We start from the raw sequence: 58,016 nt of genomic DNA on the forward strand, positions 1-58,016 counted from the left end.
AGCGGATAGCACACATGCCATACGTTTAGCTGTTTGGGGCCCTCTAACCAACACACTCCAGTTGAATCACTCATACACCTTACAAAACCTAACTATCAGATCATACCTTGGCACTAAATACCTAACCACAACAACAAACACAACCATCGCACCAGCACCAACCCCAGACAATGTTGTCACGTCCTACTCAGATCCTAACAGTGAAACAATCATCACCACTCCAAGCATTTGTTCGTTCACAAAAACACTCCTCTGCATGAAAAAAAACTGTAACCAAACAGCCCCTTATCTCACCCCTTTACCAACTCTTCTTAAATGCACAAAGTGCAACTCAACCCAGCGCACTAAAGACATGGCAATACATTTCACAGGATCTATCACCGTAAAGCAAAATAACAACACCTTTGATCTCACATTCACTAAAACTACTCTGACTTCATACATTTCCACTCTCCTTCCAGAAAACTTCTCTCTCTCTCTCCTGGTCCACCACTCACAGTATTCACTGCTGATGACATTTCATTAGCTCTTCTCAAACAAGATACTCCTTTCTGCATTCAATATGACAAAAATACACGTGTCATCACTTCTTTCACACCACACACGTACACAAGAGTAATCAAACTGTTTCATCACTTCATACCTTCCATAAATTTTATCACCCCATTAGTTTCTTTCTCGGACTTCTACAGGGCTCCTTACTTTTCAACATGGAGGGTTCTCATCTCTCATATAAACACTTAAACATCTATTTGCTATCTTAAAATTGCCGGTGACTGAAACTCACTTTTATCACAAGCGCAATCCCTCCCACAGTTTTTAAATCAACACTATCACACGCTAATTGACACCTTGTTTCTAGATTCTGTTCATTTTTTCGCTTTGGCAAAATATACACACTTATTCTGGTAATTGACACATGTTAATACTTGTGACTTCCAAAATATTCAACACATTCACTTACTTTGAGTATCTTCATATTTCTCATAAAAAAGTCAACACTTCACTTGTTGGTAGATGGAATTTTTGATGTTTCTTTTTTCTCTTCAAACCTAGTTAATTAGTTATTTCTGAAAAAACAACATTTTCACCTGCTGGTGATTGACATTTGTTTATGTTTGTGTCCCTTTACAACTTTTGTTAATTATTTCTTATAAAAAACACTTTCACCCGTAGGTGATTCCCATTTGTTTATGTTTGTTGTATCTTTGAAACTGTGTTTCTTTCCCAGTTATTAGCTTAGATATTATTTATTTTAAAAACAATGTTTTCACCTGTTGAGCATTGACATTTCACAATATTTCTTATTTCTTTAAAACTTAGTTTTATTAGTAATTTGTTATAAAAAACAACACTGTCACCTGCTGGTGTTTGACATTGCTTTATGTTGTTTCATTAAAGTTTTGTTATTTATTTATTATTTATTTATTTATTCAAAACCACTTCTGCTGATGATTGGAAGTTGACTATGTTTGTTATTTCTTTAAAAACTTCCGTTTGTTAGTTATTACAAAAAAAACCACCATAACCTGCTATAACGACATCTTTTTATCTTTGTTGTTTCTCAGCCAAATCTTGTAAGTTACCTTTTTATTAAAAGTGTTCATCTTCCAATATTATGTGTCTTGTCGTCTTTTTCATAAGATGTCAAATCCTTGTTTCTCCACATATGCTCCATATATAATTGACCCAAATAACAATATTACACCACAGTTTGTTGGTTGGTTTAGTTCGTCCCTACGAACGCACCAAATTTACTGATTGGTAACAAAGAGCTCATACTTGTGTAAAAGAGTCAATATGTCACATGACCAGACTCATTAATTATGCACATAACTAATTCTAAGCTAACCAATAGGGCTAGAGTGCAGCTTTTTGGTACACAAGGAGTACTATGGGATAGAAATCTTTTGTCAATATGGCACGTGACCAGACCTAATTAATTATGCTCATATCTTAATCTAATTTAGCCAAATGACCTAGAGAGCCAAATTTCAATACATAGGGAGCACTTTGGGATAGAAATATTTTGACAATATCGCACCTGCCCAGACCTTATTACTATGTGCATATCTAATTCTAGGCTGACAAATAGGGCAAGAGCACCGAATTTTGGTACATAACGAGTACTATAAGATAAAAATCTTTTCTCAAATACCCAAATTCAAGGTCAATTTTTGTGTGTATATGTAATATTAGGCTTGGGCACTGCCAACGCTGCTTGCAGCTTTAATTTTTGAAATGCTCTCCCTCAATAATTATGAGTCTCGGCCTAGATATCATCCCAGTTATGAATATGATTTGCAGGAATTAGAGTATTGCTGCGAAGAAGCAAATATCTGATGCCAACTCCTAATATGAAACTTGTTTCAATTGCTGGCAACAATCTATCAGTTGCATTGCTTCACTTCGAAAGCACTGCAAAATCTAGGCTGTTCAAGATTATCACTGATTGCCTCGTCCAAAAAAAATACCCTGAACGCATGCCTCATGTTAACCCAATTTGTATAACAGAGGAGTAGGAAATAAATAACTCAAAGGATGAAAATAAAACAAATGATCAGTTGAAACAAGAAATAAATATCCTTCTCGCTGTATTGCCAAATGAAGTACAGGTTGATCTTCAAAAACAACTCTTTCAAGCAAAGAGAAAGGACTTACTACTGGCACTTTTGAACAGATGCAGGGAGCATGTAAATATAGCTACCAAACCGAGTTTGCAAATTTCAAATTGAGCAGTTGCTCCATGTAATGTTCATGTTGATGTAGCATGTATTTCAGATGTAACTGTCATCACCACCATCAACAAAAATGTATTTGTTATGAGCAGCCAGGAGAATGACTGCAGTGTTTCATCTAGAGAGCGGGACAGGGGATTCCCCCTCTATTGACCTGTTGGCATCTCCTAGTAATTTTTCAAGGGTGGACCAGCGCGCCACCCCCCCCCCCCCCCCCATGAAATGGTACCATTCACAGCAAAGAGATACAAGTAGAACACATGAACTTGGTGAAATCTCCCCCTAAATTTCTGGTAAAGGGGGAAAATCCCCCTTGTTGATGTCACCCTTGATGAAACACTGTGATTGAAGTACATCATCTTCATAGACATGTATACCTTTACTATAATGAACTACCGGGTATATATTGATTGTAGCTTTTAGGGTGTAATGCATTATATCTTACAGGTAAATGATGATCTGGATGAGATAATCAAAGAAGCCAGTGTGCCAGAACCACTGCCGTTGGTTGTCCTTGAAGATGGAAAAATCAAACAAGCAACACTTATCGCAGAAAAAAGGAAAATTCTGGATATTAGGAGCACACTAAGCACCCATGTGTTTGGTGATTGATGTAACAGTTGCACTACTAGCATGCTACTACATGTTAGATATATCCTTTCCAACAAAAAAAAATTTCCAATACCTACGCTGTTGGATGATATCTTACTGAACAAGCAGTCAACATGCAAAAAAATCAAGTTTCGTCAGTATGTAAAGAATATTGTGAGCAAATTCCCATAGAAGTTGGCATTCTGTTACTAAGCTCTGGTACATGTTGTTGTAGGAAGTCTCTGACAAAAGTGAATTTGCAGCCACATATTGTCCTCCATGTTGGTCAGTACAATTTGTCATGCAACAGTTCCAGCTGAGATAATTTTTGAATGAAAATGGTGTTGTGATTACCAGTTTTACAGGCAAACATTTCTTACAATGTTATCAACTTTTTAGTCGCCGTGGATGTAGTCTGGTGGGAATTATAGATTGGGTCCCATCCGTCTGCCCTTCTGTCCATCGGCAGCCGTTTATTTCTCTGTTATCCCTGAGCGGATTTTTTTCAAACTGTGTGCAACTACTGTGGCATACATATGCATGTCCAGTTATTTCACGATTCGATCACATATGGCCACCTGGCAGCCATTTTATTGTAATTTCATCATGTTTTGAACTATAGCTCAACTATCCCTGAACCAATTTCATTCAGTGTTAATACACCCATAAAGTACTATGGCATGGAGATGTAAATAGCTACCAAACCCAGTTCGCAAATTTCAAATTGAACAATTGCTCCATGTAATGTTCATGTTGATGTAGCATGTATTTCAGATGTAACTGATAACACCACCATCAACAAAAATGTATTTGTTATGAGCAGCCAGGGGAATGATTGCAGTGTTTCATCTAGACAGCGGGACGGGGGATTCAACCTCTATTGACCTGTTGGCATCTCCTAGTAATATTTCAAGGGTGGACCAACAACCCCCCCCCATGAAATGGTGCCATTCACAGCAAAGAGATACAAGTAGAACACATGAACTTGGTGAAATCTCCCCTAAATTTCAGGTAAAGGGGGAAAATCCCCCCTGTTGATGTCACCCTGGATGAAACACTGTGATTGAAGTACATCATCTTCATAGACATGTATACCTTTATTATGTTGAACTATTGATTGTAACTTTGAGGGTGTAATGCATTATATCTTACAGGTAAATGATGATCTGGATGAGATTATCAAAGAAGCCAGTGTGCCAGAACCACTGCCGTTGGTTGTCCTTAATTGAAGATGGGAAAATCAAACAAGCAACACTTATCGCAGAAAAAAGGAAAATTCAGATATTAGGAGCATGCAGCCATGTGTTGGTGATCGATGTAATAGTTGCACTACTAGCATGCTACTACATGTTAGATATATCCTTTCTAACAAAAAAAATTTCCAATACCTACGCTGTTGGATGATATCTTGCTGAACAAGCAGTCAACGTGCAAAAAATCAAGTTTCGTCAGTATGTAAACAATATTGTGAGCAAATTCCCATAGAAGTTGGCATTCTGTTACCAAGCTTATGTATTTTTGTAAATCAAGATTTATATTTTTTGTTACATACGATAAAGAATTACATCAACAAGTATGTAGTAAAGACAATGGAACTTTACAAGAAATGTAACAAATAAATAAATAAATATAAGCTCTGGTACATGTTGTTGTAGGAAGTCTGACAAAAGTGAATTTGCAGCCATATTTGTCCTCCATGTTGGTCAGTACAATTTGTCATTGCAACAGTGTCAGCTGAGATAATTTTTGAATGAAAATAGTGTTGTGATAACCAGTTTTACAGGCATACTTATTTCTTACAATGTTATCAACTTTTAGTCCCCATGGATGTAGTCTGGCGGGGACTTATAGATTGGGTCCCATATATCTGTCCGCCCTTCCGTCCATCGGCAGCCGTTAATTTCTCTCTTATCCCTGAGCCGATTTTTTCAAACTGTGTGCAAGGATCAACTACTGTACAGTGGCATACATGCATGTCAATTTATTTCATGATTCGATCCAATATGGCCACCTGGCAGCCATTTTATTGCAATTTCATCATGTTTTGAACTATAGCTCAACTATCCCTAAACCGATTTCATTCAGTGTTAATACACCGATAAAGTACTATGGCATATACGCACATAATATAGGGCTCGAAATTAACGTTTTTCCCTGGTAGTCCGATTGGGCTACCATTTTCTGAAGTTGGTAGCCCAGTGACAAGATCTGGTAGCCCATGAAGAGATTTTTTGTAAAGGATATTTTTACATCTATATATTTATGAAGTGACTTTTCAAGTCATTTGTCATCAATACCTGCAGATCATAGCCTTAGGAAAATGGTACAGCATATGTGGACAACGGTGATGCCTCAAAGTTTGACGACCTATTCACACATATGCAGAGCTTCTATGCAAATTGTGTTGTTCGCCATGACAACTTTTCACTCAGCACGTGTACATAACATGGCTTAAAATAGGTTGGCGAAGAATTTCTGGATGACAACTTTGTAAAGTCATGTTCCTAATACTTTCGTGGCAATTTTGGCTATACTTCTCCACCATAGAACGCTATCATGGCATGATCATGTACACTTCGGAAAGTGTAATTTGTGGATGGCCCGACAGCTTTTTCTTCACAGTTTGAATAATTTTGTGTTTAATTTGATTGATACATTGTGATTAAATATAAAACTATGAAAATAAATTTTCGTTGGCAATCATTTCTAGAGCCTATCATCTAAGTTCATCAGTTCAGATAATGATATTTTATTGAAAGTTTGTCGCTACAAATTTCGACTGCACTGTCGCCTTTTAATTTGCATAAAAAGTCATAGTCTGGCCTTTCTGTGTCCAGCTGGGTTGACTGTATGAGCGTCGGTCATCTCAAAGCGATCAATATCATGTCGCCCACTAAGTAATTCATGTCCCTGGCTTTGGTAGTCTGTGGGCTACCATTTTATGGGTTTTGGTAGCCCCAGGGAAAAGTTGGTAGTCTGTGGACGCGGGACTACCGCTAATTTCGAGCCCTGATATATATATATATATATATATATATATATATATATATATATATATATATATATATATATATATATATATATATATATATATATATATATATAATATGCACATCAAATTATTTTGTGATATGATCCAATATGGCTGCCTGGTGGCCATTTAATTGCAATTTTTTCATGTTTTTCAACCATAACTCAACTATATATTGAGAGAGCAGTTTCCACTTCTAATTCAGCAATGTGATAGTGATTGATGATGTCTTGGCATTGCTAGCTATGCTATTATGTGTTAGATATATCCCTTCCAACAAAAAACTTTAGCTGTTGGATGATATCCTACTGTACAAGCAGGCAGACTCTGGCTTTTGATGCATCAGTTTTTGAGCTTTTATACTCAGGCATTCTGAATACAGAGGTAATTTCCTCCCAAACGCAAAAGGCGAACACGTGGGCATTCTGCAATGGACGCTGTCAACATTACCTTGTGTCGTATCAGCATTCGTGTCATTTGTGCTACGGCAGACACTCGTCTCGTGTCTGACACAGCACAAATGACACTCATGCTGATACGACACAGGAACAGGCGATATTGGGTAATAACCTCTAAAGTATCAAACAATTCACTGGTCAACATGTTGAAAAAGAAAATGATATTGAAGGTAGTGTTCACATCTTAAAATCCAACAAGTCATCGTTGATGACACAGTCCCCACTTGTTAATGGGTACTTTGATTACAGGTCCTCAGAGAGGATAGAGTCCTCTTCATTAGATCTGTGATAAAAACACCTTTGAATAAATTAGCTTGATACATGTCTGAGTTCTAGTCCAGGACATGAAAAAATCGTAATAAAATGGCCACACGGTGGCCATATTGGATCGTATCACAAAACAAATAAATGTGCATATGTATGACATAGGTCAATGTCCTTGTAGCAAATTTGATTAAAATCGGTTGAGACATGCCTGTGTTACGGCTCTGTACATGAAAAAATTGCAACAAAATGGCCGCTGTGCGACCATATTGGATCGTATCACAAAACAAATTGATGTGCATAGCTATGACATTGGTCAATGTCCTTGTACCAACTTTGAATAAAATCTGTTGAAACATGCCTGAGTAATGGCTCTGTACATGAAAAAATCGTAACAAAATGGCCGCACGGCGGCCATATGGATCGTATCACAAAACAAATTGAGGTGCATATCTATGACATTAGTCAACGTCCTTGTACCAACTTTGAATAAAATCATTTGAAACATGCCTGAGTTATGGCTCTGTACATAAAAAATCGTAATAAAATGGCCGCCTGACAGCCATATTGGATTGTATCACAAAACAAATTGATGTGCATCTGTATGACATATGAAGTAATCCTTGTACCAAGTTTGAATGAAATCGCTCCAGGCATCTCTGAGATATCTGCGTGAACAGACGGACGGACGGACGGACGGACGCACGCACGGACGGATGCACGCACACACGCACGGACATGACCAAACCTATAAGTCCCCCAGGACGATGTCCGTGGGGACTAACAAGCATAACTCAAGTTATGAGGCCTTGGCTGCAACCAAAAGAATGCATGAGTTAAGTAAGTGTTATCGAGTTAAACGACCATGTATTCTCAAACAAGAAAGAAGGGTTAGACGTAGAAAGACAGTAGGTAAGGATTTACGGGAAGATTGTAAAAAAGAATTGGAAACTTTGAAAGAATAAGAATTGTTTTCCGTGTCAGAATTAAAAAAGAAACTGAAAGAGCTTGGCGTCTCTACTAGGATGAGGAAGCATGAAAACTTGTCCAAATGTTAGTTGATCTTTCTTGAATTTGACTGACTCTATCCATTGCAGAGAATTGAAATACATGTAGCAACATTTCAAAATGAGTGACTTTGCCCATTTCAGGCACAGCAGCTTACCATTTGGATGTTTCTGTATTTTTGGTAGAAATATTCTGCCCCCATATGAGCACTGCTATTACTAGTCTTGGAAATACAAAGAATAAGCAAAATATTGTATTTATATCAATTTGCAAAATTGAATTAGTCAATATTTTTATCGACTAATATGGTGCAAGATTCATTTTTTGTACAATTATATGAAGTGAAAGGACAAAATAAAGACACTTCATAAGTTTTTCATGGGTTTTAGAATTTTTATTGGTATTTATGAAATCATTGTTATCAATCATTCAAAATGAAATCAAAATTTCCTACCATCCAGAGGATGGAATGTAATTGTTTAATGAATGGGCCATGCAATGAAATTGTTTTTATCCTGTACTTAAATTTTTCTATACAGAACACAAAAGTTGTGTGTTGTGTGTATACAAGGAAATGGAATTATTTGTATAAACTGCATAAATTTGAGATAGTGTCTGCAGGTCAGAAATGTAATGTTTTACAGAAAGAATTTGCGTCTGTCATCGAAATAATTTGTTTAAAAATACTTAATATTGTACATGTGTTTGTGTGATGTCTTTTTAATAAAAGCTGTAGCTATAGAAATGCAAGATAATTCTATGAGACACTACAGGCATAGTTAATGACTCATATGCTTTCATATCAGTGCTTCCATACCCAACATACATGGCCCTTATTGCAAGTGTTTAAAATGGCTCCTATATCAGCTCAAAAGTGGGGATGCAGCAGTAAATGAAAATAGCAATAACAGGATTATTCTTTTCAACTGTGTTTTGAGCCTCAAATAAGTTGAGTTATGGAGTAGCTCTAGAGAAATTAGCACAGTATGGTGGAATACTATTGTCAATTGAATTCACTTTCACTGCAGGTAGAGAGCTATGGACTGGTGTAATTCTGGTAGTTTTCTGTCTTTAATGTGCTGGTTTTGCTGTCAAAAATGTTTCAATGCTGTCAGTTGTGTGAAAATTGTTGACAGCAACATCTGCCTAAAAGAAACAGATACTCCAAGATGGTACCCTGTGGCCTGAAGAGAGAGGTACAGATCAGTGTGATAAAGTTTACTGACCTTGACCCTCTGCTCGTTGAATTTAAATGAGTGTGCCCAGGAAATCTGCATGCGTAAACTAAATTCAAAACCTTTGTATGAGTCAAATGGTGCCCATTGTCTTTTTTTAAAGAATGCATAGTCTAAAAAATGAGAACGTCACCACTCAATGCGGTTGTGAGAACAAAGCATGTAGGCAAGACGCCCACCGACGCCCTATAATAATCATGGAACTCAGTAGAATTTCGAACTTTGACCCATGCCACATGACTACGATCACCTGACTTGTAATAGCTTTAGAACGCCTCAGACCTGAGTATGTCCCGGTGGTTGTGTAACTTTCGTTCGCCTTTTCTGCATGACAGAATCGAAGTGTCCTCAATCATCGCCTTTCTTTTCCATAGAAAAGGGACCTCACTGTCGATACATAACTGAAATACGGCATGCAATATTTGCGATCAAGGTGAAAAGTGAGTTGATTACATCATAGTCAAATGGAATACCGTACTGTTTGTTCAACTAACTTCGCTACTCACTTTGAGATGTCACCCAAACCTGATATCTTTGGATTTTGTCAAAAAAAAACTGTTAAAAACAGGATTGCCAAGACGTAATGCGGTACCTGTGGGGATTAAATACCTGTACATACATGAATGGGGTGGCGATGGGCGGGGATCAACATCGACGTGGGCGAAAAGTGTATGCGTTATGTCAAGTCAAACTTTATTCTTAGTTAAAGCCCTCAAGATGTCGCCCTTAGGTAAACTAAGAGCAGTTTCACTTCAAAACGGTAAAATGTCATCTTTGTAATAGTAAATACAGTGTACATTCAGCGGCTTTCTACGCGCATGCGCAAATGTGTAAGTCACTGATTTATTGCGATGAACTGCGAACAACATGGGTCTATGCCTGAACAACTGTGAACACAGCGAACAACATGGGCCTTTGCCTGAATTAACAACTGTGAACAACTGCAAACAACATGGGCCTATGCCTGAACAACAATAAACAACAGCGAACAGCATGGGCCTACGCCTGAACAACTGTGAACAACTGCGAACAACATGGGTCTATGCCTGAACAACTGTGAACAACAGCGAACAACATGGGCTTTGCCTGAATTAACAACTGTGAACAACTGCGAACAACATGGGCCTATGCCTGAACAACAATAAACAACAGCGAACAGCATGGGCCTACGCCTGAACAACTGTGAACAACAGCGAACAACATGGGCCTATGCCTGAACAACTGTGAACAACTGCGAACAACATGGACCTATGCCTGAACAACTGTGAACAACAGCGAACAACATGGGCCTATGCCATAGTTATTCAAAGTGCACAGAAAGGGGATGAATTAATACACTGTGAAATATTCAAACGTTGTTTGAAACTTATTCAACAGTGTTTAATTTATTCTAAAGTTAACTGCAATTTTGGAAATGAGTATCACTGTAAATTATATGCAAATAAGTTACTACAAATCGGCCAATCAGCTCAAACCTTATTCATGCTGCACATCAGGCCTCACACTGTGAACAGAGAATCAGTACGTCGCGTGCCTGTGCATACAATACCCTTTGAATCAGTACCGTGAATCAGTACCGATCGCGACGCGCCCTTGTCGCGTGCCTATGCATACATGTAACCTTTCTACACCGTCCCTACTGCCGTAATATTAAGCGGCAACTCACCTTTGATTTATTTTGTTGAGTCAGCCCATCTACCATTTGGTGCATCAGCTGAATCATGAATGTACGCAAAGCTGGCATCTCATTCTCAGTCTGCAGTCACAAGGAGGGCCGGGGGAATGAGCACCTACTTGTCAACACTGTTGTTTAGTTCATAATCCTAGCAGTCAGGTTAACGCTGTCAGTTCCTAGCAAGACGTTTAGATTGGGGGAAATATTTCATTTCAAAAATTGTGATAATATCCGCAATATACCGATCGTTCGTTCGTCTTCCTCGCTTCTGCCACATTGAATGAAAGGTCACGAAGGTCATATGTACGACGCCCTCTGGAGGCTGCAGGCCCGTAGGTTCTGTCTTGTTAGGGGTGGGCCATTTGATTTCGAGAGGGGGAGGGGGGGGCTGGAGGAAATGGGTATGGTAACAGATTTCTTTTCATCCATCCTGAAAGCAATGTTTTTTACAAAGGTTACCTTGAAACAATTTTCTTTTGGCCAGCAGAGTCAAAGCAAACTTTTCTTTCAACAAAAAATTCATTTAAACAGTATTTAAAAATATAGTGTTTACAGTAGCTGTAACTATTGTTGATTGTTATGATTAAATAATTAGTTTATCAACAAAGATTTCTTCTTTTTCTCTCCAGAATTTATTGAAATGCCCAGTATTTGGCTTGAGAGCACCACAAGTATACAATTTGAGTCTGAATATTTGTCCCAAAGGCACACTCAACCTAAAAAAAGCATTCTATATTGCGAACTTCATGAGTAGCTTTAAATTTAAAGTATTCCTCTGAAAAACACATCTATGTCTACCCTCTAGAGATTATTGAAATGCAAGTGTTCAGATTTTGAACACAATAAGTCCATGTAATTTCGGTCCGAATCTGTCCCCAACATGCAAGGTGGTATATTAGGATAAGTACGCCGAATTCAACGCGCATGCGTTTGAGAGCAATTAACCCCTTAGCTTCACGTAAAGTTATGATGTTTACAAAGGGTTCGGCCATGTATATGCGCTGACCATGGAGGTAGTAGAGACCTCTACTACCTCCATGCGCTGCCTGACTACAGCACAATTAATAAATCTCGTTGGAATGGCAAATTTTGCTCGGAAAAAAAGCTGAAACGACGCAAAAATGTTTCCAAAGCGACGCTCATGTGATTTGTGGAGAAACAACGGTATCCAAATTCATCAGTAAGAAACGCGGGGACATCGACATCAGATTCAACAAGTGATGATCGTGGAACTCTTTTGAGTTTTGGTCTACTCTATATACGGTAGAGTCTACCTTTTGACGATGACGTTGATTGCGAACCCTCGATTCTTACCACAAATGAGCAAATACCATGGCATGAAGGCTTGAGACTTGTGAATTTAGGAGTGCTTGCTAGAGGATAAGATGCTTGCAATGTCTGCTATGAACACCTTCGTCTGATGCAATACCAATCTGAACGGCGGTCGCAGCGTTCTCAATACATACCGTGTAACCCGGAAAACCGTGCTGTAAGTAACATGTATACAAATAAAACCCATCGGAAAATGGGCATCGCCCTGGTGTTCAAGTTGCTATTTTTTTCTTATGACAGCTTTTTAAAATGTACATTTTTACACACACCGGTATATCAAAGGGGCACTTGATGACCAAATTTAGCGATATCTTTTTTAGTATTTTCCAGGATGAGAATAGACATATATTATTTTATGATCAATGCAGGGATAGGTGAATGTCATCTCATACAATGCTGTCATCAATTTCTGTACCAACCATACATAATAGGACATTATAACAGAAAGAGAGAGAAGTTGGAGAATCAATTTCGAAAGTTGCAAACCAGTCATGTAATACAAGCAATATCAGATGAGATATGCAGCTCAAAGAAACCCAGGTAGGAATGTAAGATATCCTCACGTTTATGTGTTTTATTTAAGCAAAAATCTGGGATTATTCTTTTACGAAAGATAGGTAAATACAAGATTTGGGTTTAGTTGGTGACATATACACAAGATGATATTTGAGCTATGTAAGCGGTCTGAAATCACCAAAGTGCGCCTGCAAACTGCGCCGGCGCATTTCAAACTGCGCCCCCATTTTGCGCCGGTATATTGCGCCGCCCAAAATGCGCCCTTACTCTGCGCCATTGCGAAGTTTCAATGTCAACCACGGTATTAATAGTCTATTTTGGTTTAGTCAGGCGATTTCAAAGAAATATTCATGTTTTTCGTGGGAAATATGGTGAAATGTGTCACTAAAATGCGGAGGATGGGAGTAATTTTTTCCGACACGTATGTGAAGTATATGTAATAACATCACCCGAGAGGGAAGGTAACTCGGCCAGTCGAGTGTTATTTGCATCGTAAATCGACCTTTGAATCTGTTTGTAATTTCCACCCGAACCTTGTCGGTAAATACTTTCAAAGTTAAAAAAAGACGCTAAATTTTACTCTCAAACTATTTCGATGGCCAAATATCTCTGCCATTATAAGTTTCGTATGGTAACTCTATACTCAGTATATGGCGAGAGTGTCCTAGCTGTCTCAGTGTCTGAATAGGCAGTGCAGCCGTAAACCGGACACTCCATACTCATTCCCTTGTTTGATCGGAACCTCGTGGACCGTAATTCTTGCTCTAATTCTGCGACCTTTGAATCGTCCAATAATTGCTACTTCCAATTCATGACGACCCCAAATGATAAGGAATGCGACTGATTCTGAGACTCTCAGTTCATAGAAGAGTCAAAGTGCGATCACGTTTGCGACTGAACTTGAGACTCCCATTTCGCTCTGTGATGTACATTTGCGAGTGAATTTGAGACCGGGTCTGAGACTCTCATTTAACGTGCAAACAGCAAATGCGACCGTCCTTACGACTGACTTCCTGACGTAAGGTATGTAAGGGTACCGGAAATCGACAAGTGCGAGGCTAAAGTTAGGAGAGCGAATGTGAGGGCTTGAAGTGTACGTGCTCACTATGAAAGTGCGATCGATAGTGAGAATGTGAAGTGAACTCGGACTGTACATAGTTAGTGCTTGTCAGCATTTATTTCATCACTTTGGTCGAATGAAACTTACGATCAAAGTCATTGCTAAAACAGCGATACAATCTCCATGGAAGTACAGTGCTGTGTATCATGAGCGAACTGCTGAGTGAATTCATCATTGAAGTCCCCGATGGAAATTATTGCAACACTCTTATTTCCAAACACCAAGAAGTTGATATATTCGTCTAAAAAAAAATATGAATGAGACATTCATCTTTACATAATGGAGAATAGAATATTATATCAGACTACGAAGAACATTATTTACCAGGTTTTAAAAATCAGCGAGAGACTGATCGGGCTGGGACGCACGATTCACAGACTGATTCGAAGTGGTGGTCAAAGTGAAAGGGAACGCCGTGAACACTCAATCCCGATGGTTATTTATATAGTTATGTCAAAAACGGGAGTCACGACCGTGATTAGATTATTCAGAGTCAATTAACCTTGAAACGGAACAAATGATAGCACACAATTACATACAATCTAGGTCTAGCGTTCTGTGACACTATGGCGGTTTCCGAGTCCATGTCGCGGTTCGGAAAACGACCTGCTGACAGCTGATGACAAAACACGCTCATGCTTTTGATCATAGACCCTGGAGCGATGTTTTGATGGATTTCTAGCTTCCTTACCCTACAAACAACTTGAAACTAAAATGAAAAACGGAAAAAGATCCGTGAACGGACGAGAGATTTCCTGTAGAAACTTCAGATATTTACTGAGGCGGATCATCTATTTTTTTACATCCATGGGCGGATCATGGCAGTGAAATTTACCTCAATTGATGGATCAATCGGAGCACCGAGAATATGGCATCCCGTACGAAAGATCAAAACTTGCTACATATTAGTACATATATGTTACAAATTTGATACACACTTTAATTGAACATGTGAAATATGCACCAAGTTTGTACTAGTTTGGTACACACTATGGGATTTTCACCATGGTAGTTGTGACATCTGTACCAAGCTTGTAGATATATGTGAAATACAAATCAAGTTTGGTACGAACTTCAGATTTTTTTAGCTCTCCCACGTGGCACTGTTTTGTCACAGAATTGAAACAATGATCGAACTACGTACCCTGTGTTCATTGTACAATATGACAAATTAATTCTTTTTATTCAAATTTTTTTAAATACTCTCGGTTGTTAAACACATATGAATTAGGTTACGCGTGGAATGCACAAATTTATAAAAACCATTGAGGTAGCTACCTCCATATTAGCTGCAGTACAGTAGCTCGAGGTTTTGCCTGGGTATTTGGGTCGGACGGCAAAACCAGATGCCGTCCGACCCAAATACACTACCAGGCAAAACCTCGAGCTACTGTACTGCAGCTACCTCCATATCAACCATTGCAACATCATGAATGAAAAACATCAAAAGTCAACTGAGCTGCCATTTTTCAAACAATTTCCTTGGACATATTTTAAATGATAAGGATCCAAAAATGGTACTCAAATTCCATTTTAAGACTTTTTGTTCCGTTCACTAGTCGTAACCACTGAAAGTACCTGTCATGTGTCCGCCAAAACACATTCACATTACCAGTACGCTCAGAGCAGGGAAAAGTCATTGCCACAGCTATAAATGACTTGCATTATTACACATGTCCAAAGACCATGGATCCCAGCTGACACCAAATGTCTTCAAATGATTGATTTCAAGTGCATAAAAGTTGGTAAAAAAGCAATATACTCTCCCATTTCTCGAGAAACTGACGTTTCAGATAAATGAGAGCATCGAGGGTCACAGGTTACACAGCCTATTATGTATTTGAACTTCGACCTTACAAGATCACATGTCGTGAAGAGAGACACTTGATTGGCTAATTTGGCCAACACCAGCATTTGAACTCCACTGCACCATGATAGCAAGTTATGGATCATGCACTGCTTCAGCAGTCAAATTTACAACGTTTTTACCTGCCGTTTTGGGGAGAAATTGTAGACTATTTCTGTCATCGGACGATTAAGGGAACAAAAAGAGATTTGGGAGTACAATTGTTGTTTGATGAAGGACATATTGCCTCCGTTCGACACCGAGAGTTTATGTAAGTTAAACACATTCAGTGGATCATGGATGTCCGTTATACACTCAAATCATGAAAATGACCTTGGACAATTCCGCGGGATTTCAGTTAAGTTTCAAGCTAGAGTTTGCTGCTTTGACACTTTCCATGCCACAGAGGACCATTTCAAACCAACCACTGTTCATTGAGAACATCATGATGACAAGAAGTGAGACTGTCCCTATCGATCATTGCATTGGTTCTTATGATAGAAACTCCACTGCATGCTGTGCATTGGACAAATCGGACATGGCAGAGTTATTTTCGTCACAGTTGTCAGTATCTTACGGTGGAAGCAATATTTTGGACTCGGCGGAACTAATCTATCATCCAAGTGATGTGGAATGTGGTTGTGTTTAGTTGATTGCTTTTTGAAGTTGGACTGAACACTAAATGTCTGTTCAAATATCGCTGTTAAGTCAAGGTCATCCCATGAAGTTTTTATTTTTTTTGTAGCTCTGGACAATGTTTTTCGATGATTTTGCGTTTTGATTTGAACATGTAATAATACAACATTAAGTTAAAACTCTTATGTTTTCCATGTACATTCCATCAGAAAGGTATTTTGAAATGTTTAAAGTGAATTTTATTCGTCAACAAAAGTATATATGTCACAAAAATTACAAAATTTTTTGAATAAGTTTTTCATAGTTAACTATCTATGAGACTTTAATATTTTTCACCACTCAGTTTCTATTTGGTACACATTTAAAAAAATTGTGATCTGTATGATCTTCTTTAAAGAGACAGAATTTACCATTTTTCAATCTAAATTCCATTGTCAGGGAATGTTTTGAATTAGAGTGTACTGTACATATATGCCAAAAAGAATATATTTTACAGCTCATTTTATGTATAAAGTCAGGGCTTGACAATTCCTATCGCCCGACGCCCGGGACAAGTGAAATTTACGTTCGGGCAAGTCAAAAATAAAATCTGGTCGCCCGCCGGACAAGTTGTTTATACAACTTCTGGCGCAATCAACGCGAACCTAAGTTGCGGTTTGTGCACATGTCGCCCGATTTGCGTTGTCGTTCACACAAAATAAATGTCAATCACTGACTTTTTTAGATACCATTGTGACGTTCGTCTGAGATTCACTTGCCGACTCACACAATGTTGCAATTCTTCGATGATCGACATGAAATTGTTGCATCATCCAATCAAAAAAATTTGGCGTAAACAGCAGTTCTTTGTTGTATGCTGACTGCTCCTCCCAACAAAATTAGGTAAAAAATTGCAAAACCCAATCATATTGCTTATCGGCGATCGACCGTGCAGTACTTCAAAATCATTTATGCGGCCTCGCGAGGTAGACGAACATGTATTTTACTGTAATATTTCCACTAACGCAAACAAGGCATTGTGCATTTTCGCGAGCCAGAGTGTAATTTCCGCTCCGCAGACCTACGCAAAAATCAAGCAAAGTTGTTGCCGTAAAGAGGTGTGTGGTTTACGACGATGGGCATTGTGTAACTCTGAGAAACGACGTTGTGATGATTTACGACGGCGCCACGAGGGCCAGCCTGAGTGGGATCGTCTGAGAATCGACGACTCGATGTGATGATGACAACGATGTTTCTGACAAAAGATCTAAACATAAGCGTTATGATGAGGAAAAATGCCGTAGATGTTATCTCCCGAAATGAAAAGCACATGTGACCTTGGTTGAAATATGACGGTTCCAAAATGTTATGTACGGCGCGTCTCAAATACCCCACCATTGCCAAACCACTGGGAAAGCGAAATGCTTTTCTTGACGGATGCGACATGTTTCGCGTTGAATCGATAAGGTCTCACGAGTTTAGTCAACCGCATTTGGACTGTTTGGCGCATCACAGATGAGATCCTGACGGGGACAATGATTGTGGAAATTTTGTGGGTCCCGCTGAGCCCGATACGGTTTCACTTGCCAACATCCCGATCGCATGCACTCGCAATGCGTAAACCGAATGACGACGACCAGCGACTAAACCAATCTTTTTACGACGGCATTTATGCTTGCCAAACAAGGGAAGTCGATGTATGATATGTACCTTCAATGTTAGCCCTGCGTACAGGTCTGTGTGTTTCCGGCGTTATACGGCCTCTTGTTGTGGAGGCCGTATACGCCGGGAACACACTAAAATTGACACAGACCGTACGCAGGGCTATACTTCAATGTGAACTTTTGAGAAAAATCGACGTCAATATCGGCGAAAATTACCAAAATAAGAAAGCCCTGAAAGCCGCTACGGAATTCTTCGCAAGTATTTTGGTCCTGATTATTACAAATGGAGGACAAGTAAAATTTTTGTGAGGACAAGTGAAATTGAAAATCCACTTGTCCGACGGACAAGTGAACTGGAAAAAAAATTGTCAAGCCCTGAAAGTACAAAGATTGTATGTTTATTATAGTAGAGATACTGTTTTATTCTGCAGTAATATATTGTGTTTTTTAGTTAACAAAATTATTGTGTGAGAAGTTTTTTCTTTTTACAGTGTAGTATAGTTGAATGTGTCGTAGGGTGAGTGCGTGTTGGATGTAGTAATATCCTCTCAACTTTTTCATAGATGTTCAACCTAACATCTGGATACATGACTCTAAGGTTATTTTAGAATCTGCTGCTCACAAGGTAACATATCTAAAGAGTGTACATTTATAAGCCAGTTCAGAAATTATCATTTGTATACAATACAATGGGGAGTAGCAGCACGATGATGTCATGTACCACATGTTGTGTGAGCATTACTTTGAAAAAAGACGCTGTCAGGAATTACAATCATCTAAATCCCCTGAAATGTAACCAGGGCAACAGTATATGTCTGCTGTTGCTAAGGCAACAGATACCATGCCCACGATATTGAATCCCCCCCCCCCCCCCACATCTCCAAGCTTGGTGCACACTCAATACAAACAAAAACAAATGACCTCTACATTCTCTGTACAAACTTGGTGCAATGTTCATCACACTCTCCACACATACTTGCTGCAAACTTAGCCTATGTTTGAATCAAAGTGATATAACTGACTAGCAAGATTGGTGCTGTGTTGGATGTCAGAATTTGTATCAAGTTTGTAACAAATAAGGAATGCAAACTTGTGGCAATTTTGATCTTTCGTAAGGGTTTTCCCATTTGATTTCCAAAACATCATCGTGGAGTTTCTTACACAAAGGAAAAAAATTGAAACGCAACTGATATCGTGTCATTTAAATACGGGCTTTTAATTGTTCATTCATTTTAGTTACTATCATCGTGCCGTTTTAGAAGATTTTTGAGGACCTAAACGACATCATGTGTTGGTCCATTGCCATGGAATCCTATGCCAACGAAAGGTGGTGACTTTTTTCAAAGTTGAATAAAATTTCCTTTTTGGTTGTGTTAGTCAATTAATCGAAATATTTTTGTTTCCAATTGATCATAAACCCTCGATTCTCCCGTCTATGATTCGATATTCACGGACTCATTCTTTCTCTTCTTTATCGATCGATGAAAGTAATTTAATCTTCAATACTCTTTGACAGATGTAACATCTTCACCTATACATGGGCCTATGCCATAGTTATTCAAAGTGCGTTTGCCAAAGCACATGGGTCTATGATTGCGTGAACGGCCGTACTCTATGCATTGGGAAGATATTCATGTTGCAGTCTGCCCGAAAACAAAACCCGAGGATGTTTGGGCGATAACAAAGGCGATGTCTCAGTTGAATAAAACAAAGCTAAACTTTTCGGACATCATATTTTTATCTTGGCGTCGATTCGATGTGCGACCATACACTGATCGCCCATATTCTCCATAAACAGATAAAGCTAGTTATAACAATTCTGCGACAAATCCGTGGTGTTTCTCCCCGTGAATTCGAACGTCCTTGAACCCGTAGCCGCGATCATTGTTTTTTGATGTGTTCCGTGCTTGATGATTGGTAGAATTAATGTATCAAAATTTGAAGACACATGTGACTGAATCCTGTGATTGTTAGACAATTGATGGTGTGTAGGGGCGAGACGGAAAGCAACAATCCAAGGACCAAGCTAGGGAGCATCATGCATTGCATGCTTTCTAACAAAGAGCTGCGTGTTTCCATATCTATACCATACGAAATCCGGCTTTGACCAATGTTCCTGTCCTGTTTCGGAGGATAACTTTCGAGCTGCGTAACCGATGTTGAGGTTCAGATATCCGAATATCTTTCGTGTTCGAAAGGCTTATTGATTTACAGTGAATACAACTTTTGTATAATTAGTTTACGAGTACATAACCCAGCACACGGGGCAAAGCCAAATACTAACCAATAGGCCTACCAGGTTGGAAAATTTCACCGAGTCGCTCTCATCAGAGGTCGAGAAAAAAAATATGTCGGTATCGTTGCTCCGCCATGTTTATTGTTGTTTGTGCGACTAGTTTGAAAGTCATAGACTTTCTTAACGGTGAAATTCATATTGCCATTCAATATTTTACACACGAAGTCACCTGTCACCTCCATTCGGAAGCAAAAACGTTTACACAGAATGTTTTTATAGTGATAACTAGCTCCAGGCCGTGACATGTCTCTAGTTACGAAGAAACTTCGTAAATCAAAATCGACATCAACATTGAGCTGTGATCGTGAACCGTTAAATAAATGTCGGCAAAATAAAACATCAAATGGCTAAACTTTTTTGGGAGAGAGAGAGAGAGAGAGAGAGAGAGAGAGAGGGGGGGGGGGGGTTCTGCAGTCGCGAACTGATCATGGTCTTTAGGATGGATAAATGCAGAGTCGGTTTACACATTTGCGCTGCACAGATATCGAAAATGTACAGATACTTTCCCGAAATTTGACTTATTTTATAACATGAGTAGAACAAAACCAAAAATATTGACGTTACTCTTCGGATGTTTGACTCGCAAGTTTGCTAAAGTTAGATTACATGTATACTTACAGAAAATAGACGCCGTAGTCTTCTGTTCAAAAAATATATGTTCTTCAACACCACGTTTCTTATGATCGGTGATGTCACATTTATTATTTTTTATAAATATAAATTAATGCACCGATTTCAAACCGTAATTATTTTTTCTTGTCGAATTGAGAGAGTTTTTAGTAGTTCTGTAGACAAAACGATCGGAAACAGCAGAGTATCTTGGCAATGGCACGACATCTACGCTATCGTTTAGCTGCAATAATTGTACAGTTGCAGCCAGAGCCCCGGGTAAGCCGAATTCGGAACGTAATAACGCCAGTTGCAGCGGCGTCGTGGATTGACTGTACCTTTGTCATTTCTGTTGAAGTACACCTGTTATTGCTACAAGCATTGTGGGCTTCATGAAACGTTGTTTCTCTGTACATGTATACTGGTCTTGCCGTTATATTCAGTGTCGTATAATCTGTTGTTTGCATGTCATTACATTGGCCTGTGTACAACCTCCTGTGGACACTAATCGTGGCCGTAATTTACACAGACATAAACATTCGTTCCCGTCCGGGGATGTCAAAGGTGAACGGGATTAACTTGATCCCGGGTATCAAGTCCCTGGCCTTTATGGAGATGCAAAATTCACAAATTTTGTCTGCTGCTGAGGCCAAGCCACGATACCGCCAAGTGAGTGTAATCCGTCCCATACAAACATAACATGGTCTCGTACCTCCGAGACTCCGTGAAAACATGTCATATCATTTTTCTAGCTGCATTTTTTAGGGCACGGATATTAATATCCACAGTCTACACTGCTAAAGCGTCCTGCTAGTGCTACGCAAGTGCGACTACTCGATGTTGTGACACTCGGAAGTGTTTTGGCGCAGAGTAAGGCGCAGTTTGGGCGGCGCAATATACCGGCGCAAAATGGGGGCGCAGTTTGAAATGCGCCAGCGCAGATTGCAGGCGCACTTTGGTGATTTCAGACCGCTTACATACCTGATTTGAGTGTTTTACCTTTATGTTACAAATTGTACCTGAATTAAGTGAATACTCAACAGCAGCAGGGGATATGGCTATTTATTATTCAGCATATTTTTCTTCTGCATCATGATTTTATCACTAGTTATTGCAGTCAGGAAAGGTGAGTTGACTCACAGGTCTGAGCAAATGTCCTGGAATGGAATTTCACCACCCTGGAAACATCAATATCAAAACAATCCATAATGTATACCTAGAAAGAACATCCTTCATATTACATATGATAACTTGTGCAGATGGACTGTGTTTGTCAAATATGTCTTAACAGTTTTTCAAATCCTATAAGAAATTTTGTCAAAGAAGAATGATTTGTACTGAAATAATTGTCAACTGCATATTCTGTTCATTACTGTTTCTTCTTGATTTCAAGTTGACAAAGAAAATTTGCTATCACCTAGTAGGACATGTCAAATTTATGGTGTATTTAAATTGGATAAGAAAACCCAAAGAGTGAATGACAGAACTACGACTAAGGAAGGAAAATTAGAGAGATTCCAGGTATGATGATTATGAGAGAGATATAAAACAAAACAAAAGGATGTCAGTAACAAAAACCATAAAATGTATAAAAGATTTAGTGAATTAACTGATTTGGTTTTGAGATAAACCTATTGATCTGATACATTTGATCCATACACACAAACACAGGCATATAAAAACATATATACATATACATACATACTTACATACACGTACATAACTTTGGTTGTAACATTGGTTGTTTTGAAATTTTTCTCGAATTAGAGAGTGACATCAATCTCAGTTCTTACAGTCTTTGTTGAATATTTTTACTATCTGTGTAAAGTGAAAAAAAAAGATCATAGAAGACAGCAGCCACTGAGGTATGAGAAGGAAGTACATATGAGAAGGGTATTGGGTTGTCCATGTCACCAGAGCAATATAGGGATGAGATTCCAGAGCCTATCTTACCACCAGAACCTGTATCACTGTCTGAAGGGTCATACACTCATGTCGTTTTTGATATAGAAACTACATCAGCATGTGAGTACAATATGTAAGACAATTTATTTAAGTCCCCATTACATGTATCTTAATGCTTTTTTGAGCAGTTTTTGTTTGCAGTTTGAAAATGAATTTTTATGAAGATTAAATTTTTCAAGTTTCATTGTCCCTATAAAAATTCAACAATGAGCATCTATGGTATTTGGATATATCAGTGATTTCTCAGGGATGCATAAGTTTTTGATTTGCAATGTGTTTATGTTAAAGGCACAATAGCTGTATCTTTTTGAATTTTTTTCGATATGCTGGTTTTAAATACAAAACAAGGTGTGTAAATATGCTTACCGAACTATGACTAAAGGGAGTTTTTTGACAGCGAGCGGCAAACCTACACTTAGATTTCAACAAATAAATCTTTTTTGTTTGGGCAAACGAAAAATCTATAAACGTCATCAACCGATTTGAATCGGCAACGATATGAGCATGCGTACTTGATACTTCACAAACCAATATGGCGTCGCCCATGCAAAAGCGTCGCACGTACACGTCGCGGTAGCTGCAAAATTGTAGCTCTACGGTGAGGCGGTCGGTGAGTTTTGGTTTTTGCGACCTCGCTCACCAGTAGAGCTACAATGCCGAAGGCCCTGTAGCCTACAAAATAAGCGCGCCCCACATGGCGCGGCATTTTCATGTAAAATCCCACATATATACTGCATTTGGTCATACTGATTTATCACTACTGAAGACTAAACACTATACTACACTAACCTTGTCGTTTATGGGGTTTGGTATTAGCACAGACACGTCGATCGCGTTCCAAACATTGAGCGTGTTTCTGGAGCCGCCATTACCGGAAGTTGGTAATGGCGGCTCCAAGAAATGTTTTTGGAACGCGATAGACGTATTTGAACAAATATCAAACCCAATACACGACAAGGTTAGTGTAGTATAGTGTTTAATCTTCAGTAGTGATAAATCAGTACGACCAAATGCAGTAAATATATGGGATTTTACATCAAAATGCCGTGCCATGTGCAGCGTACGTGCTTATTTTGTATGCTTCAGGGCCTTCGGCATTGTAGCTCTACTGGTGAGCGAGGTCGCAATAACCAAAACTCACCGACCGCCTCACCGTAGAGCTACAATTTGCAGCTAACGTCGCGGACGCCCGATTTTTAATTCTTCAGGGAAGAAGAGACGGGTACAGATGCAATACATGCTAACTACTCGCCATAAAGTTTATATTTGGCGCTACATCAAACAATGGAACGAGCTCCTCGGGGACACCGGACTTTCAAACCTCAATTTGGCAGGTCTATTGATCGATAGGTAAGTCACTGTACCGCCCTTGCTGCGAATCCGTAGCCTCGAGGTTTTGCCTGGGTATTTGGGTCGGACGGCAAATTTGCCGTCCAACCCAAATACCCAGGCAAAACCTTGAGCTACTGTACTGCACGCTAATCGCTATCGACGACGAGGGATTAGAGATTGCTGCCAGATAAATGATGTTACCGACATGTATTTGTTTAGCTTGGCATCGTAATTAGCCTAGAATCTATTTGTCCGCTTGCCTCCGTACCTCCGACCATGGATGTAAAAAATAGACATCCATGCTCCGACCCTCCCGGTCGGAGGTACGGAGGGTACCTCCGACCCTCCCGGTCGGAGGTACGGAGGCAAGCGGACGAATAGATTCTAGGCTACGTAATATCAGCTCCGTGTGCTTATTTTGCCGACGTCCTCGACGATTTGCCAATAGATTCGATCTTATTCAGACGGTTTGCCCAGTCGCTAGTCGCTCAAAGAGTGTTGGTCTTTTTTACAAACATGGTGTCCGTGAAAATGAAGACGATTTCTTTCGATGGCCCTTTGAACTGTAAACTCTGACGGAATTTCCCACGTCAGCGAAAATATTGTGTGGCAATGTTATCTGATTGTCTGTGATCAGTTGTGAACCTTCATCGCATCGTACTAGGCTTGTTTAATCAAATATAATTTAGGGCTTTTTTTCTGTAACAGTATATGATGTTATATATGTGTCACTTTTGTTCCAAGAAAAAACAAGTGCAGGCCCATCCAGTGATCCACCAGCATAACAGCTTAGTGATCCAGCACTACCACAAGAAATGCCCAATCACTCATCAGCTTTATCTGATCATAGGTAAGAGAAGTCTTTCATCATGCCTTTACTGAAAGGTTTCAATAAGTGACAATTTGTCAAGTAATACCAGATACCATCAAAAATACTTTACAAATAGTTATGATCAAATCACCCCTCCTCCACAAAAAACAACAACTAAAGTAAAACAAAGGTATTTCCTGTAACATGCCTTTAAAATTTCACTCAGGTACGTTTGGGAAAATGTTTTAGTTTTCTTTTTGATTGCAGAATAACAGAAATTTCACTATAATTTAGAATTGTTTGGAAATGAAGATAAAAAGTCTAGGAAAGGTGTGATTCTTGTAATGTGCCCCAAATTAAGGGTATGTAAAATGTAGGTCTGCAAAAATTTGATTTATATTTCTGTTTTTTGTTGGCAAATGATGTGAAAATATGCTAGGATTTTGTAAACTTTGGTTGAAATTTTGGAAAATGCAAAAAAAGAGTCCAGGGTTGGTAAGTTTCTCTAGGGTTGTCAGGTTACCAGAAACACACTTTTCATTTCTTCTTTGGCCTTACGAAAAACACGTTTTATTTCTTTTTCCATACTTATAAATGAATGTATACTGTTAAAATGGCCATGCAGTATATCAGCAGTACTCAATAATAATAATAATAATTTATGATAATTTTAACTCTGTTCTGTCATTTTTGGTAACTTCAAATGTCGTAGTTTATGCATTCTTCTTCTCTTTTTACAGCACAAGACCAACAAGAAAAAGAAAGACACTATCTGAATCATTTACCTATCCTTTTGAGTAAGTTCTTTTTGGATTGTTTGGTTATGAGTAGCCAACAAATAATATCATATTTTCAGTTGGTTCTTGTGTCAACTGCGTTCATATTTGCACAAGTTCATGTACATATTTGCAAAAAGTGTTTAGCGGTTGGGCACTGAACATGCTATTCTAGTGGCAAATATGTCCATTACTACATGTACTGTAGGCCTAGGGATCCACAAAAAATTAACAAATCCCAATGTATTGTGTCACTGGGATAATAAGAGGAACATAGCCAGATTTTGTTCAGTGCTAAGTACATGTACTTGTCAAAGCTTGTCATTTTCTTTGATATCTGAAGTTGCAAGGATGACTGCTTTGATGTTGCATTATGTGCAATAATGGAATCATAACAGGAATCATTCTCTCTTTTAAAACAGGGAATTGGGTTGTTGGTTTGGTTGTTGTAAACGAACATTCATGGGCATTGACATATGCACAGGATGTCAGTGAATGCTACCATGGACCATTGGCAGAGAGTGAAGACAGAGATAAAGAGTGGCTGATTCATGGGAGTGCTGCTCACAATGCCTTGATGAAGATTGCACTCAACAAGCAATTTTTGAGCAAGGTGCCACAATATATTAACTATAGGTAAGTTTTTTTTAGCCCAACTGTCAGCGACATGGAACTTATCTTATTGGTGGGTGTCTTGTGTCGTCAGGCATCTGTCTTCTGTCGTCTGGCATCTGTCAATTTTTTGCATTGCAGAGTTGTTCTTTAAGTCAAAACCACCAGTCAAAATCCTTTAGGGCCTTAGCTGGTGACCACAACCTATTTGACTTACAGATTGAATGATACATGGCGGGTGCCACATGTGGGACAGGATGAGCTGTCTATTTTTGAAACACCTGACATGACACTTCTTGGTCTTTTGGCCAGAGGTCCATATATTTTCCTTTCATGAATTTGACTTTGTTGTGTGTACCAGTGCTTTACTGTCTTTTATGAGCTGTGGGGCGTCCGTCCACTCAAATATCTTGAGAACCGCAGTACTTACTGATTTTATATTTGTTGTGTAGATGAAAAATATGATTTTGAGAAACTGGTTTTTTTTTATATTGTTGAAAATATGCAAATTAGGGCCAAAAAAAAGGCGTTTGTGGCAAAACATCTTCTTCAAATACCGCTGGTCAGACAGCTTTGTTATTTGGTATACAGGTCCCTAGGGATAACCCAACTTAGATTTGTTCAAATTGTGATGAAATAAGCAAATCTGTATTTTTAAGGAATTTTTTTGTCATTTATTTCATCAAAACCACTTGTCTGACAACTTTGATATTTGGTATACAGGTTCCTAGGGGTTGTCTTAGTGTGATATATTGAAATTTGATGAAATCTTCAAGTTTTGTATTTTTGGGTCAATTTTTGCCATTTTTGGTCAGGCCGTCCTGAAATGAGCTATCAAAGATATCCACCTTCATCATCAATACATGTGTCACAAAAAGTTATTCTCTACATAACACAGCAGAGCTCTGTCGACTGTTGGGTAGCTTGTTTTTCCAAAACCGCTGGTCAGACAGGTTTAATATTTGGTTTACAGGTCCCTAGGATGACCTTAGTAAGATAATTTCATACGGTCATGAAATACTTAATTTTGTATCCATGTCTATAATAGCTTCAGGGACTCTGGCCCTATGTTTAATGCATGGTACATTTGATCATATTGCAATTTGTTTTAATATGAGGCACAACTCATTTGACCATTGTAATATACATTGTACTTCAGATACCACAGGCACTTCAACCAGAAAGTGACCGATGGAGTGCATATCCGGAGAAGAGTGCAAAACCTACCCACATATTATTAAAGAGCTGAAGAAACTCATAGAATCGAATGGAAGAACCCAGGGAAGGCAAAAGAAAAAACCGCTGGAGCAGAATGATCCACGAAGAATATATCTGCACATCTAGTGTCAATACCACCTCCACCGACTTACACAATTGTGCAGGACTTTGTTTCTAGGAGACAATGAACTGAATTGGACTAATGTGCAAGTTAATTGTTCAGCAAAATGGTTGTCATTACAGGCAACATATCATACACTGTCTTTTATCTTTAAATGCAAACTATATAGAAAATGTGCAGTCTTGTAAATACAATTTTTAGCATTTTTGGGCTGATTGGATACCATCCCAACTTTTGGCTTACCCAGGTTACTTACAAACTGTATCCTTGAGTGTTTTTAGTGCAATAAATATGCTCTTCTGCAGTTCCAATAGAGAGTGTATTTTAGTATGAAAATCACTTTCTCATTTCTTTTTCTTGAGGGTTGTGCAAAAGCCAGTTTAAGAACCTTAATATTTCAGATACATTGAGGTCCCTAGGGATGAACTATAGGTAAACTAGATTTGTTGTAATTGTAAAATGTAGGGATGGTATATTGTCAGTTTCGGTTCTCACTGGACGTGAGAGAGATTGAATTGGGTTGGATTCTTACTGGGTGGGAGAAAGATTTTACTGGTTTCAGGCTATTGTTAGGTTTGATTCTCACCAGACTGCCTCAGAAGGAGCAAAATCAGCTGCAGGGCTAGGGGCTTTTTTTTTCTTAAAGCCAAGTATGAAATTCTTTTCAGATACAATTAGGTGCTTATGATTTTTTTAAAGTGTTGAATTTCAGTAATCAGTGTGCATGCCTATAACAATCAGAGCTCGAAATTAGCAGTAGTCCCGCATCCACAGACTACATTCTCTGGGGCTACCAAAATCCATAAAGTGGTAGTCCACATGGACTACCAAAGCCTGAGACCTGAAATTCAGTCAGTACTTGGCATGCCATGCCCAGTCCGTCACTTTTTGACGAGCTATTTGAACGCAGTCAAACCCAGCTGGACACAGAAAGCCAGAGGGTAACTTTGTTATGCAAATTACTAACACGACTGGTTGTGCAGTGGAACTTTGCAACAAAGTTTCAATGTCTGAACTGACATACTTGAATGACAGGCACCGGAAATGATGGCCAATGAAAAGCATTTTCATTGCATTTTGATCATAATGTATCAATCACAATCATGCCTCCTCCCTACAAAAAGCCCATGGTCTATTTTTAGCCCTGCTACCATATGTTTCAGTCCTGAGTTTGTGTTGTTGTGATGACAATATCAAAATTTGCATACAACTGAGAGTAACAGGGGTTGTCGATAGGTCAAAAATTTTGGAGTATCACTATCGTCCATATTATACCTGTTTCCTTTGGTTTTAAAGGTTTGCAATATTCACATTATATGACTAGAAAACTCATTTTATGGGCAGAATCTATTTTCAATATGTGATATTTATTGCTTTCAAATAAAGTCAATATTACATTGACATGAAAACGTGATATATCACCTTAAAAAAATAACTGAAAAATAAAGATTTACTTTTTCCAACAGAGAAATGGACTCATGAAAGCAAATATTGGCAAAGGGTCATCGGTAAATTTGGCCGCATGTCTTGATTGCACAAAAAAAGCTGTGTCAAATATTCTCTGTGATTTGACCGAACTAGTCTGGTTATTTGTCGTGAACTTTCCATGTGCAACAGCTTGGAATGACCCGTCTATCACAGACTCCTAATCTACCATACTGCCATATGATGAACATCCGATAAGCAGCATGTCTGTTTGATTTGTTGAAGTCGTCATCATCTTGTGTTTCCAGCACATCATTTGTGTAGGCCCGTGAAATAGCAAGGATTGTGTCATCAAGGCAAACTTGTCTAAAAACCTGCAAAGAAGCATCATTTCACAGTTAGTTCCAGAGGAAATTGAAATTGTCAAGACAACTAGATTGATTAAAGATACAGGATACAGGAATGATAACTTCAAATTCAGAAAGGGCTGTAAAATTAGTTACACATAATTGCTAGTATTAATGGGCTGTGAGGTGGTATGCCTTGTGCACTACCTCAGTTAGTGTTCTCAACAGCTTGGAAAAACAATAGATGACTAAATTGAATAACAATACACCATTTACACATTTTTATCATGATAGTGTTATCTATGGGGTTATTAGTAACACATCAATAAATTTTTCCCTAAACTCGGGGGGGGGGGGGGGGGGGGGGGGGGGGGGGGGGGGGGGGGGGGGGGGGGGGGGGGGGGGGGGGGGGGGGGGGGGGGGGGGGGGGGGGGGGGGGGGGGGGGGGGGGGGGGGGGGGGGGGGGGGGGGGGGGGGGGGGGGGGGGGGGGGGCACACCCCTGAAAATCCCCTTTGTGGAGTGCCAGGCTGGCATTGTTCCAGCGAAGTATAGCATCAAAACCAACAGAGGTAACTAACTGTTGTACAGCGGCCATCCCATCAAACAAATCCTCCAAACAGTGAAGTACTTGTGGATGGGTATATTTCAGTGCTTTAGTGTTTGAAAAGGAATTCACGTTGAGTCTTACCAAAGGTTTGCAGGGATTGAAAGTAAAGCTCACTCAAGTATTATAACTACAGGTAACCAAGTGTTCTACAACCCTACTGTGGTACAAATGTGTTGAGCTGCACTCCATACAAGGATGCAGTTTCAAATTGTGCTGTACATACCGTTATTTCAGTTATGCAGAATTCCGTTCTTTATTACAACACTTCCTTCCAAGAAGGGTCGGCATTTCGTGGCAGTCGCCGCAAATACACCAACTAGGTTGAGTTGCAGATGGTGGTGGATGATACCCTTGTTGCGGAGCTGGAGTTTTTACTAACTCAAATACCATGCTTGATTCCTTTCAACCATTTCCAATATTAGGTTGTCTTTTTCCTCAGAAGACATCTTGGCAAGCATTGCCTACAAAACAACTAAAAATACAAGTTTATCAGACATTTTCAAAAACATTCTTTATTTGTCACATCAAATTTTTCTAACCCCCCCCCCAAAAAAAAATGTGTTTCAACATAAGCGTAGCTCTACTTTGCATTCCTGTTCCGGCATTTAAAAAATAATGTTTTTGATTGATTATAGCATTGAAAATGTGTTTGCTGATTTTACCTGAAAACATACGGGCAAACAGACAGCAAACAGAATTTTACTTGCGTCTTCACAGAAACTTTCCTGCATCATCCCTATCATTGTAAAACTTATTTTGTACATTACTTACCTGTAAAGTCGCCTTTCTCTGTGCAATGTCTGCTTCCACATCAACCATTGTTGGTACACTTTGTCCACTGCTCTGCCTCCCCTTCCTCTACCTTGCCCTCTTCCTAGTCCTCTTCTACCTCTTCCTCTCTTGAAGTTGGCTCACACTCACTCTCATTGTCTGATAGTGTTGTTGTTGTTGTCTAATGTGAAAAATTGGAAAACCTTATCATTTTAATGTAATGTAGATCAAATAGTAGCCAGTAAAAATGTAAACTGGGAATGGCATATCTATAAACGTAAACTGGGAATGACAACATATCTACATAGGCCCTAATATACATTACACACACACGCACTCACAATGAAGTGCGGACACCTTTCAGCTCTGAAATTTGACACGCATAGAGTTATTAGAGAGCCTATGTGGTAGGGTAGAGGGTAGTAGCTCTAGCTGTGAAAACGCAGTTATCTGTTGGCGGGGTACGTCTATGCGGATCATCAAAGGTCACCCCGCCATGACCCGCACAGATGCAAGCTACCCCGCCAACAGATAACTGCGTTTCCACAGCTATAGTAGCCCATGTTCTGGAAAGGAGACACAAACAAGAAAACGAACAACGCACAGGAGATCCTCCATAATCATACACCCGTTTATGTACATGTCTGTGTAATGATACAAAAAGAAGGTTTGTTTCTCATTGTACTAGGCTCGCGAGTTAGACAAAAAAAATGAAAATGAAAACTCTGAGCGCGGGTATAGTGACCCCGTAGTGACCGGCTTGATTACTATTCGTTATCACTACACTGCATGTACTAGTAGTATTTGCGACACGGATTACAGCATGCAGCGCGGCCGGATAGTGCAGCTTTGGCCGGTACGATAAATTTGTATTATGCAAGCATCCGTACAAAGAATACCAGAGTTCTCCAAAGCCCAAAACGGCGTCGCGGCCCGCGACGATATCAGGTTCAGCAAATGGCAATATGTTCACAATGGCACCGCGCACTGACTTGTCATCTTCCGTGCGATAATTCATACTCGTGAAACGGGCCCTTGCACGAACATTTATATGAAGGCATGGAAGAACCTCATTGATCATAGCTATGCACGATGTACCATCGTCATGATATTGAAATCGATGTTGATTTTCAATCGGGTTATGCTTGAGCGACGTATGTACATGTATTGTACAGATGTACACTGTGTCACGTATACGGTATATGTAGCGAGGAGTTGAGTCGCTGGTTTTTGACTCACTTGGTGGCTGACCTAGCATTTCACCACTCGATTAGACAGACAGAAAAAGAAAGGACTGACGATGCTTTAACTGTGTAGAGAAAATTGATAGTAGTAGTACATTACCTCTGCAGTTCACGTGGAGTCCATGTTGTTGTCTGCTGGAAGTAACGCAAAAACTCACTCTCGGCGGAGCTCTCGCCCTGAAATATGACGTTGCATTCTGTGCGATCTCTCGTCACGTGAAAGATATGCAAAATGGCGGTAGATTCAAATTTATGCTTGAGCGCCAGAATCAATGCATAAAATGCAGCCACAATAATGGGAATGGTAAGAGTTTAAAAGGCATAATAGCTTAATGGTGTTAATCCAAAACATATACCCGAAGATTAGGAGGTAATTTTTATTAAGCAAAATGCAAAAGATACAGCTAACGTGGCTTTAATATTTTGGCTATGCTGGATAAATTAGTGGCAAACAAAAATAAATGACAACAAAGTACATTCAGGCTTCACAAAGAGGTATGTAGTATGAGTTATGTTTGTAGTAATGGGGATGCTTATTCACACCATATGCCACTGCAGCGCTTTTAATAAAGTTTGCAAAGTAACTCACATGATTCAAATTAATCTATTTCTACCAGGCTCCATAGACAACCATAGAAATAAATACCACTTGGGAGAAAGACTTTTATGAAGTTTCAGCAATGAAATTTTAGCAGAGTATTTGATAAATTCTTTAATGATGTTGGCCCAAACTCATAGTGGTTGTCATGAATGAAGAAATCGGTTAATCTATTCTTTTCATTTTTATTAGCTCACATTTGGTTTCACCAATGTGAGTTTATCGTAAAGGCTGAAGTCGATGGCGTCTGTATGTATGTGTGTATGTATGTATGTATGTATGTATGTATGTATGTACAGTATGTCCGTCAACATCAAAAACAGGCAAACCACTGCATGTTTCAGCTTGGTATTTGGTGTGTGGATGCATCCTAGGCTATAGATGGGATTTTGTTCAAATGAAGTCTGCATTACCAAAATTATGCAAATGAGCTTACAAAATGTGAAAATGGTTAAGAATTAATAACTCAAGAACCGCTTTTTTGATTGCTTTGAAAATTTGTGTGCAAGTACCTTCGGTGAACCTTATACAGTTTTATGAATATTGTGAAGATATCCTTAATTTTGTATTTTTGCTGAATTTTTTTGTGATTTTTCTCATTTTCAGTAAAAATTCTTCTTCTCTGAAACCGCCGGCCCAATCGCTCTCAAATTTGGGTTGTCTCTTTGCAAGGGTGTTACTCTTCTAATTTGTTTAAATTATGACAAAATTGGGAAAAACACTATTTTTGTGCAATTTTGTCATTTTTGGTCAAAAAATCTTAGACAGTGTTTCCTTTTTAAAACCCCTGGACAGACAGCTTTCATATTTCGTACACAGACGTACAGAGATGACAGTAGTTAGATATGTGGAAATTGTCCTGAAATATGAAAAATTTTATTTTTAAGACAATATTGTCATTTTTGGTCAAGAAAACTTTATCTCAACATTACTTGTTTGATAGCTTTGTAATTTGGTATAAAGTCCCTTGTTTGATAGCTTTGTAATTTGGTATAAAGTCCCGAAAGATGTTATTAGATAAATTTTCTGCTCAAAGTGTTGGGAAACCCCAAAATTTGTATATTTTAGGTACTTTTCTCAGTTTGTGACCTTAAATGACCTATACTAACCCAGGATATGTTGTGAGACAATTTTGAAGGCTGTGAACATAATTTTGTCATATTTGATACCAATTTGTAGGAAAATTTGATCCAGAAAACAAAGCTGAAGTGATTTTTTCATTTTGGACCAATTTTTGCAACTTTTCTATGTAAGACATACAAAAACTGATGAGAAATTTGGATCCAGGATAATTCCAGATGTTGTAATCACCACCCACAGTGGAAGGCATTTCACTATCTGTAACTAGCTTAAGTGCTGTTTACATTAGAATGATAACACTCATGGCATTAATTAAAAATCTCCAAGGTCGTAAATGTACTTCCTGTCATTTGGTCTTATGTAATACCAAGGGGTGGAACATTTGATATGCAGGAGGGGGTAGGGTTTAGAAGATCAATGATGTAGCATTACTTTTTTACCAGATCCCTTGTGCATTTTTTGCCCACTCCCACCTTTTCTTTTTATCAAGCCTTCTCTGTTTTTTGTTGTTGACATTTGCTTACATTTGTATGTATTTAGGATCTGCTTCTCCCATTGCTATAGAAGTTGATATGCATGTTCCTAAAGATGACCTCCAGTACCTAAGTTGGAGACCTTATTTGCTTTTGTCATTCTTGTTTTCCTGGTTTAAATATTTCTCGAATGGACCAATTAAAACCGAATGTGAGCACATAGTGTCCTTGACGGTATTTTTGAATTTCAGATTCAACTGCAGAAATCACTCAGATTGCAGCTGTGTCAGATGACCAGCTCAGTCAGTATATATTGCCAACACAGCTAATTTGTCGTATTGCAAGTGAAAAAACTCGCCTTACTGTTAAAAATATTAAACTCTGTTACAAAGGAAAACCAGTGCCTAGTTCCCAAGGAGACTTGCTTGAAAAATTTTATAACATTTATTTGTAAATTTATAATCCAATTTTAATTGCACATAATGCTCAATCATTTGATTGTAGATATGTATTGCAAGCCATGATGAATGAATGTTCCTTGACAGACCAGTTTGTAACAAGTGTTTGTGGATTTGTCGATACTTTACCACTGTTGAGATCACTTTATCCTGATGGAGTTTCACATTTCCAAGAAAGTCTTGTAAGTGACTTTGTAGAGCAGGATTATGGAAGCACACAATGCTGTCACTGATGTTGTTATGCTTCAGAAATTATTGAAACCTGTTGGGTTTCATTATCAGTGATGATAGAAATGAGTTTTTACAACACACTGGATGGTTCAATATCATAATTACAAAAAGATGCCATTAGAAGTCATCTGAAATATGTATCAGGTCAAATGTGTTTTGAACATGGCATAATGATTTCTCATTGATCTTTTGAATGAATCGTAGTAATCACACTAGATACAAAAGCTGACTGCAGTGAATAATTATAACGTTGTATAAACCCTAAACCCGGGTTACAGTTGTAGCTACCATGGCAAAGTTGATGCTGAAAGTTTTCTGGTCGGGAAATATTATAAATATTAATTTGTTTAATATCTTTAAAAGATTCTTGTATTTGGGCCATGAACATGTATCATATACTGAATAATTATTTTCCCTGATTATGAGATAGTTATAAAACAAAACAAAAGGATGTCACTAACAAACACCATTATATGTACAGAAGTGTATCTTCAGAGTGTATCGCTACAAAATTGTAAGCATTAAATAAATGTCAAATATTCAGGGAATGCGCAATTTTTAAGTCTTGTTTATTTTATTGTTCATTATCCTTTTACCATCTTTGTTATGATAATATGCATTTCCTGTTGATGCCGTTCATTTTTGAACATCAAAACAGACTTGGTTTTAATGGGACATTGGTGCATTCTAGTTCTGTACATCAACCAGAGTTCCTTGTCCTTCTGCATATAGCGTGCTAAAATCCCCTGTATTCTGCTTGTCAACACAGCCTGTACACATGTAATGACCATTGTTATTGTTGACAAACGAAATCTAATCTGGACTTGAATTCAGTGAACAACAATGACTGTATACATACAGGCTATGTTTAAAGTACTGTGTATTTCATCAATACTTCAAAAATTTGAACCAAGTACAGCTGTAGTTCAGAAATTTGAACGAGAAACCACAGTTGTTACACACACAAAAATGCTGGAAAACTAGCTCAAAGTTACAACTATTGAAACTTCAAAAGATGAATTTCATGATATTTGAATGTTTGAATGATACTGATGTACAGTGCACAAGGTTAAGTTGTTAAAGTTGATCAAATTTGGAATTTTTTAGGACACATTGATTTAAGGCAGCATTTTTGGTGAATCAGGAATATAACACCTGCCCCAGAGTGTACATATCACCAACATATACCGGTATGAACAGGGCTGGGTAAACTCATGGTGACCTATGCAAATAATGAATAGCCAGAGGGGTCCTTGGAATAGTCTGATTTTTGACAGGCTGCTATCCTGTAGAAAAGTGCAAAAACTGTCAGTGTTTCAAAAACTGCTCAGTTTGATGTTTTAGTGATGACCATAATATCCAACATCAAAATACAAGGCCCCCTCATTTAGTGATATTTTTCACACAAGAGCAGCTAAATCTTGCTATGGTTGCTTAAAAGAGAGATTCTACCTCTGTATGAAAGTTTGTTTATCTCAAAACTAATATGGTGCCATCACTTTCGAAAAGGTCATAGTGATCACATTTGATCTCATCATTACTTTGCCAAGTTTCATCAAATTGACATGATTTTTGGTAAAAGTACACACGATTCAGTAGTAAGGAAATTATGAAAAGGCACATTAAAATTGTTTTTTAGGATTATTACTTCATCAATAGATTACAAATCATAAATATACCAGTATTGTGTCATTGTGATGGCAAAATCTTGGTTTCACAACTTCTATTTAACTCTTGTGAGTGCAACATTAAGTGCCAAATTACATTTTCAAACTTGGGGAAGATATTTCCATTGTAAGGGAGCCTTCTTTCATAGTATGTTTCTATGGAAGCGAGCACAGTGACCCATATTTATTATTTTTATTTTTCTAAAACAAAAGAATTTCCATGCAAAGTCTCATGAAACTGACATGATTTTTAACTTTAAATTATAATTATACTTATCCTCAAGAATGCTATATTGCCAACCTCAAATCTATCATTTTCGATTCAAAATATCCCCCTAATCAATGTCTAAATGTTTATTTGCAATTAAAAAGAACATTCCACAATGCCTTGTGAGATCAAGAGGGTTAGAGAGAAAATAATTAACATCTTCAATGTGATTCCTTGCCATCGCCTAGCACAAGGAAAGCTATGGTGATACAGATTACCTCAATTTATTTGCCAACACTATTTCATCAATACAAAGAATATTTCTGATCCATTTTTTCAGTAAACAACTTCCACTACAGTTTGTTGCTATGACAACTGGAAGCTAACATACACTATGGTAAAAGATTATTGCAATATACCCTCATACAGTATGGATTGCAAAACAGATTGTCAGCGAATTGTACAAGATGACAAAGTGCATCAAATGCTCGTACAAATCATACCATATTTTTCTTGAGGGTATTTTTTGATATTGTATTCTTGACATTCAAAATATTAACTCTTGAGAACAAAAACTACCAAATACTGATTGAAGACAATAAAGTTGTGTTAATCTTTCATTTATAATGGCTAAAATTAAAAAGAAAATTTGTTAAACTTTAGTGATTTATGATCTACATGATGACATCAGAAATTTGACATTTTGAAACTACTTTTGAAAACTTTTGACAAAACATTTCTGATGATACAATTGATGAAGTTTTCAACCATCAAATTGTGATCACTGATACCATCGCAGTTGTCCCTCTAATGACAAAATTATATCAATGTAAAAGTGAAATTTCATTATTGCCTGGATATCTGTAATCAGAAGTCATACCTGATGTGGAGTTAATGATAAAAATTCAATGACAATAGTAAAGCCAATGGACTACTACAACTATGTTTACTAAGTACTCAACCAACCAAGCACATAAAAGACATGGACTTACATGAATGCCTTATTACTGAACCATTTATTCAACCATAAAGTAAACAGAATATAGATCAAATGAAGTTTAATTCAAAATGAAAACATTTCTGTACTCCACAAATAATACATTGAAAGCCCGAACAATGGCTAACACTGGTGTTGACTGAGAAAGCACTAGAAATGGCTTTGAGAATGTTATGATAGATAAGTTACAATAGTTGGTAATATCATTAAATTGAAGAAATTGAGGAAAATTTACAAAGTTGTCTATAAATAAAATGAACAAAACAATAACAAGTGTGACAAAATATCTGAAAAATTATTACATGAATAAATGAGCTATGACTTTGGGTTTTTGGGTGGAGAGTTATCAAACTCTTCCCTAATGTTGTCGATTGTCACCTGAACCGATCAAAACATAACAATTTTTTAAACTTACAATAACTAATATGAAAAATGAGAAATGAAAAAAAACAAATTGCCATATTCCACAGCCAGAGATGATTGCTGCAATGAACTTAAACAAATTTCGATAATTTTGAATTTATCTACTGAATTGGATTAATGAACACAAATATTCAAATTCAATGATAATTTCTTTGTCTCTGATAAAACTGTGTCTCATTTCTACCGATCTATGACTTCTCTCTGTTCTATTCTGGCACTTTAACATTCATTCATGATTCTTGTATATATGAGATTTCACTTTTGTACTCGGAATTGAAGAAAAAAGCACAACAGCTTGAAAGAGAGTGAACTCTCTGCAAGTCACACACTGCACTGATTGACTGGAGTATTACCCACAAATATGAAAATGGTATCTGATTGTGCTTGCAACACAAGATTTACAACACAATGGTAATGTAGTAGGTCTTGTCCAATGTACAAATTCCTCTACTATGGTGTTGGTAGATAACACTGGTGTACTGCTTCTCATACCCCCTCTAACATTTCTAACTCTGACACTATCAGTATTTAATTGTGTAATATCACTCTTATCACTGCAATGCAATGATTCTGACTCAGAAACTTTCAGTGTGAAGGTGAAACACACTTTTAATTCGTCTGTCAGAAATACAAAGTCCAAAGAAAGAACTTTTTCTGAAACGATACAACTGAAAATCAGCTTATTTCTCTCCTAACAAAAGAAGAGTTATCTTTTAATGAACAACTTGTAGATTATTTTCTACTTCATATAAACAAAGAAATACCTAGTTATATTTATTATTAGCTACTATTTTTATTGGAGAAAAATTTGAACTTATTTTTATATCACACTTTTATTGCCACATATATGATGTAAATCCTATATTTACAAGCAAGCAATAAAATATTATTATGATTATTATTATTATTATTATGTACAGACTGTTGCCATTTTGTAGTCCAGTAAGGGTGTGGCTGCAAATCCTATAATTCCAGAGGTCCTATTTGCATCAAGCATTGCTATCTTGTGCATGTGGCTAAAAATCCAAACACTCTAGAGGTGGTCTATTTGCATCACAGTATTGCTATGGATGTGGCTAAGAATCCAAACAATGCAAAGGGGTCTATTACTACCTTTTCAGAATTAGAGCGCGAAGCCACTGCAGTGAACTGCAATAAAACTGCTTACACTAATTAGTTTCAGCTGTAGCCGTGGCCACTTTGGTGTTGAACAAGGCTACTTGATAAAGACCAAAAAGTCTGCTTGTACAAAGGCAAAACTAGCTCTGTCTGAGGCTCGAGTTGTAAATGAGAGTTTACGATTGGCACCCTGTGTTCAAGATTAAGATACAATGTAACATTACCATGCACTGGTCCATGTACAAATCTTTTTTATTTCAACTTCCCCAGACAAACTGTCTGCATGGGACATACAATGTTGTCGACTTTGCCGGCTGGCTACAGCTGAAACTAATTAGTGTGAGCAGTTTTATTGCAGTTCACTGCAGTGGCTTCGCGCTCTAATTCTGAAAAGGGTTGTAATTTGCGTCACAGTATTGCCATCATGTGGATATGGCTACAAATCCAACCGCTCAAGAGGGGTCTGTTTCCATCACAGTATTGCCATCGCTTAGACTAGTAATGGGTGTGGCTGCAAATCCAAACACTCCACAGACGTCTATTTCCGTCTCAGTATTGTCATCTTGTGGATGAGGCTACAAATCTAATCACTCCAGAGGGGTCTATTTGCATCAGAGTATTGTCAACTTGTAGTCTAGTAACGGATATGGCTGCAAATCCAATAACTCCAGAGGGATGTCATTCCATCACGGTATTGCCAACTTGTAGGGTGTTGCTGCAAATCCAAACAATCTACAGGGGCCTATTTCCATCAAAGTGCCATCGTTTAGTCTGGTACTGCCAGCTACACTGGTTGATACAGAGACTACAAACAACTCAGTTGCTATCTCACTAGGATACAGCTGTATAAATGAGATACAAGATAAAGCAAAAGTGTTATGAATCCTTTTCTCTGTAGATTACCTCAATGACTGCTTCCATTTTCTAATATTATCTCATCAAACCAAACTGATATTGATGTAGATTCTGACAAATAGAATGCAAACTAATAGGTTTTACAAAGAATATATTTGACACTGTATAATTTGTTGGATTTGCCAATTACCATGGTAACGAAAAGAAAATTTCACAGATTTCCTCACTCTCTACTTGCTATGAAAAATGTGGCAGCTGGTGAAATACGTATGACGTAATCAGAGTTTCCCCCCATGGCATGTTGTTACCACATCAATGATTTCAATGAGAGTGTTCAGAATTGTTATCATGGATTGTCAAGCACAGTACCTGAACAGTGATTTATGGAAAATCTATGCAGAATAGTTGATGGTGCAACAAACAGTGTGATTCACTCCTTGTTCTATTGCCATATGATTTTTGACATTTCAGAAATCCAGCCTGCCAATCCATTGTCAGATATCCCTATTAACCAGTTCTTTGCTGGTTACCATCCCTTCATTGATCACTGCAACACACATGAACATTATGTAAATACTATAACACTGAGAAGTAATTTATCACCATTACAAGAACTTGAAATCAAATCCGACTAGTAACATAAACAAGAAAATCAAAGCTGCAATTGATAGTGTGAATTCCAAAATGGTAGCATAGACAAGGGCACAAGGGATTTCAACCACCAGGCAAATTTTACATGCTCCGTCAGAAAGCACTGTCAGAACATCCATGTGAGGCAAGGCAAGACATTACCTGGGATCTGAGTAAACTGAAAGTATCCAAAACTCCTCAGGAGTATAATGTCTTTTCTATCTTAGTTCCTTAAACACACTGCTATGTAGAAATCTTCCCGTTTAAATGATGTCATTTGAATTTGAACGTTTACCACATAGCAGTGTTCTCCACAAGGGGTTTTTGACGGGCGGTGCGCCCGGCTTCTTTTTGTCGCCGCCCACCTTTAATCTCGCCCGCCCGCCTTGAATCTCGCCCGCCAACCTTTGTTTTCTGTCGCCTAAACTGTTTTCACAGTCAGTTGTCCGAACAATATCTGAAAGCCTATTGAATAAAAATGACAGCAACTGACAACGTCGTGTAATAAAGAGGGACCGTTCACACATCTGTCGGTTTGTTTTGCGACTGCATGCAATCCTCAATGTTCTCCCCAGGCCCCGACGGCCCCGATCCTTTATTTTTTTCGCCCGATCCTGTTTCATATCCGCCGGCGCCGATACTCTTAAATGTGGTTGAAGACCTATGTTTCTCAGCGGCGATTTTGTCACGCTCTTATTTCAGCAAGCTTTTCAAGTGTGAAACGGCCGTAGTGCCGATGAACACTGGCTAAGACTTCAATTCAAAAAGCTTGAAATGTGTTAAGCTGCCGACCGTACCGTACAGACACCGTCCATTTCATACAACGGACATGGTACACTCGAAGGCTCGGTGTTGCATTTTTGCCAGCGGACACCCAGTCAAAACATCTATGCTATTGTCAACTGCCATTGCCGCCAATGTCTCGTACTTGTAAGGATCCGAAGGTCAGGAAAAGTGATTTCGATCAGATCTGGCTAAAATCGTACGATTGGTTGAGACAAATATCAGATGCAAAAAAGTATGGTACTTCGCGTGCTCAGGTCGTTGCGTACCCGAGCCAAGTTAGCCATTTTGAGATCCGTGTACGTCCACATGACGTTGAAGCCATGTGTGTCATTTCCTGTCACGCATTCGTAACTTGCATGGATTCATTCGATTGACTTTGAGAAGCAGTTGCGTTTGATCAAGTTTCAAAATCCGTGACCGTTTTAAAATATCAAAGGCACAATGAAATGAAGTAAAAAGAAACTGCACGAGCTAAAATCATCATTCGTGTGATCATCCGAATACAGCAGCTATGTACCGTACATACGGTTCTGTAGGCCTACTGTATAGTTCAAAGGTCGCGTGTGATCGAGATCTAGTGCGCCAGCGTGCTCCACACAAACATGCATGGCAGCCTACGCCGCGCAGTTGTCGAAGTTTTGTACGTTTGCCGAACTAAGAGTTGATGAAATTTCAAATCTTTCTCTTGGAAATACTTGGTATCATTTTTTTCGGGCCTCCCTTTATTATGAATTGAGTTTTAAAGTCAACGTATGTTTCTCTGCAGGCATGCTCCGCTGACTCCGCGTTGTTAGTGCATTATTCAGTCCCGTGTCAACTTGTCATGGACGTAAAAAAAAGACGTTCATGGCTTTACCAATCCGGCTACAGACAAACATATAGTAACAGAGGGTCACATGAAAACGTGCCACCTTTTGCCACCGATTATTTCGAACACTGATTACTTCTCATGTAGGCCTACTTTTGAATTTTCATGTTGGTATTGTGCAATATATTTACTAAATTGTGTATTGTTTGTATTAGTTCAATGTGTTTTTTTTCACTTTTGATGTTTTATTATTTATTTAAAGTAAATAGACAGGATTTAAATGTAAAATAAATTGTATAGCTTGCCATTAATCACTGCTGAATGGAGAAAAATATTGAGAATGTCAGAAGTATATCTCATCACTGGAGTGCCTTGTGAATAGCCCCGGTGATATGTAAATTGTATGCAAATATTATGCAAATACTATGCTAATTAGCCGCCCGCCTTTAATTTTCATTTGTGGAGAACACTGCTCAGTGTTCTCCCTGAATAAGGTAACAGGGGCGTGGCGCCCTCTTGTAAATTCCGAGCGCCCCCTTGCCAGAAATGAAAAAGATTTATTTTTTTGAAAAATAAAACAATAAAATGTACGGGGGAAAAAAGTTGACAGTGATTTACAAGCAAAATGCAAGCTTGAGCGTCGATCCTGCAGGCTGCAAACGTAATTCTCATCAATCTTCCAAATCTGGCGAGTTTGTGATGTCATCCGAGATCATAAGCCCATGTGCAACTCATTCATTGATGCACCGTCCCTCCTCCCTCGTGGGTGGAGGGACGGTGATTGATGGCAGCCATATTTGCATGGCACAGGCCGTAACGTTAGCCACGGTCGGTCCCTCCATAGGGGCCGTGCATTAGGTAACCGACTTAGCTGTATAAACATGCCTAGGAACTTGAGGGTAACCAAGGACAGCAGAGTACTCTGAAGTTTTTATAGGAGGTTAGAATTTCGCTTGTGTATTCCTTCCCAAAGCAAAACGACCTACTGTTAGACTCGGTCAGACGTGTACATGTATCAGGCTGAGAACACATAAGCGTAAGTGTTATGGTGATAATTTTGACATCGATGAATAAATGCATGTCTGTCGCTATGTTTTCGTTTTCAAAAAATATATCTTCATTGAAATCAGTGAACTGGAATAAAAGTTATGGAACACTGTCTCAGATTTCTTTTCCTTTGAGCTTTTTCATATGAAAAAAATCGAAAAATACTCCCCAAGTGCCTACAAATAACACTATTTTAATCTCTGTTTTTCAAAAGCTCCAATGGCAGGAGGGGGGACACCCCCCTCCTCCCCCGCGACCGCTTACGCGGTCGCTTGTGGTGCTTCGCACCACGTCTTCGCCCTCTTTTAACAAGATCCTGGGAGAACACTGTACTGTATTTCTAAGAGACTGGGTCAAAAAAATTACGTAAAAGTGCAATTTCAACAATGACACGTGATGTTAAATACATACGCTACAAAATAACCCTTTGCGGCAGGCTGGAGTTAAATCTGTGCAGAAACGTTCTAAAACATGTGCGCGTCCGAATTCGTCGCCCTTTACCTTAAGACATTTCTTTAGTACATTTGCACACACTGGACGTGTATTCTTTTGTGGTCTTTACAAGGATAATACATTGGACATTTTACTGACTTGAATTCAAAGGTTGTTTCACTTTCGGTATGTTCAACTGACTTGCATTAAAGCCATTCACTAAACATTACTGGAGAAGAGAAACGTCAACAGCTGACTCAATGTTTAAAAAAATTTGCAATCACTGAATTTTCAGAGAAGTTAAAGCAATCATGGTACTTACCCTCAGTTTCAAGGTAGATGAGGAAAGTCATGGTGATAAATTTGCAGACTTAGATGACAGAAATGCATCATATGAATCACAGGGATCTTTTTTATGCACTGGAAATAAAGTAAGATTTTAAGGTTTGCTGTATATAGACATAAAGAAGAATTCCATAAAATGTTGAATTGCAAGGAATTGACGGATAAAAAACTACAAAAAGAACAATTTGTATACAATCATTTAGTGCAGCTACAGTCATCATGGTAATCTGATTTTCTGAATTAAAGTACACAATTCTCAGAAGAGGAGAATACATATTGCTCATGTAGATCTTGTCATATGAATGGCAAAGGTTAGGTTGTCAGTAGATACTAAAATGAGGGACAGGGTGATGTGAAGTTTGCTGTGAACTTTACAATATATTTGTTTATTGTAGTGACTACTAATAGCAAACAAGCAGTTCACTTTAAATGTGACGTATTCTTCCCATGTCAGGTCTTGTCATTTATTTCAATCTGTTATGATATTCAACAGACTGCCTGTCAGTGATGCAGTCACAATGCAACGGTACAGCTTGTAGGCCATGCAGTCACAGTTCATCATACTGCCCGTCAGTGATGCAGCCACAACGCAACAGTACTGCCCGTCAGTAATGCAGCCACAACGCAACAGTACTGCCCGTCAGTAATGCAGCCACAACGCAACAGTACTGCCCGTCAGTAATGCAGCCACAATGCAACAGTACTGCCTGTCAGTGATGCAGCCACATAGCAACAGGTTGCCCAGCTGTCAGTGATGCAGCTAATTCAACAGATTGTATCAGTGATACGGTCAAAATGGGGCTACTATTCCTATGTTATCTTCATCACTCATCAGTTTTAAAATATATTATTGCACTTCAGTACATGTATAGGGAAAATCGATTCACAACCTCAATTTATTATTATCTACAAGCTTTAGAAATATGGATTGCAAATAGATAACAATTTCCATTGATTTTTTTGAATAATACTGCAGCTAGATTTCTATGACAGTATACACATATTGACTGGTCATGAGGGCAACAGCATATGGTCAGACTGTACCCTGAGGGACTGTGAGTCACCCCCAAAAACTGACTGTTTCCTGAGGCCGGAACAGTCTGATTTTGGGGGTGACTCGATCACTGGCCTGAGGGGTTAAAGACATATGCTGTTGCTCTCATGGCCAGTTAATGTGTTTTATAACACACTTCATCCGCAGTCATGCATATAAATTATACCATACACAAAACTTGTTGCATGTCATGCATAAGAACATATGTTGGAGTGGTTCGGCAAGAAAAGTTTATCTTGACAGGATCGCGATACTTGTGCAAAATGTTCAATGCACCTTTGATTATCATTTTCATCTGTTTCAGTCCATGTTGAAAACAAGAGCATTCAGTTCTTCAGAAAGTAGGATAAACCTAGAAATTTCTCAACAATCGTTTTGATCGGCCACAGACGACATCTTTGTTGACATTCCAGTTTGTGCATGAGCCAATGTAGTTTTTTACGTCAACGGGCATCATTTTTCAGAACCGATGTCTGGCACGCAACAGTTCCAACAAATTATGCCTGATGAAGTTTTACGTGGATCAGCACAAAAAGAATGCATCCTACATGACTATCAATTGGCGAATTAGAACACAGACTGCGGATGAGGTCAAATGATTGAGAATACACCAACTTACACAGCACAGAAAGTTGAAACATTAACATTGGGATCAGTTTCAGCACCACCATCAGGTTATTAACATCAACTGAAACATTTTCTCAGCTTTGGAATGTCATCCAATAGAATTGATATGGCAATTACAATCTAGTATCTGGGCACTGGATTCAGCATGTGGAATGACTGGTCTTCCAGATGCAGGGTTGATCATGATCTGTCACTTTGTACATCCACAGATATATCTTGCTGGTTGACCTGACACAGAAAGAGATTATTCAAATGTGAACCAGCACTTTCGAACAACTTTTGCATACTAGTTCATTAATTTCTAAAGGCAAAATTATGAAATTCTATACATAGGTACCTTGACATCAATATGAAACAAATTAACTCAAGGAAAGAAATAAGATCCTCAGCATGTCTTATTTTGACTACAGCAATGCAAAGTAAAATTCTAATCAAAACTTAATTTTTCTGATAACTTTATGTCAACTCTATGTAGAGGTTTTTTTCTTTTTGTCATTAGCAGTGGTCAATATGAACACAGTTACTGATCCATGTCTGATAAAAATGTTGGGGGTGGGGAGTTTTAACCCAAAAAAGTTTTCTATCTGACAGAAACAATATAATGATATCCTACATTGTACTTTGGTTTGGTGAAAATTCTATAAAATTACATAGTAATTACACATTTTCACTCCCTTGGTGGCACAAGTTGATCAAGTCCCTTTGATACTTTGATATTGGTGTTATATTTTCAGTGACAGACCAAGAACTTTTTGAATGAAAAAAGGCGTGTGTCATTTGAATAATATTGTCTTTTGCAATATCGCCCATCTTGAGTATGTTTATGGTAAGTATGATCGGAAGTATCACAGTAAGGAATAGATGGGAACCTCTGATCAACATTCAACAATTAAGTTTCATGAGGGAATGGGGAGGTTTCTGTGAAACTTAAAGAATTAAGTTTGAACTTTTGATGTCACCCCTAATCATTGAGAAGATTGCAAATGAGGAAGAACGCTCATTTACAGCTAGTATTGAGCTGGTATTGAAGGATTTCAAAACATTTCAAACCAGTAAAATAACAATATCACACCAATATAAGTTATCAATTCAAACTACTCTAGTAAAACAATATATTGAAACTTTTGTAATTGGTCAAATGTGATTATTGGCGTTGCACTGCTGTAAATGGAACAATCTCTGACATGTAAAGAAAATAATAATACTTAGCTGTCAGAATATATACCTTTTTCGAGTTCTTTAAATACTTCACTCAATCACAATCATTACATAAGCCTTACAAATGATGGTATACCTTTGTTACTGTGTGGAAAACACCAAGACTACTGTACTGTTTCTTTAGAGCTGAATGTAATCTCTCTCTGTATATCCGGATTTTGAATACTTCTGATATCTGTTGCTAGGAAACCATCAGAAACATCATTCTTTGCTATGGTTAATAACAGACTGCTTCCAAGTTCAGCATCCTTATTGCAATTATTTCTTTACTTAATCTCAAACATCTCTTTGAATGGAGTGTTTTTGAAGCATGGTGAGAAATATCCGGTCTGTTAATGCATGGATGTAAAATGGTTAGATGTAGCGGGAGATTACTAGGCTTAGCCAGATAAAATGATGTCTGTTATATTTGCTCTTGTCGGGATATTTACGTAACAATGTAAGCCATACAAAGACCGTCCATGACGTCATATATTGCGTAACATACATAGTGTTCTGTTCACTGTATGTCAAAACAGAGGACCGAAAAATACTCAAGTTTTTACGATTTACCACGTTTGTCTTTGTGTGTTTTTTTTGTAATGTCCACCTCCTCTGCTCAGTTATTCCGTAGCGTCAATATGGCGAACTCTCGATAAGTACACTCGCGCTCAGGCACAGTAAATACCTTTTACAAAATGCTATCATGTCAACACAATAACAAGTTTGGTAATGAACTTCTCAGCTGTCGATGTTAATATTCAGCTGATTTTGCCTGTCTTCTTGATTTCAGGCAATAGTCCATGACGCGAACAGTGCGTGGCCATTTTGTTTTTCGATCGTGATCATAACGCAACCATAATGTGTGCCCTTTCAAGTTTTATCTAGAGGGGCAGCGTTACCCATTTAATGAAAAAATAATTGTTTAGTGTTTCTAAGGGAACAAGTTGTAATGTTTTGTGATATTCTGAAAATAACCCCCCACAAACGTCATGTTTTTGAACGATCATATTGCGGCCACATCGTGGGGTAGCGACATTGATATAACGGCCAGTTGAACATTGTCAGTGTCCTTTGTTTAAAGGTACACGGTCACCGTAAATTTGCATATTCCATATATGGTAAAAGGCGGAGTTTGGCAATACCCCGTAACACCTGTAGCTGTCGGTCCTCCATATTTGATACGTCAAAGGACATGCAGACGACGCTGCTAAGTATGCCATGGCTGGTCGTGTGGGGCGCCCTTTTTAAAAAGCGGCCACCCGCGTAAATCTGTGATTGGCTATTAAAAAACAGGTGACCGAATACCTTTAAGGTGTGAATCGTGTGTTGTTCATATCACGGAGTGTCACAAAGAAACCAGCCACGTTTCCAGACCGGTGGATAGAGGGACTGTGGTTAGACTTTGAATTTGTGAAAATAGACATGATTTCATCGAGATAAAGATAAATTTGTTCATTATGGTAGTGATCAAAAATTTTGAATCTCGAGAACGATGTGCTCGAGGAGTTGTAAATATGGAAAAAAAAATCAAATTCGTTCAATAAAAAATACGCATCTCCAATAGCAATATGGTCGACTATGGTCATTCAAGACACAGAACACATTTTTTCAAGGAACCAAACATTGTATAGAGGGGGAAGTGTAGTTGTTGTATACAAGGTGTTTTTTTTCCAAATATTGAAATTGAGCAGATAAATCATAAACGTTTACCTGGAAAATGCCTAGGGTAGGTCTGTTTATTTGCATATTTTATGGTATTTGTCTTCCTATTTTTTGTCAAAGAATTTTAGAATTCGATAGACTGATATATATACAGTTCATGATGGGCTACATACATGACTCAAATTTGTTGCAGTTATTTGAAAAGTTCTGATCAAATGGGAGCAGTACTTTGGCAGTATTTTTGATAGGGTGACATTTTGTGGCATGAACTTTCTACTGGGTATTTTTTGAACTTTAAATTTAGGGACGGACCATTAGACTTTGGGAGGGGGGTGGTCACAACTGGATTCTGAAAATTTTTTTATGTCTGATAATTTTAAATTTTATTTTTTTCAAATGAAAATAGACTTGCAAATTTTTTTTTTCTGAATACACCTACAATAACTTTAGATCACATATGCAAGCCACAGTTTCCTTATTTTCTCCTGCTAACCATTTCCTGTCATTTTCAATAATTGCATCCCATTCTCCTCAACACAAACATCTCACAAAATTTGTCACTTGACGCTTGATTATTTTTTCTTTACCACAGACCACTGGAACAACCACCATCCACACATGCTGAGACTACCAGAAAGCCATCAAAGATTCCATCACGAAGTGCCACCAACACAAAGTAGCGATTGCCATCACCTAGTAGCGGTCCTGAACGGCTTAAATTTGCGACAGCATTGCTAGCCCAACATCAGCCAGAGTAGGGATTCATACACATACATTTAATCAGGTTTAGTACAGACCCAAAAAATTGTGCGTGAACGGTCATTACGGTACTCCTGAACCTGCTGCAACTTTTGACAGTATTCATGGCCCAACCTGGGCCAATGTAGGGATGAACTTCACTTGTCAAATCATGTGTGCACAGTTCAACCAGTTCAGAACTGGCTAAAAGAATTTTCCAGTCTTCCTAGTGACTCGTGTATACATTTGTTCCCATTTTGTTTCCTATTATGTTCTGTAATTTGCACTCTGCGACCTTTGGCACTTTCGATTCCCAGTTTCGGCTCTGGAATATTTTAATGGATGAACAAACAGTCCAAAATAAAACTCTCATTCAGAAAATATTAAGTAAATTTCATAGGTATACTGTAATGGAGGTTCCTAGAGTGACCAAATGTCAGAATCTCCTTGACATACTGTAATGCAGTTCCCTGTGGGCTACGTTAACCATGTTTGTTGGAGTTGATAGTTTTGGATATTACCTATTGTACAAAATGATGTACTTGTTCTTTGTTCATGATAATGTTCACAATAAAAAAATTGAAAATCTGTGACTACTTGCTCTTATTCCATTTTTAGCTCCCATCACTATATCCGGTGCTGTCTCTGCAGCCATCTGTGCACACAGCTATCTCAGATTTGCCCAATTTCTTCCAAAAGATGTACAAGGATAATACCTTATGACATACATCTGCACATTGATTTCTGTGATCATTAATTTAAACTTAGCCCTGTTACAGAACTTTATTTTTAAACTTTTCCATAGAATCCCAAGTATTAGCAGATGTGGACATTTGCAAGGGCAAATCTATTCACTGTAGAAATTTAAAAAGGGGAAAAAAATTTTGAAACCTACACTTGTAAAAAAATCTGAATCCCATCCTCAACTGACCAGCCCCACCCCAGGATAAGTCCTTGCACTCCAACCCCAGATATGTAAAAGCGCCCTCAACCCCAATTGTTGACCCACGACTTTCACCCTCTCCCCCTCTTAACACGTGATGGCTCACCTGTTCAATTTCAAGTATCCCTTTACAAATTTAACCATGGCGGATAGCTGGTACACTGTCTCTGTATGCTGCCTTCGCTATCTGATATCAAAAGATTTGTGCTGAACGATAGCAAAAGTAATGGTTACTTGCCGATCATTTCGCTTCAGAACTTACACAAACTTGGCTAGACACAACCATTCTGCAATATTCAAGTAAAACTCTAAATTTATTTTGTAGATCCAAAGCGCCCTCGGTGGTAGACATTACTTTTTTACCAATCGCAAGCCTGTTCACTAGAGACAAGCTAAAAAAAATACTTAAAAAAAAAAAAAATCGCTATGTATATGTCAATACTATATCACAGTGTCATAACGTACTATATCTGACAGAAATATAAAAATGTAACACAGCTAATATCTTATAATCTACAAAATACCAAGACTAACTTAACATTGACTTTCAAAACTTTTAACAAGGAAGTCATCTTCTACATGGCCATTTCACCTATATTGAAAGTTCCCTGAACATTGAGTACTATAAACTTTCCATTTTCCGGTTTTCTGTAATAAGAACAAAATTTTGATCCAGAACATAAATTTTCATGTTTCTATATGAGATAAATACAAAGTTAACAGATTGTCGAACTTTCATGAGACTGAATTCTTGGCAGAAATTTGACGAAAAAGCCAAAAATTGTCATTTTTCATTATTAAAAAATTCATAACTTTTGATTGAATGAATCAAGCTCCTTCAACCTTTTATTTTTCACCTTCGTACCATACAACTTTACTGTCAAAAGTAGAAAAAAATACCTTGGCCACCCAACTATAAACAAAATCGGTTCCAACACTTTTAATTAATCATTTTATTCACATACAGTAGGCCACCGGCCTTGATGTACACGAAAATAAGCGAAAATTCTCTTGGAAAGGCAGCTGTATAAGAAAATCTTGCAAATCAGCCATTGAATATTACATGACTATAAATTGAAAAATGTTTACATCACTGTGAAGATGCATTTAAACGTTTCTTCATTGCATAGAAAATGTATTTTGATAAATTTCGCAACAATGCAGCATTGTTAGATTGCAATAACATTACAAATTTTTCAAAGGAGGGAAATTGATAAATATTGCGAGGTAGGTATTTTTCTCTGAGCTCTTTGTAAAAGGGACATACTAGACAAAAATGAAATTCATCCTCTACATTCTTTGCATCACAAAAGTTACAGATCCTCTCTGAACGTTCATTGTGTAAATGTCTGTCAGTTTCAATACGTAGTGAGTGTGCTGAGATTCTAAAGCGACATAAGCAATTTCTGAATTTGTTATCTAGTATATCTAAATACTGTTCCCTACCAAAGTACATTTGAAAAATAATCGCAATCATACCAATCCATAATCCAATAACACTAGGTCAAAATTTGTAAGACAATAGTTGTAAACATAGACACAAAACAGCACAGAACAGACAGTAAATAGACGGTACACAAACAAAGTCAAATTCATGAAAGAAAGATATATGGACCTCTGGCCAAAAGACCAAGAAGTGATGTCAGGTGTTTCGAAATAGTAAGCGCATCCTGCCCCACATGTGGCACCCGCCATATATCAATCTGTAAGTCAGATAGGTAGTGGTCACTAACTAAGGCCCCATGTCACCGATGCCATCAATGATCATTTGTCGAAGAGAGATATTGTATTTATCTACCAGCTTGCGATACCTGCCAAAAAAGCGTTTGAATGTAGAGACAAGTCTTGCTCTGGTGTAACCTTGATTTAACAGTTTGAAAGAGAGATTGCCATGTCTCTCTACAAAATCACCATATGAACTGCATGCTCTTGCATATCGTATAAGCTGGGAAATGTATACCCCATAAGCAGGGTATACAGTAAGTATCTAGTTTGCGAAATGTAGGAAGACCAGCTTGCCATTCTTGAATATAAATATCTTTACATCTCTGTTTAAATAAATTTATAAATGTTTTGACACAGCCAACTCCCTGGTTCAACCAGGCTTCTCCCATTCCCATTGAAAAAAGTAATTGTTTGATCTCCCTAGCCCAACAATTTTTATCTAATTCAGCTTGAGTGAATTGAAAATCGTAACAATGACGTGCAATCCGTTGGTGTGACATTGAAAGTAATCTGAACCAGTACTGAATTACTCTGGTCATTCTGATTGTACGAATGGAATAACGACCAAGTTCTCCTTTGACAGCTAAGGTAGGTGCATTATGGTAAAGATTTAAGATAAAACGGCAGAATTTATTGTGTACAATTTCAATCTGTTCGCCTGAGTGTAGCCCCCAAATTTCGCTACCATACATCATCACTGGTAAAATTTTACTATCAAATATTTTGAAGGCTACTGAAATATCTATAGAATGAAATTTACAGAGAGACTTTTTGACAATGAAAAGAGCTTTGTTAGCCTGAGTTGCTAACTTGCCTCTGTGCACGAGTCCACAGACCTGAGCTGGAGAACAAAACACCAAGGTAACTATAAGCTGGTACAACTTCAACTTGTTGTCCATCAATGAACCATTTTCACAATTTTTTAGACGACCTTTTTTCCTAAAACAATGATCTTAGACTTATCTGTGTTAATTTTTAATTTCCATTTGTTTGCATAGCGAGACAAATTGTTTAGTAATCTCTGTAAACCAATAGGAGAAGTGCTAAACAGTGTCAAATCATCGGCAAAAAGAAGAAAGAACAATTTCATAGCAGCAATATGTACCCCAGCATGATCATGATGAAGAGCTTGGCCAATGTCGTTGATAAACAAAGTGAACAAGAGGGGGGACAAAATGCTACCCTGTTGTACTCCCAGCTCACACCTAAAAAACTCAGTGATACCGGCAGGAGAACGAATACATGCTGTTACATTACTATACATGGAGCGTAGTACAGAAAATAATTTGCCTTTGAACCCAGCCTTATACAGTTTATAAAACAATAAACAATGATTTACGCGATCAAAGGCTTTTTCAAAATCGATGAAAGCACAATACAATCTTCCACTCAATGCTAGATATCTCTGGACAATTGTGTCAAGAATAAAGATATTATCTACTGTGGAATATTTTTTACGAAATCCTGCTTGTTCTTCAATAAGTGGAAGGTAAGTGTCAAACCAGGAAAGTAATCTCTGATAAATGATGTCACTGAAAATTTTGTTGATTGTTGATAAAAGTGTTATACCTCTATAATTATTTACACACTCTTTTGATCCTTTCTTGTGTAAAGGTACAATAAATCCTTCAGCCCATTCTTTTGGAAAACAATCAGTATTAAGTATATTATTAAAAATAAGAACAATAGTACTCTTGAGTTGTCGTGGTAAATGCTTTAAAATTTCTGGAGTAATACCATCAATCCCTGGGACTTTGTTTGTTTTTAGTCTAGAAAGAGCACATTCCAGTTCTTCCAAAGTGATTTCAGCATCAAGTAAAGCCATATCAACATGAGTATCATCAACAGTATCTGTAAAGTTTAAATTCTGTAGAAAAGAACGTACATCTTCCAAAAAGTCCTTATCATCAGTGGAAGAGTGAACAATATTTTCTGAGAAAAGGTTTGAAAAATAGTCATACCAATCTTTAACCTCCATACTCGAAGAAGGACCCGACTTACTTGGGTTGATAAGCTTCCAAAAATCTTTGGAATTTGGTTGTTTGCTAAGTAATTCCATTTTCATTCTCTCGCTGTCATAAAAACACTTCTTCTTACTTTTCAAAAGCAACTGGTAATCTTTCTTGAGGTTGGTGTAAGTATTGAGGGAGTCTTTGGACCTACTATTTCTAAAACGATTTAGAGCTCGACGAACTGTATTCTTCATAGATGACAATCGTTATCAAACCACCAAGTAAAATTACATCTTCTTGTACAAGAGGTAGATACATTTGAAACGTTAACTTTCATACACTCTACAGAGGACTGAATAGAATTTATTAACACAGTAGCAGCTTTTGTAATATCACTACTATCGAGGGCATCAACAATATCTTTCAAGCAGTTTTTCCCCTGTCTACCCTCCCAGAAGGCATTAAACAAATCTTTATGCCTTTCATTCCACATATATTTACAATAGTATGTTTTTTCATTGGCAATTTCACTGGAAGCTCTCCGAGTCTGTGGAGATGTATACTTGAGATTGAAAATTATTGGTTGGTGGTCTGATTCAATTCTATCTGACACACAAAAGTAGGAAAACTTCTCAAAATTTACATAGCACATAATCAATTACACTCCCCCCTTGCTCTTTTATACATGTAAAGTTCCCTTTGTTACAGTCATCAAATAATCTCCCGTTGACAATTCTCAAGTCCGTATGTTTACAAAATTCAAGCAATAAATAACCATAAGAATTGACAGTATGGTCCATAGAACTTCTATGGGGAATGTTTTCATCTGTTACATAGTTATCACTCACAGGAATAAATGTAGTGTCATCAGATTCAATATAATCAATACCACAAGCAGTTCTGGCGTTAAAGTCGCCACACACAATGAATTGAAAATCTGGAAATTTACCTGACATAATGGCAAGTTCATCTTCAAGGTAGGTAAAATTATGATCGTCAGCATAATTGCTTGAACCACATGGAGAAAAATAAACAATTGCAAACCCAATCTTGAGGTTATTCATATCCAATAATACCAGGACAATATCCTCGGTATTTTCACTCTGCAAAATGTTCACATTTTTGCAAAATTGTGAATGGTAGAAAATACTAATTCCCCCGGAAAATCTCCCAAGATGTTTTCTTTTGCTACGACTAACATGATAGCTCTGATAGCCAAATAATGATAATCCAGGATCAGTGGAAACCCATGTTTCAGTCAAAAAGATGAAATGAAATTTGTGTAAAAATTGTAAAAAATCACTATTGCTCCATTTATTTTTTAACCCATTTATGTTCCAAACTATGAATGATAAGTGATTGTCCAATACAGAAATTGTCTCTGGAATATTATTGTGCTGACCTTGCAGTGATACATTTTCGTTCGTACTATATGCCGTAACCGTGTCGACTTTGTTTCTTGTGGATGAGTTAGATTCACGACCTTGGCCACACCCCTATCTATTCTGAAGTTGTTTCAACTGTGGTGGTGTCTTGGTAGAGTCCAACACGAACACGTCCCCATCAATGACTAGTTTATCATAGCGCAGAGATGCTCTCTTATTGTCTTTTCTTGCGGCTTCAAGGAATGGTCCTAATTTCCTACGTTTCTCACGAACAAGAGGGGCAAATCTTCTGATACCCTGAATCCGCTGTCCCGAGATAGGTTCCTGCTCTCATGATACACCTTCTCTCTATCTTTGTATTTATTAAATTTGACGACGATGGGTTGCGGGTTGGTTCTCGCTTTACTCAGTCTATGAGCTCTTTCTATTTCCATCGACTCACCTTCAATTTCCAGTTTCTGGGTGATAAAATCTCGAACCTTTGTCTCTGTATCGTCCCAGGTTTCGTTGTCAACTTGTTCAATCCCATGGATAATCAAATTGTTTCGCCGAAGCTGACCACTATTATAGTCCTGTTGTGATTCCATCCTTTCCATTTTGTTTCTCAATTCTGTGTTCTCGGCCTCTAACTCTGCGATACGTTTATTGGCTTCGCTTAGTTCCTTTTCTACGCCTCTGAGTCCTTCTTTCAATTCACTTGACCTCCTTTCTGCCTTTTCTTCTAATTCTGTGAATCTCTCATCAAGTGACTGGTGGAGTGACGAGATTTTGGCATTGATGAAAGTCTTCAGCTGATCCACAATGTTATCGCTGTCCGAGTCATGGCGTTGCGTGTGTGTTGGTGAAGTGTCGGATTCTGGACTAGCTGTAGCAAACTGTCCCTCGGTTAATCTACTTTGCCTCGTTCGAATAGTGCCAGATAGTTGCCTGTTTTGTCCCCTTGGACCAGGATTACTCTCTATGTCCCCGCATGACAGAAGACACAGAACCAAAGCAAGCCGTATAAAGGCGCTCACCGTCACTTTGTCCTTGATTCCAATATGGCGTCCACTGCACGTCTTCGCTTGCCTGGGTTGAAGGAAATTTCCAATTCTCTGCCGCCATACCATCAATGTAACACCCATTTTATCCGCCACTGGACCCTTGAGTGGTCACAAGTACTATTTGACCGTCTTAAACTGGAAACTCTTGACAAAAGAGACTGAAAACTGGAGGTTTTCATGGAGCGGTCTCACACACGTGGCTCACATAGCTACGGTCAACAGCGTCCCTCCCCACACATTTTATCTAATGTTCTTGTCATTCTGTCAACCAATCACAGTAATGCACGTGAGCATATTCAGTTCATATCTGTTATAAGAATATCATTTACTCTCATACACTGATCTGATTGTGTGGATTTGGTCAACAGATTCCCAAATAAGACATAAATGAAAGTTTACAAAGTGTTATGATGAATTTTTGGAACATTTTTATTATCAGACAAATCTCATGATGATGAATTTCTGTATGGGACAACATAGAAATGCTGTATTTGAACATGTTTGGCACAAGGGGCTGGACATTTGATATTTGTTGGGGTGGGGGTCGTGAGGATTTTTTAGAGAAAGTTCACAGCAAATGTCAATAATAGTAATAATATTAACAATAATAATACTCATAATTTCTTCATTTATATTGTACTTTTTACAGTAATCTGATCAATAGCTCATTACAAAACATAACTGAAAAAATTAACACAACTTGGCTTCATAATTAAGAAAAATATTTAAATGGTGTGAAAACTCTGTAATATTACACTGCAAATGCCTGACTAAATAAGTGAGCTTTGAGCTCTGATTTGAAGACATTACATGAAAATATTGTTATGCAAAATTTTCTAAAACTCGATATCTAATGCAAAGGGTGTAACGTGTCACTTTTAGGTTGTTGAAAATAGTTTTATTCATTATGATGACCATGCCGCTTGCTAAATCATTGCAAAGTGATCATATAGGACATTTGATGTTCCGCATATGAATTTGATGCATGTAATATGTTTATTATTCATCTCCATAATAGTTAGTGTAATATGATGATTCATGACAATTTATTTTCCTCATAGGATTTTTAACACTTTTATTTTCATCCTTGCAGAGGCTCTAAGGATATTTTTTCGGAGCAGAAAAAAAAGTAAAGACTACTGCGCAAAGGAGAAACAGAAGAACACAAGAAAGCATGCCGAAAACAGGGAAGAATGAGAGAGGGTATGTATTAGAAAGACGAAGCAATATAAATTCAGTATAAGGTCATCAGGGACAAACATTTGGACTCTTAGATGTTTTCAATTCTTTTCTGCTCTAACT

General features: G+C 38.0%; 1 protein-coding gene and 1 long non-coding RNA gene across 2 annotated transcripts; one reads left to right on the top strand and one right to left on the bottom strand.

Annotated features, from left to right (window-relative positions):
* Positions 1–24,765: 24,765 nt before the first annotated feature.
* LOC139145756 (uncharacterized) lies at positions 24,766–28,137 on the top strand. The gene is made up of 4 exons (XM_070717062.1): positions 24,766–25,145; positions 25,847–25,903; positions 26,305–26,518; positions 27,654–28,137. Exons 1-4 carry the CDS (start codon positions 25,007–25,009, stop codon positions 27,733–27,735), a joined length of 492 nt encoding a protein of 163 aa, XP_070573163.1. The 5' UTR covers positions 24,766–25,006; the 3' UTR covers positions 27,736–28,137.
* A 1,042-nt stretch (positions 28,138–29,179) lies between these two features.
* LOC139145757 (uncharacterized) lies at positions 29,180–31,424 on the bottom strand. Its single transcript, XR_011555011.1, has 3 exons — positions 30,985–31,424; positions 30,437–30,685; positions 29,180–29,632 (listed from the first exon to the last, which is right to left on the bottom strand). It is a non-coding gene; the product is annotated as an uncharacterized lncRNA (long non-coding RNA).
* Between the last annotated feature and the right edge of the window lie 26,592 nt (positions 31,425–58,016).

This window comes from Ptychodera flava, chromosome 12 (genome assembly GCF_041260155.1).
Source record: "Ptychodera flava strain L36383 chromosome 12, AS_Pfla_20210202, whole genome shotgun sequence".
Lineage (NCBI taxonomy): Eukaryota > Metazoa > Hemichordata > Enteropneusta > Ptychoderidae > Ptychodera > Ptychodera flava.

What these genes read in the sequence shown, in the direction of transcription:
- LOC139145756 (XM_070717062.1), top strand. Translation starts at nt 25,007, where the DNA reads ATGATGTTATATATGTGTCACTTTTGTTCCAAGAAAAAACAAGTGCAG. An exon ending in TCATTTACCTATCCTTTTGA is followed by an intron (nt 25,904 to 26,304) that starts GTAAGTTCTTTT and finishes CTTTTAAAACAG; the next exon opens with GGAATTGGGTTGTTGGTTTG. An exon ending in CCACAATATATTAACTATAG is followed by an intron (nt 26,519 to 27,653) that starts GTAAGTTTTTTT and finishes ATTGTACTTCAG; the next exon opens with ATACCACAGGCACTTCAACC.